This window comes from Peromyscus leucopus, chromosome 4 (assembly GCF_004664715.2).
Source record: "Peromyscus leucopus breed LL Stock chromosome 4, UCI_PerLeu_2.1, whole genome shotgun sequence".
Lineage (NCBI taxonomy): Eukaryota > Metazoa > Chordata > Mammalia > Rodentia > Cricetidae > Peromyscus > Peromyscus leucopus.
Genome location: NC_051066.1, coordinates 13,480,322 through 13,548,862, shown reverse-complemented (window position 1 = coordinate 13,548,862; position 68,541 = coordinate 13,480,322). Strand labels below are relative to the sequence as shown.

At 55.0% G+C, this 68,541-nt stretch overlaps 2 protein-coding genes across 9 annotated transcripts; one reads left to right on the top strand and one right to left on the bottom strand.

The window, feature by feature from the left end:
- The first annotated feature begins 43,326 nt into the window (after nucleotides 1–43,326).
- Nucleotides 43,327–55,353, top strand: Egfl7 (EGF like domain multiple 7). 7 transcript variants are annotated; one of them, XM_037204670.1, is made up of 10 exons: nucleotides 43,332–43,555; nucleotides 48,179–48,269; nucleotides 51,612–51,733; nucleotides 51,927–52,043; nucleotides 52,904–53,019; nucleotides 53,201–53,296; nucleotides 53,449–53,613; nucleotides 54,263–54,327; nucleotides 54,790–54,952; nucleotides 55,069–55,353. In XM_037204670.1, the coding sequence occupies exons 3-10, from the start codon at nucleotides 51,654–51,656 to the stop codon at nucleotides 55,089–55,091; spliced, it is 825 nt and encodes a 274-aa protein (XP_037060565.1). In that variant the 5' UTR covers nucleotides 43,332–43,555; nucleotides 48,179–48,269; nucleotides 51,612–51,653; the 3' UTR covers nucleotides 55,092–55,353. The 7 variants fall into 7 exon arrangements, with proteins under 7 accessions (XP_037060564.1, XP_037060565.1, XP_028724678.1 ...); XM_028868845.2 differs by lacking the exon at nucleotides 43,332–43,555 and adding an exon at nucleotides 46,440–46,625; XM_037204669.1 differs by having other exon boundaries at nucleotides 43,327–43,555; nucleotides 54,790–55,353.
- Nucleotides 55,354–55,616: 263 nt separating this feature from the next.
- On the bottom strand, nucleotides 55,617–67,395 carry Agpat2 (1-acylglycerol-3-phosphate O-acyltransferase 2). Of its 2 annotated transcripts, XM_037204671.1 has the most exons (7): nucleotides 67,005–67,290; nucleotides 59,967–60,100; nucleotides 59,218–59,393; nucleotides 59,014–59,109; nucleotides 57,621–57,693; nucleotides 56,280–56,490; nucleotides 55,617–56,098 (listed from the first exon to the last, which is right to left on the bottom strand). In XM_037204671.1, the coding sequence occupies exons 1-6, from the start codon at nucleotides 67,184–67,186 to the stop codon at nucleotides 56,315–56,317; spliced, it is 837 nt and encodes a 278-aa protein (XP_037060566.1). In that variant the 5' UTR covers nucleotides 67,187–67,290; the 3' UTR covers nucleotides 55,617–56,098; nucleotides 56,280–56,314. The 2 variants fall into 2 exon arrangements, with proteins under 2 accessions (XP_037060566.1, XP_028724681.1); XM_028868848.2 differs by having other exon boundaries at nucleotides 55,617–56,490; nucleotides 67,005–67,395.
- Between the last annotated feature and the right edge of the window lie 1,146 nt (nucleotides 67,396–68,541).

Genomic DNA, 68,541 nt, shown 5'->3' with positions numbered 1-68,541 from the left:
TGAGGTGTCTGCAGCCCTAAGAGGCTAGGGTCAGAGGGTGAGGATGGACAGCTTAGGTGTAGAGCCATGGCAGGGAGGCATCCAGATGTGGAGGGTGCAGGGCAGGTCTGTGGCAGGGCAGGAAGGTGGGTGCAGGCAGAAGGAGGGCCAGAAGGCTGTCTCAGATGCTTGATGAGTCCTGCAGATGGTCCTTTTGCTCTCTTAACTTGTTGAGCCCTGACCCCACCCCCTCCAGGACCAGGGTTTTCTGAATGACTGTATCTTAGAGCCGGTAGCTGGCACATGAATGGGCTGTGTTCCCGTAGCAGTCCCAGACTCACCAAGGAGCTCTCTGCCCAAATCATTGGTGAGGGAAGCAGAGAGAGCAGCTGCCCATAAGGCCGGTCCTTCCCCTGTCAGGAAGCCTCTCCGGCTTCCCTCTGTTCACGGGATCCAGGCTCCCCTGCCTGAAAACTGGTCCCCAAATCTGACGCTCATCCCTAACTCTGCTCATTAAGAGGCCTAAACCCACCACCACCAACACCACCATTGAACGTGAAAACACACCCAGAAGCTCTACATAACACATCTAGAGTAGCTTCCCGCTCCACTTTGTGGGAGCCAAGGAAACCTCTTTCTCTGAGAAGCCTAGTGGCGCTAGCCTGCCCTGGGAGCTGTGCTGGCCCGTCCGAGATGCTTGGCTAGGCCCTATCAGTGACGGGGCCTTTCTGAGGCATTCCTTCAAGGCAAAGCAGCCAGGGGCAGACTGAAAAGCTCTGCCAGGCACTGAGGGGGGGATGGAAGGAGGGAGAAATGGAAGAATTGAAGGAGGGATGGAAAGATGAAGTGATAGAGAGATTGAAGGGATAGAGAAAAGGAAGTAGGCATGGAAGGAAGGAAGACAAAGTGAAGGCCTTCCAGCTCCGAGGACACTGCCCCATCAACCCAGAGTTGGACTTCACCACAGCAGCCCAGTGGGGAGCTGATATTTTAGGCAGGGACAGGGTGACTGTAGCTCAGCCTGGACTATGCTCCCCACAACAAGGAGCCTCACCTAGCCTGACCGTGTATTCTGTTCCAAACTCCAGGGTCAAAGGAGACCTTGGCCGGAGAGTGTGCATTAGACCGTCCAATCTCACATTCCCTAAAAACAGAAAATGAAATGCTAGGAGAAAGGGACAGACTCGGCAGCCAGGAAGGCTGCCGGGAGCTGGCCCTTCGGTTTAGTTTTCCTGGTACATCGTGGGCTAGAGATGGGTGTTTATGGGAACAGGCGGAGCCACCCACCCTCCTGGGGAGTCGAGCCAGGTGGCCACAGAGCTGGAGCTCCTGCTCAAGCCAGGGAGCGAGACCAGCTCTGTCCTGGGCATCAGGACTGGTTTTACTCCCTGTGAGAGAGTGAAACCTGCTGTAATTGCAGCCTGTACCATCTCACCTCCCAGGCTACCCCACTTCAAAGGCAGCTGGCCTCAGGCAGCCAGGGAAAGTTTCTGGGTGTCAGTGAGCCCTCCCCTCCCCCTCCGCCCCCATTAGGAGCGTCTGCCTCAGGCAGAGGTGCAGGCCAGAGAGTCTGGAGTCTGATCCCCACTTCTGCCCCTTGCTCACAGTGTGGGTGGGAAGGGGGCCCGGGAGCTTGCAGGTTGCCCTGATTGGGCAAGCGGCAGGTGCCTTGGCTTCTACTACAATATGCTGAGCAGCCATGATTCTGGAATCAGCTCCTTTCCTGGGGCAGACCCCACTTGTTCTCAGTTCTTTGAGTTCAAATCCATCTTGATGGATTGTCTTGGCTACCCTGCATGCCAACCTTTATCCAGGCCCTGTACACAGCAGGCACCTGGCCACAAACATAATCAGACAGACAGCTCCAAGGCCACAGCCAGATGAAGAGGCGTGAGCTCAGGGGACGCTGACCTGGGGATAGATGTGAGGAGAGAGTGGGCAGAACACGTCCCTGGTTCCCAGGACATGGCTCGGAGGGTGGGGCCAGGGACTAATTAGAAAGGGGAACCTCTGTGGGGAGGGCTCTGACGGAGTGGGATGAGGTGGATGAGCAATTCCCCATAGCCCAAGCTCTTGGATGATTCCCAAGAGGCTAGAGGGACTGGATACAAAAAGGAGCCTGGGCCAAAGGCCACTGGAACTTAGATGCCAGAAGGAGTTGACTGTGTAGGGAGAGCACCAGCCTGGGAGGCCTGCCATGTACCATTAACAGAGGTGTAGTGTCCAAAATGAGGTGGCTACAGTCCTATTCTCTATCCATAGCCAAATCCTACTGTACCCCAGGCAGATCCAACCCACTGGTCTAGAAAGCCTTCCTGGCTCGTACTCTGCAGTGTTTGAGCTGCAGCCCCCAATTTCTCTCTACCAGCTCTGTCTTTCTCATAGTCCATCTGCTGAGCTTGCCACCAGGCTAGCAGGTGGCCTCCAGACTTGACTCAGCTGGTGCCCTCTGCCTCTCTGACCCAACCTGAGACTATCCTGGGTTAGCATTTGCTGGTTGAACAAGTCTCTGGCCTCTTACCTCTTTCAGGGATCCCTGTGGCCTTTGATGCAGCTCCTGCTCACATGCTGCAGCAGAGCTCAAATAAAACCAAGCATCTAATGCTGGGTTCAAAGGGGTCTTTGTTCCAGCCCGTGCCCTGCTGGTGCGTGGGCCTGACAAGGCTCCCGAGTCACCTGTGCATCTACCAGCCAGATGGCCTGCTACACCTCCCCATCACACCAGACAGACTCTGTCCGTCCTGGGCCAACCACAGGATTCCAAGATGCTTCTGTTATCTCGTGTGTGTGTGTGTGTGTGTGTGTGTGTGTGTGTGTGTGTGTGTGTGAGAGAGAGAGAGAGAGAGAGAGAGAGAGAGAGAGAGAGAGAGAGAGAGAGACGGAGAGGGAGAGAGAGAGACAGACAGATGGAGAGGGAGAGGGGAGAGAGAGAGACAGACAGACAGACAGTGAGAGAGGGAGAGGGAGAGGGAGAAGGGGGAGACAGACAGACAGACAGAAAGGGAGAGGGAGAGGGAGAGGGAGGGAGGGAGGGAGAGGGAGAGGGAGAGGGAGGGAGGGAGGGAGGGAGAGAGAGAGAGAGAGAGAGAGAGAGAGAGAGAGAGACTATTTCTCTCAGCTTGGGCCTCCTGTGTTCCTGACCACTTCTGGGCCTCTGGATGTTTCTGTAGCTCTCTCTGATGTTGTTCTCCCTGTTTTTGCCCTTTTCCCTTCTGTCTCTGTCTCTGTCTCTGTCTCTGTCTCTCTCTCTCTGTGTGTGTGTGCGTGTGTGTCCCACTACACTCCACACTTCCTAGGAAAATAGACACCGCAGGTCTCTTTGGATGGAACAAATGGCAAATGGCCCGAGTCTGTCTCCTGGGTGGGGACAGCCTAGCCTACAGCTGGCCCACAGCCTCAGCAAATGGTGTATCTGGTATGAGCTCCTGGCCCCACAAGGTCCCTCCCTCCTAGAGGTGCCGTGAGCAAGGAACACAGTAGCCAGAGAAAAAAGAGACCAGTGATGCCATGCTCTGAGCTCGAGTCTCCCTAGTGTGGACACAGTCCACTTCTAGTCTGAGAACTCCAAGGCCCCTAGTCAGGGCTGAGCTGGATGGCAGCTTCGGCCAAGCGGAGGCCCCAGCAGCCAGCTTTGCACTGTCCCTCCCTACAGCTGCTCCTGAGAGTGGTCATGGAAACTGCTAGAGCTCCAGGCCCTAGCCAGCTGCTGGGACTCACATTCCTCTCTGGGTACCCCTCCCATGTGTCCACTGCATGCCCCAGGGATGCTTGGCTCCTTCCATGACCCCTATGGCTGACTCTCTGAAAGCCATTGCTTGCCAGGTACCTGGGTGGCCTCATTCCCACCTGCCAGGGCTCCTGAGCTTGAGGAGGGTTTGGCTAGGACTCGTTCCGTGGCTTGTGGGTGGCAGGCCAGGCTTCTGGGGAGATGATCTCCAGGGACAATCAGTAACTCTAACACTCTCTTCCTCAAAGCATCCCTGAGCATCTATTGTGAAGTGGGTCCTTGGGTCCACAGCGCCCTTCTCAGGCCCCAGCTACAGTCCTGTAACATGATAGGATTGAGATCCACACTACCAGGCCTTGGGGTTCTAGGTGCCTCTAGCTTGCCTTGGAAGTCACTGGTGGTGCTCAGGCTTTTAATCTTCACCCTTTCCCTGGCTCGTCTTTCCACCTAGCCCTTTGTGGCAGAAATTTCTTCCCAGGCCCTGCGTGTGATATGACAGACCTGACTCCAGATAGAGCAGCCTACAGGCATAATGGCATCATGGGTAGGAAAGGGCTGCACCAGCCCTAGCCCTTGTGGAAAGGAAAGAGCCTGGCATGCCTAGTCAGGGAAGGAGCAGTGGTTTCTAGAGAGTGAACATACAGAGTGCTCACACCCAAAAGGTCTGAGGACCTCTTACAAGGCACAGTGGCATAATTCAAGCAAGCCTTGAGAGACCAAATGACCGCAGTCTCAGGGACCAGGAGCTCTGGGGGACAGGAGAGCCAGGCTGCTGCAGTTACTGCTGTCCAGATTCCCAGCACCTGTCAGGTGCCATCTTGGAGGGAAACAGTGACCCAAACCTTAGTTTCCGAACAAATGGAGATAGCACACCCACTCGTGGGGGCGTTAGGGGAAAAAATGACAGGCATTCAGTGTGGGGTGGGGTGGTCCCTGGCAGCTGCATGCAATGGCCGGCCAGAGTGCCTGTGTGTGTGTGTGTGTGTGTGTGTGTGTATACAAGTGGAAGCCAGAAGTCAACCTTAGGTATCATTGCACACACTGCCTTGTTATTTTGAGATGGGGCTCTCATAGGAACTGGAAGATTAGGCTAGGTTGGACGTCCAGTGGACCCAGTGATCTGCCTGTCTCTGCTTCCTGAGTGCTGGAATTATAAATTTATGCCATTAAGCCTGGCGTCTCTCCTTCCTTCCTTCCTTTTGGTTTTTCAAGACAGGGTTTCTCTGTATAGCTTTGCGCCTTTCCTGGAACTCGATTTGTAGACCAGGCTGACCTCGAACTCACAGAGATCCGCCTGCCTCTGCTCCCCGAGTGCTGGGATTAAAGGTGTGCGCCACCACTGCCCATCGAGCCTGGCTTTTTTAAATGGAGGTTCTGAAGATGAAAGATGAGGACTCAGGTCCTCATGTTTTTTTGTGGCATTACCAACTGAGCCATCCCCCAGCCCTTTTTATGGGACGGTCAAGTCAGCTTACCTTCTAGGCTGAGCTCCAGGACCCTAAGCCTGATGCCTCCGTGTCCATCTCACTGGCAAGAGTGCTTATTGTGAGCCTGGCCTTGCCACAAAAGGCCACAGCAGGGCTTAGGCTGAGGTGGGGTGTTAAGGATAATAGACTGCTCACACTGCATATGCAGGCCAGCTGGGTGAGTAGCTGACCAGCAGGGTGCTGCACATTTGACCCTGCCCCAGGCTTTCTGGGCTGCGGCCAAGCACTCAGAAACAAAAAGTCTGTGGTGTGAGGGAGACCACTTGGACCAGAGCCACAGAGTTGGAGCTTAGGGAGCTCCAGTTGCTTGCAGAATTTTCCAGAATTTTTTTCTCCCCGAGAGAGGGTTTCTCTGTGTAACCCTGGCTGTCCTGGAACTCACTCTGTAGATCAGGCTGGCCTCGAAATCACAGAGATCCGCCTACCTCTGCCTCCCGAGTGCTGGGATTAAAGGTGTGTGCCACCACCTCCTAGCTTCCAGAATTCTTGATAACCCTTCTGGAACCTCACACTTGAGTTTTCAGTTTCAGATTCTTTAGCTCATAGGCCAAGTTAAGCCCTGGGCAGAGTGTGGGACTTGAGGGTAGGAGAGTCCTGTGCTCCTGGGAAAAGCCTAGAAAAGGCTAGCCAGTGGGAACCAGCTGCAGACATCTATCTCTGAGCCCAGCATCTCCACTGGAAGCAGGTACTAGATGATCCTGCCACTAGATGTGGCCACAGCCTGTGGTGTGGAGTAAATGTCCTGTGGGGACATCACATCCACAGAGAGGGTGGCATTGAGACCTGTAGCAAAAAATGGCGTAGCTGATGGCAGCCTCCCAAACAGCAAGGCTGAGCAACTACTCACACATCCTTACACCCAGGAAGATTTGTGCAGCCTTGTCCACACAGGCTCATGGCTAACACCATACTAGAATATTCCCAGCAGCATAAGTATCCACAACCTGCCTGTCCAGCATGGAGGGCAGATACTCCAGACATATGGATCAGTCACCATAAGGGAAGGTGGTCCGACAGCTGCTGGACTAGGAGGAACCTAGAAGGGACTCAGAGAGCCGTGGAGACCACACGTCAGGCCACCCACTCATGTCAGTGTCTCAGAGACAAGTCCCGGGGATGGGAAAGACCCACATTTCTAAATACCCATCAAGCAGTACCTACTTGAGATGCTGGTGAATGGATGGAGCTGGTGGGAGTGCCAGGGCCGTACGTGTCTCAGGTGAGTTATTTCACAATAAAAGTTGAAAAAAGCTAGGACACTTGCCCTGGGTCCACAGTTAGCCAGGCTTATGAAGGCTCAGGCTGCCTGCAGTTTGCTGGGCTCCTGCTCTGACCCTGCTGAGGCCACGCCCCTCCCACAGTCTTCCCAGAAGGAAGCCGAGGAGCAAATGTCATTTGGACTCCGGCCCAGGAAGCCTGGTGGGGACTGCCCCACATCCCACCCTAGCTTACAAGTGGTCTGTGTCCAGCATCCAGGAAGAGACCCTTTGAGTGGTAAGATCCAGAAGTGCCACCTCACAATGTCCTGGCCGTGGGAAGGCTTGCCCACTGTGAGGGCCCGTTGTTTATCCTGAGTATGGGGGACTTGAAGAGGGCCTCAGGCAGAAGGCTCACGCAGTCCTGTCTGTGGGTGACATTCAGGCCTCTGACCCCTGTCCAAGAGTGGAAGAATGCTAGGCCAGAGAGGTCTAGGACAGCTCGGCCATCGCCTGGTGGCCCCGAGAGCTGTCCTTTCTCTGGGCTCCTATCCTTCCCCACCCAGTACTGGCCTTAGTCACAGCCACACTTCTTCCTGTAGCTGATCCCATACTGAGCCCTGGGACATCAGGATATGGAAGTAGGGGTTTCCAGAAAGTAGGCTGTGAGTCATCAGTAGCCAAGGAAGTAGCTGCCTCCTGTCCAGCCCCACTGGCTGACCACTGAGTCCTATGGATCACAGAGTGGGGGGCCGTTCATGCAGCTGATTGTGAACTGACTATGTGCTGCCCCCCACAAGGCTGACTGTGCATCCTAGGACTGCCCAATGAGAATTGACCACATGCCTTATTAGAGACTGCATGCCCTCCAGGACTGACCACATGTTTCTAGAACCGGCCACATGCCTTCTGTACCCAGCTTCAAGAGGTGCCAGTCAACAGCCATGACCCAAAGGACTTCCACCTGTTTCCATTGTTCCTGTTGGGGTGTAGGACACTCAGGTGCCCCAAAGAGGAGTGTCTCAGGGTCAGCTGAGGAGTCTCCCTGAGAGGTTGCAGGACAGTGTGGGTACAGCTCCATGGGATGTGTGAGGCTGGACCTCCTATGGGGACTTCCTGGGTGCTCTCAGGCCCTGTGTGTCCCAGAAGCCAAAAGGAGGCTAGGAAAAGCAGTTTCTGTCTCCCCACAAACCCAGCAGGGCCCCAACAACTACAACTGGGCATGTGATTGTCAGAGACCTAGAGAAGGAGGAGGGTATTCGACAAGTTGAAGCAGGCCCCGTGAGTTCAGACCTGGGCATTAGGGGGACATTAACCCATCCATGCCCATCTTCCTAATGGGGTGAAGACAACGGGCCCAGGCCAGATCTATTGCTTTGCTTGGGCTGTGGTAACAGAGTCACACAGACTGGCAGCTTAAACCATGTGAGTTTATGGTTCAAGGTTCCTTAAAGCTACCTGCCTGAGGTACTACGGTCCCCAGAATGTCCAGGGTATGGCACTCCCATTCAGAGCTCTGGCGGCCACCTCAGAGCTGCCCACCTCAGAGCAGTCTGGTCCTGCCATGATGATTAGAACATAAGTCAAAGCACACAGTCAGTCCTAAGGTTACTCTTATTCACATGCTCCCATGTGTCCCACCTCTGCGCTCTCAGCAGGAGAATGTGGTCCGAAGGATGCCGGGGACTTGGCTGTCTCTGGCCACAGATAAACCTCCCCCACATCTTTCTGAAGACTTTGGGAGCCACACATTCCAAAACCTTCTCCCAGAGTCCCCACCCTCCCTATTTCGGGCCCAGAGCCCCCCCACCCCCCATCAATTTCCCCTCCCTGTAAGGCGATTCCCTCCCTCCTCAGGCCTCCCACAGTAGTTAGTGTCCAGCTGTCCACACAGCCTGCAGAGCCACCTGGGGACACTTTCTACTGATCTCACTCCTCCAACCTTGCCTTCCCAGGCCCTGGGCCATGGGATCAAGTGAGGGGGTGGGCAGATCTCTCTGCATGGCTTGGATGCTGTCTTGTCTGGGAAACCCATCAGCTTGCTGTGTCTGGGTTTTGCAACTCTTTGGGTTTTAAGAGGGGGACAGAGAGGGGACCATAGGAGCCCCTCGGGACTACCAAGTACATAAGAGAACCATGTGTCAGAGGAGGGAGGATCAGAGGGTTTGGCTTCCTTAGGCTCTGGGTGTGGGGGACCTAGCAGGACCCCAGGTCTGGGGCTGTCACCCAAGCTGTTCTTGAGACACAGATTAGTGGATGGGGCGGCAATAGCAGGCATTCTGTAGGGGATGGAGCTGACTTTGACTGGAGGCCTGGCACGGCCAATGATGTATCAGTGTTCAGGGAGGCATGAGTAGTAAGGGACACCAGAGGGGGTTCAGACCGCCCTTGAATGAGTCTCTTACTCTGTGGGCCTGAGTCTAATTTGCCGGTTGTCTGGCATCTACGTGGGGGTTTCTCAGTTTTTGGATTAATCAAGAGGAAGCTGCAGGAGAGATCTGTTCTTGGAGTCTTCCTAGGAGCTCCCTGCACTCAGAGGCTGAGCCACGGTGCCCAGAGGCCTCTTGACAGGTGCAAGGAGTCAGGCCACAGCTGTGTACAGAACCTGCGTTTCGGGGCAATTAACTCCCCACCAGCCGAAACCTGGAGGGAGATGAGCCAGCCTCTGCCCAGGCCTGCTCAGGCCCAGCCCAGCATCACCTGGGCAGCCCCACCCTCTCCCTGGAGCCCACAGGTGACTAGAAAAGGGGTGGCTTGCAGGGCTGGGTGGGGTAGCGGGGGTTCACGAGGAAGAGGGTTGAGGCTGATTGGGGATTCACTTTCTTGTGGAAAAGATGATCGAGAAACCAAGTGCTGAAATGGAAAATGGGAAAAAGTTGGCAGGCTTCCGCATGTGTACAGGGCAGTCGGATTCTGTGAGAACCGTCTAGAAGACCTGAGGGCCCGCCGGGCAACAAGGGATGTCCTGCCTTTCCTTCTTCCCTCTGCACTTGCCAGCTTCCCCACATCAACGGAACCTGCTGCTTGTAAGCCTTTGGGTAAGCCAGTTCTGCACGCTGCAGGCGGTACCTGTCTCCAAACCGGGCTTCAGTGACAGGCTGGCCCACACAGTGCCTCTGCAACCCACACATCCTCTGAAGTATATAGGTGGCCCTAAGGCCAACTCCCAGAAGAAAACACTCAGCAGAGTGGGGCCTCATGGGCAGGACTGTGGCTGCCCCCTGCTCAACAGGACCTGTCCCAGTGGGTGCCCACTGGTAATTGGCCCAAACATGGGCCAACTTTGCTTCATCTCCTGTTTCTTCATCTCCTGTTTCACCAAACAAAAGAAAGAAAGAAAGAAAGAAAGAAAGAAAGAAAGAAAGAAAGAAAGAAAGAAAGAAAGAAAGAAGGAAAGAACAAAATAGGCTAGTATTCTGTCACATGGCCAGCATGAGGAGACCCCACTCAAGTCCCTTATTGGGATCAGGCTCTGAGTTGGGTTCTAACCTCCATGGCAGGGCCAGGCTGCTTGCTACTGGGGCGGGCAACTGGACACAGGGACCGTAGCACCAGGCAAGGACAAGGGTCCTGGGGTTTTACAGATGGTCCTATCTCTACCCAGCTCCACCATCTTGAAGCAGACAGATCTGCCATGTGGTGAAAGATCTGCCATGGGTTGGGATCCCAGGACAGAAACAGCAGTCTAGGTAGAGAGCAGACATTCAGCTGAAAGATGCATCCATCAGGCAAGACAACCAAGAAGTACTTGGGGAGTGCCAAATGCATACAGAATGCAAGAAGTTAGGGATGCAGCAACAGACAGATACCTGTCACCCGAGGAGACAAAGACCTCCGCAGGGGAGGGTTGCTATCTAGAAGGTCTTCCTGGAGGCAGAGTACTTCCAGGGTTTTCAGAGGCTAAGTGCCCCTCTGTGTGATGGGAAGAAGAGCTGGTCCTATCTGCCTTGGTGATTTGTCCTGTGGACAGATGAACCCGTGGGCAAGGTGCCAGGCTCCTTCCTACTCTGTGCTTCTGTCTGTATTTGGGGACAGATCTGAGAGTCATTGTGCTTCAGCGTTCTCTGGGGAGCCAGGTGATCTGGGGGACTGATCCCATCTCACAAAGCCTGCGGCTTCAATGGCTTGTTAAGCACATGGGCTCCCAGGATGGGCCAGATCACAGCAGCTGGGCCCCTGCTTGCCCTGGCCAAGGCCTCTGCAGAGCAAAGAGGAAGCAGACACGGGTTCTGGTGCAAGAGGGATGTTTGTGTAGATGACCCACGAGCTTGTGCAATGGATGTGGGGCCCGGAAAGCTGGCTGCCTGTGGCCGCACGCGAGGGGCAGCTGCGGGTCATCACAAGTAACCCAATGGCCAGGGTGTCTCCCTCAAGCCATAGCCAGGGTTATACCCACCAGATGGGTTTCTAACCTGCAGCTTGAACTGGGCAGGGGGATCCTATCCCACAGGCCTGCCACGCCTCAACTCTGCACCCACCCTTAATGTGGCTCTTATGCCACCTACTCTAGAGCCTGGGGATGAAGACCACACTCCCCACCACACATGCTGACACTGTCTTCCCTGACAAACCCAGCCAAGCCCTTGGCGTTTCTCAGGACAAAGCTGGTGCCTTGGCTCGTGGGTTCGAGCCAGGCTCTGGTCTGAATGATGGCCTGTCCAAATCCTGCTCTGAGCTCCCTGTGGGAGTTGAAGCAGGTCCATCCTCCCTTGTTGGGTGAGCTCTGGAGCACCCTGGGCAGAGCAGGCAGGAAAGAGGCCAGGCAAAGCACTGAGCTAGGCTGTGAAGGAAGAGATGCAGTAGCCTAGGAAGCCTGGAGCAAGGGCTACACAGTAGTCACTGGATTTGGCATTTTCCCTGACTAGGAAGATAAGCTGGGGATCAGCTACCCCCACCTCAGGCCTACAGGAAGGTCTGGATTGTGTAGAGCATGGGGCAATAAACGTAAGACGTTTGGTGGGACCCCTGCCTATCTTCCACAGAGAGGTTCCAGATGGCAGGTAGGTACCCAAGTGTCCAGTTGCCCCCAAGAGTAACAGTGTCCTGAGGGATAACCCTGAGAATGCAGGGGAGGGAAGGGAAGGGTCAGCTGATTATTGCGGTGTCCTGATTAAGTACAGATGCAAAAAGCCAGGGCTCCACCCAGGCCACCACTATCAGGGCCTGTGTGCATGACCTCAGCAAGCCAGCCTGGCACGGGGAGGGGTGTGGGTTCCCCTGTCCTCCAGGCTTCATTATCTGGGGCTGCCTTGCCCTTCCAGAGATAATTGTTTATAGCTGGAGCAGATGCTGGGAACTTGTCACAGGGCCAAGGAGGGAGATTTCGCAGACATGGTCAGGGGCTGTGGCCCCTGGCTAGGGAATCCTAGAGGTCTGCAGGGGCTGATTTGGCCATAATGGTTTTTTGAGGGAAATCAAGGACTGGAAAAGGGAGGTGACCTGGCCTGGGGTTGCAGACACATTTGGGTGGACTACACTGGCTCTTGTCTCTTCATCATCATGTGGCCACACCCTTGCAGGCCCTACTAGGTGCTCTCTGGAAAGGGAGAATGGGATGGAGGGACAACCAGACAGTTCCCAGGAGCTTGCCTGCAATGTCCCAGGCCACACTCTTCCACCAGAACCCCGGCTCAATGACTGAAGATCGAGAAGGAGGCACCTGCTCCCCACAATCTTACCAGAGGGACACTGACCAAGGCTTCCTAGGAGCAGACATGGAGTTGCCTCCCCATGTGTGTGTGTGGGGTGTCTCAGAAGACCTGGGGCTCTCTGGGATCTCATAGAGCCCCTCTTCCCACACCAAAGCCTTTCAGTCACCGCCCCCACCCCACCCCGCCCCCCACCGGGACCCACCCAGTGCCTGAAGCCAGCCTTCTTGTTCCTCTTGCAACATCACATGAAGGCTGTGGCAGAAACCCTCGTCACTTTCAGGTCCCAACCTGCTGCCCGCCTCGGGCTCCCAGGCTCCTCTCCCACGGGGGAGGGGGTACCAGCCCAGAGACCCTGTGGAGACATGTCCCTGAGCTGCAGGTCCCTGAGAGAGTGGTGGTGGGCACTGCATGCCTCACCTGCCTGGGCAAAGTGCTCTATGTCCAGACCCCGAACAACCAGGGCCCTTGCAGTAACCACTGGGTCCTGGTTATTGCAATAACCTTGGTCTCTGAAAGGCTATCTGCCCAAAGCCCTCATCAAATGCCTAGGGATGGCACTTCTCAGCCTGGGAAAAGTGCATGAGCAGAGGGGGACATTGAGATAGGTTCCTCCTCCAGGTCCCCAGTTGCATCCTTGGCCCTTGGGTGGAAGAGTCCTATATTCCTCAGAGACCCTGGATGCCTGAGGGAGCTATGTGTTTTGCCCAGGCATGTCCGGAAATCGAGAAGTCTCTTTGGAGTATGGACCAAGCTAGAGGGAAAGGCAGTTCTGGGTGGACTCACAGGTAGGGGGCCTGGGGTCTATGTGCAACCAAGACCCAGCACCTCCCCCCTCCTTGCATGCTTCTCCTGGCTGCAGGCAGGTGGGTGGTGGCCTCATGTCCTGGGCTTCCTGTTCACAGCACAGGCTGCCGCAGGTGGGGCCAGTGACAGGGTTTTCCTTCCTCTGGGCAGATGAAGAGTCAGGGAATAAACAAGGAAGGTCATCTCTCTGCAGTGGCTCTGCTAGAGGTGCAGAGGGTCCCGGAGCTGGGCCTGGTGAAAGGGACCGACCTGCAAACAGAGGCTCCTGGAGTTGGCAGCCCCTCCCTGTGCCAAGGCAATTCTTCTTTGGCCACTCTGGATGTGCCTAGCAAAGCTTTCCTGGACCATTATATAGGGGCACACTGCTCACAGGACTTGGCACTACCGCAGCCAGACCCACCCCAAGGCCTCTTTCAAAGACACTACCCTTAAGCCAATGTAGTGTCCTACTACCCACCTCCAGGTCTTCTGCAGCTGCCTGGCCCTGCCTCATTCCTTGGTCTCTTTCCTGCCTCCATCAGTGTCTGGTCATGGCACTGTCCCTGTACGGCCTCTGTATTGCATCCACTGCCTTGGGAGCTTTGCTATGGCTAGAAGGAGGCTGAGTAAGTCCTCTCTGGGGGCTTCTGCCCTCAGTGTCCAGGACATGGACCTATGGAAGCTAGGTGGCCATGGTGGAGCGTTCAGAACAGTGATGAACAAAGAGTAGTGGGAAGCAGGCCCAGGGTGAGCCCTGGTCAGGGCCAGGCACAGTCTGGGGCCGCAAATGACAGCCCACACCCACCTGTCCATCCCTGCCTTGTAGGGACACACAGCCTGGACCTTCATGGCTGAAGATCCCTTCTTCATGCTCCTCCCTAGCTCCTCTTCTGCTCTTCAGGCTCCATCCCTTCTGCCACTCCAAGCGGAGCTTGACTTTGTGGCCAGGGCTTGACCACCTCTTCCAGGAGCCTCCCCAGGACTCTCTGCCCCTGACTTAACTCCCCTATGTCCTGGGACCTGGAAAGGCTCTTAAACTACTTCAGGGTACAGAGGTTGGGTGTCCTGGGCAGGCTGTTTCTTTGTCAATGCCATGGTCAGTGCTTGAAGACCACTACCTAGCTCTTCTAGGGGTAAGTACACTTACTGATGATGCCTCTCAGGGCTGCTGCCGGATCAAGCAGGGCACATGCCCGGGCAATGCTCGCTGCAACTAGATGCTAGAGGTGGATCTCCTGGCCCCTAGAGCTGGCTCCCTCCCCAGGGAGTCCTCTCACTGTCTCTCTGCTATCTAGTAGTTCGTGAGGAACCAGAGACCACCCAATGACCCTGGAGACCAGGTATCAGTGTGCCAAGCCCTGAGTGTCTCCAGTGTGGCACCTGTTTACCTCCATCCCTGAGGCAGACACAGTGGCCCCAGAAGGCTCTAGACTCAGCTCTCCATCCTCATACTAGGGGACAGTAGCCTCAAGGGTACCTATACTCCATAACTCTGATTTCCATAATCCTGGCCAGGCTCCTGTGACCCTCACTGACCATGTGGTCAAACTACTCAGTTGTGTCTACTTCCTGGCAGAAGCAATTGCTGAGCACCAGCTGTGTACTGTGTGTGAAGAGCTGATGTGTGCAGAGCTGATGGCATGGGTGAGGCTGCAGGTTGGTCAACTCAGGAGCATAGGAGGAGGGTCCCCCACCAGCCCCAGTGGAGACCTGGACCACCAGTCAGGGAGCAGCTGGGGGCTGGGCAGCATCCTTGTGGCCTCCTGAGGGGCACTTGCTGGTGCTCACACCTGGCCACCTGCCACTCTTCCCTCCTCTGCTCAGCATGTTCTCACGCTCGGAGCTGGCACCGAGACCAGGCCACGCTGAGACTTGTTGTCCTGGTCTTGGGAAGGAAGGCGAGGCTCTTCTCTGGGCCTGGGGGCAGGAGCTGCGGCAAGTCTGGACATGGCAGGAATAGAGGAGGTTGTAACACAGGCCAGGCCGCTCCCACATCCCAGCCCCCAGGCCAGGGAGGACCTAAGCTTCTGTCCTCCCTGAAGCTAGTCTGGAGGGCTGGCCCAGGGTCCTGGCCCTCCCTGGTCCTATTCCCGCCCCCGGAAGCTAGGGTGATAAAGTTGATTGAGACATGTCTATGGAGCTTGGCTCAGCTGCATACTCTATCCCTACCACAGACACAGCACCATCATCACAGGCCTCGGAGAGACTCTTTGGAGAGAAACATGATGACAGAAATGGCCACCTCGGGGCACAGATCTTTGTTTCCACAGCAGGTGGCTGTCGCTTCAGGACACAAAACCAGGAATCTTAAGGCCCTGACATTATCAGCCTGGGGAAAGGTGGTCTGTGGTTTCTGCCTCTCCGATCTGGTCTGGCGTTGGACTGAGTTCCTGGATATGTCTAGCCACACTGGTATATCTCCTTGGCCCCACAGAGCCAAGGCCTGATTGCAGCCTGGCCATGGGCCTGCACCCCCCATGCGCACCTGCCCTCTGAAAGCTAGCTACACTCCTTGGGTAACAGACCTGAGGTCAGTGAAAATCCCTAGAGTCCAGGCCAGCCCCTTGGACCCCTGAATCTTTCTAGCCTACCAGGCCCTGGGATGGGCCTGTAGTTTTAAGGACATACTCCTCTCTAGGAGCCCCTGGCTACTCGAAGTCCCTCCAGGGGCAAATGAAACCCCGGCGGCGGCGGCGGCGGCGGCACATCCCTGACTTGTCAGAGCTGTTTCAGTAGAGGGGCCTTAGACAGATTCTGCCCTGGCTATTAACTTTCTCCACTCTGTTGTCATTTGGGGAAACTGAGGCCCAAGAAAGCACAGGTCCACATTCAACTTCTGCTGGCAGTTCCCTTGGGGAAGTAACTTGGTCTTTTAGCTTTGGGGTGCAGACCTCCCACAACCTCCATCTTCTGGTCCTTTATTGGACAGGAGGATGATGGACCTGAGAGACAGGGGTCCTTCTGCAGGAGCCCACTGCTGGTGGCAGTGACAGCAGCTAGAAGGACAAGACAGGGGCCCCCTAGAAGGCAGCCCCTCGACACTTACCACCCGCTGGCACCCTCCCAAGCAAGCGTGGGAATGTGGCTGGCAGGAACAGGCCTCTCCCCCGGGAATCAGCACCTGGGTGCTGGCCAAGAACACTCTGATCTGAAGAGGAAGCACGGTTCAGTTGCCCAACCTGACCCAAGACCACTGGGAAGTGAGGAAGACTTGGGTAGATGCACACTGTCCAGGCTCAGGCCCAGACTGAGCTCCAATCCAAGCCCTGAGATGATTCCCAATTCCTGCTACAGTCAGAGCCTGAATCCCAATCACAGTCTGAGCCCTGATCCTACCCACAGATGGAGGCTTTATATAGATAGACACAGACTACCCTAGCCATGAATACCCTCCTGATCCCTGATCCCAGATACATATCGACTAAGATACATTGAGCCTTAATCCTGCATAACAGTTTTTGACCCCAGTCATAGACAGATCTCTTATGTCAGGTACAAGTTTGTCTCTGGTCTTAGTCACAGCCAGAGCCCCTCAACACCAACCCAAACTGAGCCCTGATCAAAGCCGTAGACCAGTCTCTGATCCTAGCTATAGACTGAGCCATGGTCCTAGCCATAGACTGAGTCTCGATATGGCACTGACTGAGCCCTGATCCCAGCCGCACACTGAGCCCTGACACAGCGCCAGTTAAACCTTGATCCCAGTTGTACACTGAGTTCTAACCCAAGCACAGAAAGAGAGATTGACCAGAGCCTCAACCTGAGCATGGCTCCTGACTTCAAACAGACTGATTCTGGCTCTGAACTGAGTTTCCTCTCCCTTTGCAGATCTCTAGCTGTGCCTGTCTCGGCCCTGCGTCACCTCGTTTCCTAGGCTGACACCACGGGGGCTTAGTTGCCTTGGCAGAGATGAACAGTGGAATACAGAAGATGAAAGCCTTGTCTCTACTGGGCTCTGAACCTTCCCTGGCTGTTGTGTCCATTTTCAGAGTAAATTAGGGCAGCTAGCATGGGCTCAGGACAGAGCCTGGGCTGTGGCCTGCAGGAAGGCTAAGGAGCTAGTTAGGGGGACAGAATAGGACACTGGGCTATCTGGTCTTCAGAGCACTTGCTGTATACTGGCCCTTCTGAGCTGGCCCCAAAAGAGTGAACAGGATCCACTGGGCTTTGCCTAGGCTAGTTCACCCTGTGCTCAAGTATGTACAGCTGTGGATGGTGTGCTGCGCTCTGACTGGGTCAGTCACATGCTAGAGACAGACCTTAATTTGACAGGTGCAGGCATGTGAGGCAGGGTGCCTGGGTGGTGTGCTCCTCAACTGGGGGTGGCCAGAAGAAATAAGACTCGGCCAGTGGACAGTCCCATCTCCCCACACCGGCACAAGTCCCGTGCTAGCAATCTTGTTCTTAGGGAGGAAGCTGCTCTTCGGAGCTGAGCTGTCCCTGTAATCTCGGCACTTATCTGCCTCCTATTTGCCCAGTGAGAGTGAAAACACACGGCCTGGAGGTCAAGGGGAGTGGGGAGGGGACAGCCGGTGTTTGCCCAGCTTCTCTCAGCCATGTTATAAATAGCCTGGAGCTTCTTGGCTGTGGGTGGCTGCAGTGTCCCCCACCGGCACCGCCTAGCCCTTGGGCACCAGATGCCAGGTGGCAAGCCTGAGATGTTGACATTCCCCAGCTCTGTGTTTGGCTTCCGATAGAGGCCCTCACAAAGCCATGGCTGGAAGAGCCCTTTCTCATAGGAAAGCCCCCTGCTCCCCTAGGCTACTCCCCCAGGCCATCCTGGACCACACCTGCACCGTGGGAAAGCCCCAAGGCTCTGTAGTCCACGCTGAGCGCCTCAGAGGGTCCAGGGCTGGGCATGGCCTCGGGTATGGGCTCTAGCCTTTGCTCTACAACTGGTTAGACTCGGGAGTGCCACTCAGGAGGCAGAGCCCTGCTCTGGGTCAGAGCCCTTCCATGGAGTTCCAGCCTCCACCTGGAAGAGGGAGTGAAACCTGCCATCCAGAAGTTGCCACTGCCTAGAGCATCTCTGTAACTAACAAGCCTCGCTTTTCCAACTATAAAATGAGATGCTTAAAGCTGGGAAAATGGAAACCAGGCGAAGTGATGCACACTTTTAATCCAGAGGCAGAGGCAGAGGCAGAGGCAGGTGGATTTCTGTAAATTCAAGGCCAGTCTGGTCCACATAGTGAGTTTCAGGACAGCCAGAGTTACATAGTGAGACCTGTCTTGAAAAAAGAAACAGACACCCTCCCCCCATAAAAAACCCAACAAACAAAAAAGCTAGCCAAGTGGTTCAGTGGATAATGGATTTGCTGAGCAAGCATGAGAACCCAAGGATGGATTGCCAGCACCAGGTAAAAAGCTGGGGATGGTGGAGCATATCTACAACCCCAGTACTGGGGCAGACAAAGAGAGGCAGATCCCAGGAGCTTGCTGGCCAGTTAGCCTAGCCAAAATGGTAAGTTCCAGATTTGGTGAGAGACCCTATCTCAAAACATGTGGTGAAGAGCATAAAGACACTCAATGTAGACCTCTGATCTTCACATGCACACACATGGGTGAGCACCACTGTACCTCTACGCATACATATGCATCATACACACACACACACAAACACACACACACACACACACACACACACACACACACACACACACACACACACACACTGGTGGAAGATAAATGCACTGTCAATCTGTCAGCACCCTTCAACTATGTGCCTTAGAACTTTCCCAAGATCCAAGGGAGGGCTGAGGGCAGCCAAGCAGAGCAGGGGGTGATTCTCAAGGCAGAACCACTGCCACCTCACAGGTGAGCAGGTGAAGGAGAGCCCTGGCAGGTGGTGTTGGCCTAGGCTCTAAGCAAGCAAGGCTTCACAAGCCTGAAGTTTGGCATCCAGTACTCCCCAAAGCCTCTGAAGAAACTCACTGGCATTTGGCATTTATTGGTTTCATCAACCCCATTAGCCCGTTTACAGGGCCTCTGGGTCACTTCAAAGCCCTCCTGGTCCCAGAAGCTTTGTGAGCCCTCCTTGTACCCCTGGGGATGGGCTGCATGATCCCCAAGTTCTGTAGAGCCCTGGAGCCACAAGCCAAGACAGCAAGGTGGGGAGACAGGTGGGTTTGCTATCCTTGAGGGCCTCAGTAGGGCAGTCAGACCTGCCCCTGCGTCCACCTGCCCCTACCCCCAGGTCTACCAGTCCAGCAGGGTGCCCATCCCAGGGAATGACATCAGCGTAGTCAGCCTGGGGTGAGAGAGCCCTGGGGCTGGTGGATGGGGGACACGATTCATTTTCCCATTCATCTCCACCATAGAAAGTCAAACTAGCAAGGTGGTGGCAGCACATGCCTTTGATCCCAGCACTCAGGAGGCAGAGGCAGCCGATCTCTGTGAGTTCCATGCCAGCCTGGTCTACAGGGTGAATTCCAGGACAGCTCAAGTTACACAGAGAAACCCTGTCTCAAAAAAAAAAAAAAAAAAAAAAAATGAAGAAGAAGAGGAGGGGGGGAGGAAAGGAGGAGGAGGAGGAGAAAAGAAGAAGGAGGAGGAGGAGGAGGAGAACTGTTTGATGGTCACATTGGCATACAGGAACTCTATTAATAGTATAAGTAAAGCATTTTTTTTTTTTTACCTCCAAAGGTTACTTTTTTGCCTCATTTTTAAAGAAATTAAGATAATTCATGTTTGTTGGGTCATGGGACCTGGGTCTGGCTGGGCATGTTGGGTGTCAGAGAACAGAGAGGTCTATCAAGATATAAGGGTGGAGTGGAAAACTGAGGATAAACTGAGAAGCAGAGGCCAGAGGGTGCCAGTGGCCCTCTGTGACCCTGGGCATTCAGCAGAGTCTATGAAGATATGGTCAGTGTCCAGTCTGAACCTCAGAGCAGGCCAGGTGACTGGACTAGGTGGCCTAGGGGACCACATAATCGAGGAAGAGGTGTGAGGGGGTCAGGAGGTAGAGAGGAACGAAGGCCACAGCCTGGAGTCTCCGGAAGGGGCTGCTGTGGTGCAGAAGGCTGTGTGTCCTATGGGGCTCACTGAACAGAAAAGGCCACTGGGCAGATCAGGAGGTCGATCTGCCCAACAGGCTTCGGTCTGTGCCACAAAGACAGCCTTGGAGAGCTCCCTCAAAATCCAAGGAAGGAGCCCGAGGGTGAGAGGGTGCTGCTCCCCTGGGGAGTCTTCCCCAGCATTCCAAGATGAGGTCCAGGTAGGGCTGAACCTCCGCCACAGAGCCCTGTACACACGCCATCCCTCCTCTCCCAGCCACCTGGATGGCCTGCCCAGTAACCACACAGGGTCAGCCCCATCGTCCCTCCGCTCCACTTGTGGATGACAGCCCCTCCCATCCCTGGGGAGACGGTGGCCACCAGTGACATCTGCTCTCTCCCTGTTCCCACAGTCCTTGCCCTCCACAGTCTCTGCCTCGGCACCTGATTGGGGCTTGCCATACTCCACTGGGTTCTGAAGGCCCTCGGGGACACTGAGGCATGCCACCCAGGCTGCAGTCCCAGAGCTGTGTGGACCTGCCTTCAGTCCTGTGAATGCCAGGCCAGCTCCCTAAGCCTGAAGCCTGCTGAAGTAGGAGCTGCACCCCACTTCTCAGAAGAGGAAACCTAGACACCCACAGATCTCTAGACAAGGCCTGTAGACTGCCCTCCCCAGTCTCTGGACCTGAGTGTGAGGTACAGAGCTCTACACTGCCTTCCCAGTGCTGTGGGCCTCCGCTGGACATCAGCTGGCTACATTCAGGTTCAGATGCGGCCTGCCTCTCGTGAGGGACCCTGGAGACGAAGGTCCTCACTGGGCACTGCACCCTGGTTTATCTGACAGCACAGGTACCAGTCGCTCTGGGCCAGCTGGGAGCCAGACTTGGCTGTTGCCAGGGCCGGGAATGGAATTCAACAGAGGCACTGAGGCGGGGCAGGGATGGGCCTGTGATGGGACCTTGGCAGCATCCCAGCCCACTCTTCTGGGTACACAAAGGCCTGCTGACCATATGCTGCCGCCCTGATTTGTTGGGGCGAGGGCTGGAAGCGGCTGACATACTCCACCCTACCCACCTTGGCACAGCGGAACACCTCACAGGCGTGGTGTCCTTGTGCCCCATTACTTCTCAGAGTCCCCCTCAACTGGGCTACAAGCATCCCAACTGCCCCAAGCCAAGGGAGTCACAGCTCAGCCCCCGGGCTTTGCTGGCAGAGCACAGGGGACCCCGAGAGGGGCTCAGGAGGAGATGTCAGTGAATGCAACCTGAGAGCAACGTCATCCAATACCCTGCCCAGCCCCAGGGGCAGGAAAGGAAGGATGGCTCCCTGCTGGCCTCAGGAGCTCCAACGCACATCCCCTGTCCCCATCCCTTGTCTGCCTTGCCAAAGGCCTCTCCATCCCACTGGAGGTCGATCTGCCCACTGGTGTGTCAAGCGCCCACCTGCGGCCCTGCGCTGACTTCCAGTCAGGACCCTCAAGCTTGAAATTCTGTCTGTGTCTCTGGGAGTGGGGAGCTTCCATCTGAGGGGAGGCCTGGAGGGGGCCTGAACTCGGGGCGAACCCTCCTCTGCCTCTTTCAGCAGTGCTCCCCGCCCCCACCATCTCGTCTCTCCTTCCTCCCCTCCCCCACAAATCTTCCGGCAGCTGGTCCTCCAGCAGCTGGCACCCCTTGGTAGTGAGGCAATGAGGATACTGGAAGGTTTTCAGAGGCCTGGCCAGTGATGATCACTGGATCTAGGGTGGGAGAGAAGATGGGGGACCAGGTACAGGGTCGGGATAAACCGTGGGTACCTGGAAGAGAATTGGGTCACACACTGTGTACACAGTCCGTGCCTGTGGCCGTTTCTAAAGCCACATTGCCCCTTCGTGGTCACCTGTGGTTCTGCACCATCTAGGTTCACTCCCAGTCCAGAAGTGAGGTGGGGTACCCCGGCACCAAGAGCTGGCAAGGGCTCTGGCCACCTGGGCCTTACAGGAACTGAGGGACAGAGGGGAGGAAGTTGGGGAGCCCTTTGCTCTGAACACTGTGGTTTGTACTCAGAGCCTGAGTTTCTGGTCCGGAAGCTCACACTTCCCTCACCCACCCCAGCAGTGGGAGAAGAGGACTCAGGACCCCTCCAGAGAAGCAGGTCAGGGCCGGCAGAGGTGGTAGGGCCCTGCTCCTCCCTAAGATCCAGGCCTGTGGGGAAGGTGTGGCAGGGCTGCCCCCTCCAAGGACTGTGGAGAGATTAAATACCAACAAAGCAGAAGGAAAATGAGTAGATAGAGTTGTAATTAAAACGGACCAACCGGAGTCAGGCAATGGTGGCACATGCCTTTAAACCCAGCACCTGGGAGGCAGAGGCGGGTGGATCTCCAAGTTCGAGATCAGCCTGGTCTCCAGAGAGAGAGTTCCAGAACAGTCAGATCTACACAGAGAAACACTGCCCCGGAAAAACAGAAACAAAAACAAACAAAATGACCACAAAATGACCAACAGGGAGCTGGAGAGAGAGCTCAGTGGTTAAGAGTACTGACTGCACCAGGCCGTGGTCACACAGGCCTTTAATCTCAGCACTTAGGAGGCAGAGCCAGGCGGATCTCAGTGAGTTTGAGGCCAGCCTGGTCTACAGAGCAAGATCCGGGACAGGAACCAAAACTACACAGAGAAACCCTGTCTCAAAAAAAAAAAAAAAAAAAAAAAAAAAAAAAAAAGTACTGATTGCTTTTCCAGAGGACGTGGGTTCAATTCCCAGCACCCACATGGCAGCTCACAACTGTTTGTAACTCCAGTTCCAGGGGATCTGGCACCCTCATGCAGGCAAATACCTTTTTTTTTTTTTCTAAAAGATTTATTTATTATGTTTATAGCATTCTGCCTGCATGTGTCCCTTCAGACCAGAAGAGGGCACCAGATCTCATTACAGGTGGTTGTGAGCCACCATGTGGTTGTTGGGAATTGAACTCAGGACCTCTGGAAGAGCAGTCAGTGCTCTTAACCACTGAGCCATCTCTCCAGCCCTAAATCTTTAAATAAATAAATATAAATAAATAAATAAATAAATAAATAAATAAATAAATAAATAAATAAATAAATAAATAGACAAATAAATAAAATGGACCAACCAGAAAGTCAGTGTAACCCACAATTAAATCTGGAAAGACTTGTAGAAAAAAGTCAGGATCCAAAGATGAATCATTGCCTCCCACTCAGCAGACACCGGGAAAGCAGCATTTCGGTCAGGAGCCCCTGTGTGGTCAGCACGCAGAGGAAAGGGCAGCAGGACTGCTGCTGGCTCACTAGGGTGCACGCATGGGACGGGGAGACAAGGGGGAGGGAGGAGAGTTAGGGTCTCAGAGTTATAAAAGTGGAAAAATTCCCCAGAGGACAACAATTGCTAACACTGACCCAAGAGGAAAAGGAATCAGAAAAATCCTGTGCCTACTGAAGTTCAATTTATAGTCAAAAGCCCTTGCACAGGGTTGGGGATGGGGCGCAGTTGGTAGAGGGCCTGCCTAGCATGCACAAAGCTCTGGCTTTGATTCCCAGTGCCACCTACGACAAAGCCAGAAACAAAAACAAACGGCAGAGGACAGGTGAGGTGGCTCAGGGGTTAGCGGCACCTGCCACCAAGGTCTACAACCTGAGTCTAAGACAGTTGAGAGGATCCTGGTGCATCCCTGAGACCCACAGGATGGAAAGCGAGAACTGACTCCCAGAAGTTGTCCTCTGATCGCCATATGACCATGAGTATGAGCCAGAGCTGTCACACAGAGAAACCCTATCCTGAGAAACAAAACAAAATAAACAAATAAAATAGAAATCACCACCACAAAGAAATTCTTGTCCCAAATGTAGCCACTGGTAGATGCACTGAACATTTGGAGGCTGAAGAAATGTTGATTCTATAAACTCTCAGAAAGTCAAAGTTCACAAGGACAGAATGACCCTGAGATCAGACCCAGAGGTAACGAATCCATGTGTTGACTGTCCTGGGTGGTCTATGCACTGCAAGCATGCTTCCTGGAACTGCTGAGAAATGAACCCTAGTGGGAGGTGGTCCCTTTAAATGGTGGGGCCTTCCTTGGTCCTTGGATGCATGTTTATTTGGTTCACACACTGAAATAAGCAGTGTAACCTTCCATAACAACAGCTTGAAGCAGGAAATCCCTACAGCTAGCCCAGCACTCAGCAGCACCCAGCACCCAGCACTCCTCAGCAGCACCCAGCACCCAGCACTCAGCAGCACCCAGCACTCAGCAGCACCCAGCACCCAGCACTCAGCAGCACCCAGCACTCCTCAGCAGCACCCAGCACTCAGCAGCACCCAGCACTCCTCAGCAGTACCCAGCACTCACCCATTATGCAGACTCAGCAAGAGGGACTTGGTAACTGGGGAGATCTGAGCATGCCTATGCCTAAGCCATATGGGGCAAAAACAACCCTCCAAGACTGACAAGGTAAGGAGGCTCTCTCTCAACACTGCTGCTCTGCTCAGAGCAGGGCCTGTCCAACACCTCTAGGCCACAGAAGGATGCAGACACGTGGGTCAGAGGAAGGAATAGCTTCTAAGCACAAAACTCCCTCCCTCCCTCCCCCCTCCCTCTCTCTCTCTCTCTCTCTCTCTCTCTCTCTCTCTCTCTCTCTCTCTCTTTCTCTTTCTTTCTTTCTATTGAGGAAGTGGGCAAGGGACGAGTGGGTAGATGTCCTCAACTGGAGAGGGGGGTGTCCCTTAGCCAGGTGGGAAGGGGGCTCATGGTCCTGAGGCAGCCATTATGGCAGGCCCCAGACAGGCCTCAATAGCCTAGCAGGGAAGTAAAGGACAAAGTGTCACTGTGACAGACTTTGGGCCAAGGCCCTTCCCACATACCCTGACTGAGCAATGGCTCTGGAAAGCAGGCTCTGTACTCGTCCTGGTCCTCATGCTGGCCAGCCTGGCCATTCCTGGACATAATCTGAGCACAGATGCAGAGAAGGGGAACACTGTAGGTCCCCCATCTCAGCTGTCCACTAAAAACACTGACCGCAGATGTATCGGGGCAGTGAGTACACAGAGTACAGTTATCTGACTTACCCCTCGGTGTCAAAAGCAGATCCATTTCACGATGGGGAGCCTGGGACACAAAGCAGGACCACCATCAGCTTGCTGGACGCCATGCTGAGGGCCTGTGTCCCAGGACTTGCTTCTAAGCTTGAGAGCCAGTTAGCTCCCAAACTCCTGAGTAGGCACTGGACTTATGGAGGCTTCTGGGGAGAACTCAGACTGAATCCTTCTGCCTCTGCTTCCCGAGTGCTGGGTTTACAAGTATGAGCAACCGTGTGTGTGTGTGTGTGTGTGTGTGTGTGTGTGTGTGTGTGTGTGTGTGTGTATAGTACTGGGGTTCAAATCCTAGGGCTTCACACATACTGGGCAAGCACTCCACTGAGTTACATCTCTAGCGCAGAGCTGAGTATTTCTTGGGAACACATCAGTTTTTTACTCTAAAGCAAATAAATGTAAATTCAATTTTTTTTTTTGGTTTGGGTTTTTTGTTGGTTTGTTCATTTTTTTAAGATGGGGTTTCTCTGTGTAGCCCTGGTTGTTCTGGAACTTGCTCTGTAGACCAGGCTGGCCTTGATCTCACAGAGATCTGCCTGCCTCTGCCTCCCGAGTGCTGGTATTAAAGGTGTGCACCACTATCGCCTGGTATAAATTCAGTTTTTTGAAACAATTATTTTTAATTTTGTCTGTATGAGTGTTTGCCTGCATGTGTGTGTGTGTGTGTGTGTGTGTGTGTGTGTGTGTGTATGTGTGTGTGTGTATGTGTGTGTGTATGTATGTATGTATGTATGTGTGTGTGTGTGTGTGTGTGTGTGTGTGTATGCCCACCATATGCATATAGCACCTATGGAGGCCAGTAGAGGGTGTCATATCCCACGGAACTGTTGTGAGCCTCCACAGGGGTGCTGGGACCTGAACCTGCAAGAGCAGGACATATTCTTGACTGCCCAGCCATCTCTCCAGTCATTAAACTCAGTTTTTAAAATGTGAGCGCATAGTCCATGGGAGCTGCCAGGGAGTCAGCTGGGCTTCATAGAGATGATCTGCAGCCCCAAGGTCCCAGTCCTGCCAGTCCTGTCCATACTGTTCTGTGGACAAGCTCCCTTGGGGGTCTCTCTCTGTTTCTAGGATTTCTAGCTACCCCCGAAGGTCAAATAGAGACCTAAGGTCAAGGGAAGGACAGATGGCCACGTACCCCAGAGTCCCCTCCAGCCTGCTCTGCCATTGGTTAGAGCATGCTCCCCACACCGTGGTGCTGAGACACACACTGCTCTCTAGTATGAGTTATCAGACCCACCTTGACCACAGAAACCTTGACCCCACACAGAGAACCAAAGGATGATGTTCCCAAGAGACTCAAGTGGCTTTTGGAATGTAGTTCATCTTGGCTTCAATTCTGTTGCATCAACTGAGATTTTCTTAGTGGTCCCAGACCACTCAGGACCCAGGCTTCTCTTGAAAACAAGGACCCTCAGCTGCAAGGGGTGAGCTCTCGGGAAGGTTGTGACCATGGAGGTGTCAGAGCCAGGATCTCGGGGAGAAGAAGGACACATGACCCTGTGCTGGCACTGAGGGCCCTGCCACGCCTGCTCATCCATCCATGGTGGAGTTTCTACATCACATCAGGCAAGCTGGGTCCCCACTCCTACCTCAGTGAGTCCCAATTCCAAGGCGTGAAGATTGCATGAAAACCTGCAAAAAATAACTTAATTACAGTTACAGAAGTCTGGGCTGTTTGTCGGAGAGCAGGGAGGAGCTACAGAGTTGTGGGGTAGGGTAGGATGTCCTATCCTACCATGTCCCATGATGTGAAGGAGGGGAGGGCTACCTCAGTCCCCTGGAGGATCCTAGGCAGGACAGCTGTTTTCCATACAGTTTGTTTTGTTGAAGTTTTATAATAAGTAGAAAAGCCATTTTCGTGTGTGTGTGTGTGTGTGTGTGTGTGTGTGTGTGTGTGTGTGTGTGTGTGTAACCAGTAAGCACAAACTTGTTTCCTCCCCTAAACTGGCTTTCTCACAGAGGCCTAGAGGGTAGGCCTGGCCCTACCTTCTCTGGTTTAGTGCCCACCTTTAAAGCCACCTCGGGACGTTGTTTGTGCCCAAACCAGTCCTGCCTGGTGTCTCATTTCCTTGGGTGAGGATGGTCAGACCAACACAGCAGCCAATGACACACAGTCTGCCACTCAGTGCCTCTGTGTCTTCAGAAAGCCATGGGGCCCAGGACCCAAGGGCTCTTGTCTTTGGAAACCCAGGTCTTGGAGCATGCTGCCCTACTGGTGATTTACAGACATTACAACATCTCATTATACTGACGGAGTCTCTCTATATAGCCCTGGCTGTCCTAGAACTTGCTTTGTAGACCAAGCTGGAGCTGAAAGACACCTGTCTACCTCTGCCTCCCAGATGCTGGGATCACAGGTGTGGGCCACCAGGTCTGGCTCTTTTCAGTTTTGTAAAGACAGTCCTGTGCTGGTTAGTTTTGGTCAATTTGACACAGGCTGTGGTCATCTGGGAAGAGGGAACCTCATCTGAAAAACGCCTCCATCAGAATGGCCTGTGGGCAAGTCAGTGGGGGATTTTTCTTGATTTGTGGTTGATGTAGCAGGGTTCAGACCACTGTGGGAAGTGCTGCCCCTGGGCAGGTGGTCCTGGATTATATAAAAAAATCAGGCTGAGCAAGTCATGTGGAACAAGCCAGAAAACAGCAGCATTCCTTCACAGTCTCTGGTTCAGTTCCTGCCTCCGGCTTCCTGCTCTGGCTCCCTTTCATGATGGACTGTAACCTGGCAACTGTAAGCTAGAATAAACCCTTTTCTCCCCACGTCATTTTTATCATGGTGTTTATCACAGCAACAGAAAACAAATTATGACACTGTGGTGGTTTTAATGAGAATGGCCTCCATAGGCCCATATGTTTGAACGCTTGGTCCCCAGTCGGTGGAACTGTTTGGGAAGGATTAGGAAGTGTAGTCTTGTTGGAGGAGGTGTGTCACTGGGGGTTGGGTGGGCTTGAGATTTAAAAAGACCTCTTTGTCTCTGCCTCCAACTTTTGAATCAAGATGTAAGCTCTCAGCTGTTCCTGCCCCTATGGCCTGCTCCACCATCATGGACTCTGAAACTGTAAGCCCCAAATTAAATGCTTCCTTTTATGAGTTGTCTTGGTCCTGGTGTCTATCACAGCAATAGAAGAGTAAGATACAGAATCTCACTGTGTGAATCAGTATGTTCTAGAACTCAAGATTCTTTGGCCTCAGCTTCCTGGGGGAAAAGGCCTATTACTTACTGTACTTGATTGAAAATCTTTTTGAAATTACAAATAGTTACTAGAATGAAGTTACCCTGCAAGGCCAAGGGCAAACGACCTGTTCGGAAAACTGAAATTTCTGTATTTCATCAATAAAGCATTAGAGATTTAAAACATTTACAGGGGCTAGGGAAATGGCTCAGCAGATAAGGGTATTTCTTCTGCAGGCATGATGAGGACCTGAGTTCATGAAAAGTGGACATGTCTACAGATGCTTATAGCATTGGGGACCCGAGATAGGTGGATTCAACCACCTTACTGAGCAGGCAACCTAGCAGAAATGAGTGACTGGCTAGTGAAAGACTCTGTCTCAAAGCAACAATGAGAAAGAAATTTGATGTCCAGCTCTGGCCTCTACATACGAATGCATGGGTGTGCACATCTGCACACTAACATGCACGCACCCCCATACTACTATATACACAAACAAATTAAAACAAAAATGTTAATGACATATTTATAATAACTGAAGGGCTCTAGCAGGCCCGAGCGTAGCAAACGCAGGCCCTAGCATGGCAGACATGCTGCTGACAGGTTTGGCCTTTTACCCTTCTTCCCATTCCCTCTGCCTTGCTAAACTGTCAGATTACATTCCCAAAGCTAGCCACCACGGTTCATTCTCTTATTTGGCCACTTCCTCCTCCTGAGGTTGACTACCAAGGTCCAGCTAGAAAAGTATTGACGTCCAGCAATCAAAAGTCCTCTTTGGCTACTCTAATTAACATGCCCAATGAAAACTCCCTTTTCCCTTTATTAACTGCTGTTTGCCTATGGGCCACATCTGTCTCCCCTCTATCCAGATGCAGTCCTTTGTCCATCTGGGGCAAATACTCCTGCCCCCTTATCCTTGTTCCCTTCCTCTTCCCCCTCATCGTCTGTCTCCTGTCTTTGTCTCTTATTCCCTGCCCTCTGTCCCTCTGGGGGTAAATAAATCTCCTTTGTGCTGAGAACTTGGTCTTGGGGTGTCTTGGGCCGAGACCAGTCCTTTCAATGACATCTGAGCTAAAACCCGGAAATGGCTGGATGCCTGTCAGCTGGCTGCCGATTGGTATCTTGGGTGTCACTACCATAATTAGCTGCATAGGAAAGGAGACAGTGGGTGGCAGGACCACCCTGTCTGTATGCTTGTTCCTGCGGGGGAATGGGTGACTCTGGACCCAGCACTCAGGTGGGAGAGGTGACAGTGAGGGAGTGACGTCAGATAGCAGGGTCCAGGCTGTTCCCACTACCACAGAAGTTAGAGCCCGGCCAGCGAGGGGGCAGGGATCCGAGCGCTCATGCCCCTGAGTCACGGGGTCAAACTCAGGTTCAGCTTCAGGCAGATGTCAATGGCAACACCTAAACACTTAAACCTGTGGCGCCCGCACAGGCCACACCCACACCTTCACACGGAGGTGCACAGTAACGGCCTTTCCCAGGGGCAGGGGTGGGGTGGTAGCTCACCACAGAGCGGCCTAACACAGCCTCTGCCCAGTGATCAAGGCTGAGAACAGCGGTGACATTCGGCACTGGCATGGGATGAGGGTGGCCTCTGCAGGCCACCACCAGAGTCACAGCAGTGGTAGGCTAACCAGAGGGAGCCGCCATACCTGCCCAGCTGGCCTCTGAGCTATCAAGGCCACCAAGGGACTAAGTGTCTAAGATGCTGTCACGGCCAAGAGGAGCCCGGGGGGCATGAAACATGAGGTGTTCTGAGATGGGGTGTCAAGTAAAACCAGGGAAGCCTGGGTAAGCACAGGGGTGGAGGCAGTGTTTCTCGGGAACCACCCACTTTGTTTTCTGAGAGGGGGGTCTGCCAATGAGACATGGGCTTAACGGATTTGGCCGGACTGGCCAGGGAGCCCCGGGTATCCTGTCTCTGCCTCTCCAGAGGATTGCAAATACACAGTACCGTGTGTGATTTTTGTGGGTGGTGCAAATCTGAGGGCCTTACACTTGTACGGCAAACACTTTACCAACAGAATCTGAGGTTTTTGTTTTTTTTTATTTAAAAGGATTTATGCATATCATTTAAAAACTTCCCCAAGAAGCAACACAAAGGGTCATTCCTTGCTCCGTCTCAGGAAGTAAGCAGTGAGCTGTTATTGTTGCTGTCTTGTGAAGCCTTGAAAGGGAGTCCTCACACAAATCGCACCGTGGTCAGCAGAACTGCCAGTTGCAGAAGGATGAACATCTGCAATTCCATTTGTCATGAGTATTCATGTGTCTATTAATGCTCCCTAGCTCCCGTGTACTCAGATGTGTGACACTTACCATTGCAGACACGTCAGTGGGATATTTCCAGATGACATTGGAATGACACCGAGTTAAGTTGGTCACCTACCTTGATATCAGGGGGGCTTGTCTAGTCAGCTGAAGGCCAGAGCAGAGCAGAGAGGGAACAGCTTGGAGGTGTGGTTCAGTAAGAGGGCTTGCTTACTGTGTTGGAGGCCAAGTGGCATCCTTAGCACTGGGGGTGTGGTGCAGTAAATGCAGAGGGACCAGCTGTGCTGGTAACCATACAGCTGGGACACCACCTGCAGTGATTAGTGCCCCCAAACAGAACTTGGGGTGTCAAGCTGCTGGAGGGCAGAACAGCAGTGTGTGCAGGGGGAGCTGGAGAGAGGTGTGAGCTTTAAGATCTCATTCTCTGGTTGGAAGTTGACCCGGAATTCCCAAGACTGGTGTCATGAGTTGAGTCAGTGCCACACACTGGCCACCCAGACTCCCCTTTTCCAGCCTGGGTCCAGCTGGTTTTCATCCTGAATCCCTGCTTAGAACCAGGGCCACCGTCTCCTCTGGACCAGTCGTTCCCAGCCCATGCTGCTCCAGATGGCTTGCTCAGTCTACTTGTTTTTTTTTTTTTTTTTTTTGAGACAGGGTTTCTCTGTGTAGCTTAGTGACTTTCCTGGATCTCGCTCTATAGACCAGGCTGGCCTCGAACTCACAGAGACCCACCTGCCTCTGCCTCTGGAATGCTGGGATTAAAGGTGTACACCACTACCGCCCAGCTACAGCCCAGTCTTATGGAGGCATTTTCTCAATTGAGGATCCCTCCTCTCAGATGACTGTAGCTTGTGTCAAGTTGACATAAAACTGTCCAGTGCATTCCCACTTTTCTGTGCTTGCACATCTCCCCAATGCTGGAATCCAGACCAGGCCTGCTGGTCCCATAGAGGAAGCAGAACCTTAGGAGAGACCTCTTGTTTCTTAGTAGAGACCTTAGTAGAACCTTAGTAGAGACCTGCTGTGGGTAGGGCCTGGCAGGTATACAGGGAAGGGGCGTCTCCAGGTTAGCTCCCTGGGGAGGCGCCCACCTTTCCATATAGAAGCTGTCAACCAATCAGGATGTTGTGATGTCATAACCGAGTCAGACCTTCCTTCTTTGCTTCTTGAGGGACTTTTGGATGAACCACGCGAAGCTGCTTCCAGCTATCAGCTGACAGTGTGGTCTGCTCTGGAGTCCACCCAAGGGGGTGGGGAGTGCCAGGAAGTTCTGGGTTATTCCTGATTCAGGATCTTGGCCTGTATGTGGAAGCACTGCCACCCTGTGGTGAGTTGGTGAACTACATGAGGGGTCTGTCTAGCTGCCTTTCCTGCTGAGGCACAAGGATCCCAGGCCTGGGTCTTAGAAGAGACCCCAGTGGTCATGAGACCAGGACTCTCTCTGCACAACTAATTCCCTGGAGAGGACAGGTGTTGGTGACTTGGGGGTGATGGTCCCCTGGGCGGGTTGGCTTAGGCTTTGTGTCTTGGGTGGGGACTCAGAGATATTTGGGGTCTGAGCTTAGCAAAGGGATGAGATCCAAGTATCATGGGAGCCTGGAGCCTCCAGCAGGGAGGCCTTGTAGAGTGTAGTGTTGGTCCTGGGCCACAGTGGTCAGCAGCCAAAAGGTCAGGCCTCTGCAGCACAGCCCATGCTTCCTGGGGGACCCGGAGGGTGAAGTCAGCAGGGGAAGTCAGAGGCCACGGGGACTTCCTCTGGTTCTGGGATTCATGAAGGCAGGGCCATCACCAGGCCAAGCCAGACCACGGCCAGCATTCGGACGTGTTCCAGACGTGAGGACAGGCCTCTCCTTGGGCCACGTCCCATCCCTCCAGTCCACAGGCCATGTACCACAGGGTAAGAGCAAGCACTACTCAGCAGCAACTACCCGTCTGCTGAATGGGAAACCGAGGCACAGTGGGGTCTGACGGTTTTGATAGACCTGGTCAGCCACCCTAGGTGGTAGGCGGTAGTCTGGCCTTGCTCTGTGTGTTACAACGGTAACGAGGAGGAGGTCACATTCCACAGCAGAGCCTTGACTCTCTCCCCAGGATATGAATGAGTGAGCCTACAGCCATGCCTGCTAGAGTACGCTGTAGTCACCACACTTAGGAGGTGGAGGCAAAAGTATTGCAAGTTCCAGGCCGGCCTTAGCAACCCCGTGAGACTGTATCTTAAAAGAAAGAAAAAGAAATAGAAATGGTGAGATGGCTCAGGATAAAGGTCCTTGTCGCCCAGCCCGAAGACCTGGGCTCCATCGCCAAAGTGGAAGCAAACAAGTGGTCTCCTGGCACACAGACTCACACACATGCATGTGTACAGACATGTGCAATAAACCAACTATTCATTAATCAAAATGAAAAAAGAAAAGGTATCGGCCTATAAAGGGGGCCAGGGGATAGCAAACACCTCCCAAGCCTGGTTCAGTGTGCCGGGTCCATCACCACTCCCCACCAGATAAGCCTAGAGGAGGACAGTAGAGATGGAGTTGTGATTTATGCCTCAGGCTGCTGATCCCATTTCATACATGCCACGGCCACCACCAGCAACAGAGAGACCATCCCAGTAGGACCTGAGTAAACAGCAAGGTTCTCAACCTACTGCCTCACTTCCTCAGATTCGCCCAGGAGGGAGGGAACGCCATGCCCCCTTGCGGCAGCCTAGCTTGTCCAGTGCCGCTCCATGTCCACTAGAGGGCAGCCGGGGCCTGGGCTCCCTGACATCACCTTCAGTTGTACAAGGAGTGGGCACTTGTTAGTCAGTTTTCTTTTATGTGCATTAGTGTTTTTCCTTGCATGTATGTCTGTGTGAGGGTGTCAGGTCCCCTGGAACTAGAGTTACAGGTGTGAGCTGCCATGTGGGTGTTGGGAATTGAACTCAGGTCCTCTGGGAGAGCAGTCAGTGCTCTTAACCACTGAGCCATCTCCCCCCCCCTTTTTTTTTTGTTTTTTGAGACAGGGTTTCTCTGTGTAGTTTTGGTGCCTATCCTGGAACTCACTCTGTAGACCAGACTGGCCTTGAACTCACAGAGATCCGCCTACCTCTGCCTCCCGAGTGCTGGGATTAAAGGCGTGTGCCACCACTGCCCGGCAATACCCCTGGGGACGGCAGAGCTTTGGCTGTAGGGGTAGGGGTTCGAGCAAGCAAATGTGGGTTGAACTCCCTTCCTAGTTTAGTACGTTCTTCAGTGGTCACCGTTTCTCTGGCCCTCAGCTTTCTCATCTGACAAATGTGGAGAGTGTCGGCCGCCACAGGGCAGCCACAGGCTGAAGTGATGTCCCTGCGTAGCTGGGATCTTTCCAGACTGGCTGCCAGCTGCCCCTCTCCTTTCCCTGCTGGGAGTAGGTGTTGGTCCCCTCACAGGCCTCCCCTTTCTCCTGCCCCTTGTAGCCCGGGGGACAGACAGGAAGGCGGGCAGAGTAGAGCAGTATTTCCTCTTGGGCCAGGGGGCGCGAGTGCAGGCCCTGATAAGGCACACATGGCTCTCTGCACGTCCGCCTTTTGTCCCAGCCCCGCCAGCCTTTCCTGCTCATGCCTGCCAGGGAGGGAGGACTGTGGCCTGCCTGTGTCTCCCTCCCCTCTGCCTCTCTCAGCCCCCGTTCCTTTTGTCCCTGAGGTGCTAGCCCAGGAGAATTTGAGGCCCCAGGCACAGTAACGCCTGTGACCAGCACATACCACAGGCGCAGGGGCTTCAGGCCTGGGTGAGGGACAAGGACAGTGTCCACACTGCAGATGATGCCCAGGCCCACAAAGAGCATAAAGCCCACTCCAGGGTTCTGTGTCCTCCTCTTGCAGTGGGGTGAGGGGTGGGAGATGGGCAGCCCCCTACTCTTGCTTGCTATGGCAGCAATCCTCTCCTCTCCTCTCCTCTCCTCTCCTCTCCTCTCCTCTCCTCTCCTCTCCTCTCTTCTCTTGGCACTCCTGCAGTCTGACCCCACCCCAGGCTCCCTCAGTGGCTTTCTAGCCTGGGGACCCAGAGAGGCATGAGCCTGGAGAGTTACGAGTTTCCCAGGCTGCTCTTTCTGTCTGTCTTCCCTGACACTCCACCCCAGCCCAATGATAGACTAAGAGACTGACATCCTTGCCCCCATGGTCCACAGTGGCCACATAGGACCCAGTGACCAAGCAGTGACATCCAAGAGACCACACTGTGACACCAGTGATTGCATCGTGATCATTTAGTGACCATCTAGCTATCATAGTGATCATCCGATGACAATCTAGTTGACAATGGGATACTCAGCGGATGGAGTGACCTCAGAGTGGCTGCACGTGACCACATTGGCTACAGTGGCCATCAGTGTAGACATCAGTGATACAGTGACCACAAGGAACACATACTGAGCCCACAGTCTCCATGCAGTGACCAGTAACTACAGTGATCATGCATGCGGAGGTCACTGTGTTCAATGGGAGGTCACTAGGCAGTCATTACATGGTCACTGTAGTCATCGTGTGGTCACCGCGTGGTCACTATGGCTGTTAGTGTTAACTATAGTCACTGGGCAGTCATTGTGTTGCTGGAACATGATCACTTGTGTGGTGGTCATTGCATGGTCATTGCGTGGTGGTGGTCATTAAGTAGTCACTGTGTAGTCATTGCCTGGCTACTGGATAGTCATTGTGCGGCTCCTGTGGTCACTTGGTAGTTATTGTGGTCACTTGGCAGTTACTGTGCAGCCATTGTATAGTCAATATGGTCGCTTGGTGGTCAATTGTGGTCTCACCTGGTCTTTGGGGTCACCAATGTAGGTCACTCCATGATCACTGCCTGGTCCTTATGTATTCACTACATGCTCATTGTGCTGTGTGGTCATTCATTACATAGTCACTGTGGTGGCAACATGGTTAGTCAGTATGTGGTCACCATGGTCACTGTGTGGTCACTGCATAGACATTGAGATCGCCATGTGATCACCACACAGTCCTGGTGGTCACTGTGCGGTCACTGTATAATTGCTGCATGGTCATCCTGTGGTCACTACTTGACTGGGTGGTTGGTGAGTGACCACTGTGGCAACTGCAGTCACTGTGGGAGGTTCTACTTCTTTCGGGCTCTGTGTGAGCAAGGTCATGGAACTGCCTCCCCGCCCGGTTCATTCTGGTGGTGTGAATGACAGGATCTCTCTCTTCTGGGCGGCACTCCAACGCAAGTGCGTGTCCTCACCATCGTCATGGATGGACAGTCGGGCCGACAGCTGCCCTGGCTGCTGTCACGGTTCTACAGTGAGCACGGGAGGGTGGATGTCCCTTCCAACACTGACCTCATGTTCTTTCCCACACCCTGTAAGGGGGCTGCTGACCTTACAGCGCTCCGGGTTTGATGTCTAGAGGAGCCCCACACTCCTTCCAGACTTTTCCCCATCTTTAAGTGTCTTTCAGTAGGATAAATGCACTCACAATTCGGTCATCATAGCCACTCGTTCCCAGACCTTTTCTTGCCTCAAGCTGAAGCATTCCTCATTAGCAGCCATCCCCAGTGTCCAGCTCCTGGCACTGCTGAGAAGCTTTGTATGTTTCTCACACTGGACACTTCAGGTACACGGAACCATCTAGTGTGTGTCCTACACCACCGGCTTCCTCCCCTGTTCCTCCACACTAGAGCATATACCAGAACTCTGCTCCTTTATTTTATTTACTTGTTTTTGGTTTTTTGATGCCAAGTCCTCACTATGTAGCTCTGGCTGGCCCAGAACTGGCTATGTAGAACAGGCTGGACTCAATTTCACAGAGGTCCGCCTGCCTCTGCCTTCCAAATGCTGGAATTAAAGGCATGCGCTGCTACACCGGGGCTGTTCCTTTATTTTTATTTGCTTGCATTCTGGGGATGGAAGCCAGGGACTCGTGTGTGTTCTACAAGCCCCACACTGAGCCACCCGGCTAGAATAACAAACAATACTTTGTTCTGATTCTGTTACATGCTGCTTATCTTCCGTCGTCTGTGGCGTCCCCCTCCTGGCTCTTGGAAATGCTAGTCCAGATCATGTAGATGTGGGAGTCCACTTCCACTCTTTTTGGAGGCTGACTGGGATTGGAGTTGCTGAGTTCTTTTAACTTCCTCATCCTCTCACCCCCTCCCAGGTGCTGGAATTCCAGTGTGTTGCTCTGCAGTACTAGAGCTGGAAGCCAGGGCTTCACGCTCACTAGGCAAGCACTCTACCAACTGAGTCACACCCCTAACCACAAGGCTCTTCTTTTTCAGACGTGTTTTTGGAAAACAGTGGCCCCGCCTCGAGCCACAAATTCCCATTCAGAAGTAAAAGGGAGCAAACCATGGACACACTTGTGGTATGCACCATTTCAAAGGAGCCTTTGCTAGACAGCTCTGGGGACATGAAGGTCCAGGGAGTAGGGGAGACGTTTCAGGGGTTTCCTAAGGATTGGGTGGGGCGTGAGGGTGCTTCTGTGGAACAGAAAAATGCTCCACAATAGGTCCATGGTGGTGGGTTCCCCAAACCCAACTGCCCAATGCTAGAACCTGCTGCTTGTGTTCTTGGGGCAGGGAACCTCTCTGCCTGGTGCCCTGGAGTGGACATATAACATCACACCTGTCCAAACCCCAAGAATGCTCAGCACCTAGGCAATCCTCACACACAAGGCAGGTTCCCCGTTGTGATGGCTGAGTTCCTGGGCTGAGGGGCAGACACACAGGGTTCTCTCCACTCGCTCAGTTCTGCTGTGAACCTAAAACAGACCAGAAGCATAAAGTCTCTTAAAAAAATCTCAGTGAAGCTGATCTGCAGTCTGGGCACCTATCACCCCATTGGAGACTGGGGGGGTGGGGGTGGCCTGGGATGGAGCTTGCTGGCCTTTCAGCCCTCAGGACCTCCTGTCTGTCACCAAGGTGTGTGTGACTGGTACAACAGCCCCACAAATGCCAGATCTGGGGGCATCTTTTTTTTTTTTTAATGCTTGTGAACATTAATCCAGCTGTGTCTTCTCAAGGGTCCAAACTACTTCACAGCCCAATCAACAAACAGAAACTGACTCTAATTTTCATTTAAAAAGAAGAAATAAACAAGTGGTCCCTATCCTGGAGTAGCTCTCTCCAGCCACCTTCTGGGCACAGGCTGGACGCTTCTCCCAGAAGGAAGCAGCTGTGTCTCCCACCACACCCTCTCCAGAAACAGGGCACGAATAGCTTGTGGCTCCAAAGGCCTTGCTGGCCTGGGACCTGGGATCTGCATCAGAGCTCAGTTTTTCTGGGACTTGTGAGGCTGGAGCGGTGGCCATTTTTCTTAAGACATGGTAACGTGGGCAGAGCTCTGGAGGTGAGGACTCTTCCCTCTTTCTAGAAGTTGTTTCTTTAAAATTAACCCCTGGCCATATGGTTAGGGGCTGCGTCCCTTCTACTCCACAACAGAGACCCTAGAGGAAGTCAGGACAAAGTCAGGAGTCCTCTCTGACCCAGTAGCCCGCTTCTGAATACTTTGCTCTCCCAGACCTCCGTAGGGTGGTTTCCACACATGGCCTGGACACACAGGAGGGAGGCCCTTTAAAAGCAGCTGGGAAGGCCGGGATAGCACAGTCAATCCACCGATCACTAGTTCCTCCCCACAGCTAATCAGTGCCCCAATCAGCTTTCCACCAGCCTCCACCACCCACCAGGCCCTATCATTCACCAACCTTCTCTCACTAGCCCCCACCTACTCTCCAACCCCAGCTCCCCAGCCTCTACTCACGTACCAGCATCTCTACCACTCACCAGCCCCCACTCGCCAGGCCCCTGCAGCTCCTGAACCACACGTGCCTGGCCCAGCAGCCTGAGCCAGGCATTTCCGGCCATTGTCCAGACCAGAGCTGGCTCAGGAAGCTGTGATCCTCAGAAAAGGGTGAGAGTGGAGGAGGGGCTTTGGGGACATCCTGACTGAGCCCAGAAGCGGCCATGGGGGATGGCCTAGGCCTTGAGGGGAGGGGGTCCTCCTTTAGCACAGTGACTGCCACGGGGGCTTAAGAAGGCTGGGCACTCCACTTTTGCCTGGCAGAGCCAGGGCCATCTTCATGTGGTCACTCTCAGGCAAGTGACTAGGGAAAGAACAAGACACTGGGGGAGCCCAGGGAATCGTGCTGGAGGCAGCGAAGAGACCTGGTCTCCAGGCTTCTGGCTTGAGATTCTAGCACTTGAGTCCTAGAATAAGGGGGCAGGAGCTTGGAGCGGGCAGAGCACAGCGTTAGCCACACACGGCTCAGGGACTTGTGTTCTAATCTGGTTTTGTGTACACTGCTGTCTGGCTGTAGACACAAAGCACTGGCCTTTTTTCAGCCGTGGCTCCCTCCTGGCATGATGCGGGTTGGGAGAGTACCAACGTCCACGTGATATAAAGACTGGGTGAATGGGGCTTGGCGTTCCCTAAGACTAAGAAACAGGACTAGAAAAGGCAGAGTTGTGACTGAGACTACATAAGGACCTGGGGTTCTCAGGGCCCTAGGGGAGCACCGAGCACAGGCCTGATTGGAGCTGGTGTTGTCCGCACACAAGGTCTAGCCCTCCCACCCGAGATAAGGAGAACATGATCAGCCGGGGCGCAGCTGCTCTGAAGTACAGAGACAGAACAAGAAGACATTCCTAAAGGCAAAAATTCCAGGAATCATCCTTGGGGTAGGTCCTAGCCAGGTCTACTTACCCACAGCAGGCCCCTGCTAGGATCTGTTCCCTTGGGGTCTGCAGAAGGACATCCCATGTATTTGACCCTTGGAGGTATGATGGAGGCTGGCTCTGGGGCCCAGCAGAGCCTGTTCCTAGTCTACTTAGCCAGGGCTCTGGCCTCGGCTCCTGGGCCATTATGCTTACTTACCCAGCCCTGATATCCTACCAGGACTTTGGGTGCTGGGGTTCCTTGATCCGTTGGCCACCTCTCCTATAGGTGGACTTGATGCTGGAGCTCCAGTCTCTGCCCAGTTCACTTTGCCTGCCCCAGGCCAGGGTCTCAGGCCAGCTTCTCCTCTCTAAGCCTCAGTGCCCCCCCCCCCCGCTACAGCAAGGTGAGGGAGCTGACCCATGCTGCGTCATGCCTCAAGAGCATTACAGGGTTGTTGAGGGGGGCATGGTTGAGATCTGTGCCTGGTCCAGAGGAGGCCACAGTATCAGCAGCAGTGATGGCTGTGGCAGCTGTGACAGCGGTGTTGGTGGCAGCAGCAGCAGCAGCAGCAGCCGCAGCTCCCATACATCCCTGTACGGGCAGACGCAGTGATGGAATGGTGCATTGTCCCCACCAGGCGCCTCATCCTCACCAGCTCCTCCAGATCCCCTGGAGTTGGCCAGAGGCTGTGGATAGTAGATGGGGTAGTGCTATGGAAAACATCTGGGGCTTAGCCCTTGAAGAGAATCAGATACTGACTGGCAATGGACCGTGTGTGCCCCACCCCCCAGCCCAGATGCACTGGCACAAAGGGTTATTTGTGGTCTGAAAAGCCATAGCACCAGGTTCAAAACAGCTAAAGGAGGGCATGGCCCACAGATAAATGGACACTCTCTGTGTGCTCTGGCCACATAACGGAACATGGTTCCACCAGAAAGAAGCTGTGATTCACGCTACAACATGGAGGAAACGCAAAACAAAACGGGAAAGAAGGCAGACACAATAAGCGCTGTCCCAAGGGGGCCGGTCCCTAGAGACAGACAATACATCAGAGGGTCACCTGGGGGCTGGCGATGGCCTGGCAGGACAACTGGAGCTCTCCTGAGGTAGTGACAGTACTGTGATACTGTGAATTGACTGTGATAATGGTCACACAAGCTATGATTCTCGCCAGCCCACTGAATCTTACACGTTAAAGGGTGGACTATGTTTGTGAACACACTCTTGATAAAGCTGTTATGCTACAGAGGAAACCATCTGCTGAGCCCCAGCCTGGCCCCTCATGGGCTCTTTTCCCCGGCTGGCCAGAGCTATGGACCAGTGTTACAAGGAGCCCAGAGTTAGTGGTGCCCACCCTCAAGAGCCCTGAGTCAACATGGCAGGATGGCAGCCAGAGTCAACATCCTTGAGGAATTAGGAAAGTGGGACTGGGAGGTGACACATGGTGCTTGTGGCCGCTCTGCTACAGTGACAGAACCAGAGCTGGCCTGGGAGCAGCATCTCCAGGAAACCCTGATCGATTTCGGCAGGCAAAGTGCTAGCGCAGAGGTGGAGCGAGAGGGTAGTTAATGTCTCAGAACCCAGAATCCTCAGCTTCTTCTCCCACCCTAGCCTCAGTTTACCCCTGACCCCCAAAGCACTGAGACCAGTCTCTGCACATCTGCCCCCATTGTGGAGCCTTTGAGCTTTTCCTCAGGAAAAGAACTCAAGCTAAATTTATGCCAGGGCCCCTCAGGCTCACAGAAGGAGAGGTCAGGCTTCCTGCAGACCCAGGCCCTGACGTAGTTCCCCTTCCCCTCAGCAGGGCTCCCATTGTTCTCAGGGGCCTGATTCCCCATCACCCGACACACACACTTCCTGTTTCCTGGCCCGAAGGAAACAGAGATTTCTGGCGGGCCGCAGATGCCTCCCCACCCCCCAAGCTTTTAAAGGATATTAAAAATAACAAGAGCAGACAGCTTGAAGCTGAGCAGCATGAGTGCTTGAAGCAAGAGGAATCTTAGGGCCGCCACCCAGCCTCTGAATTTGGGACCATGGGTCTATAGTAGTGGACCTGAAGGTCCTCATCCTCGACAATACTCCTGATTCTCCCCACGCTCTGACCTGGCAGATGGGGAAACCTTCATGGAAGCCCACAATAGCCCCACAAGATGGACACTGACTCATCCCTTCCCAGAGATCTCTTCCTCCTCTGACCACTGTGGCCAACTGGCCGTCACCAGGGAGAGAGGCGTCCCCCCTATTCCACCCTGGCAGAGTCTGGGGAAGCCTCAGCCCTGGCAGTCTAGACCCTACAGTGACAGGCTTTGTGACCTTGAACAGACAGTCCCTTGGGTCTTTGGTGTGGGACAGGGAGACAGCTCCTCCCCTCCAGACATGGCCAGCAGCACAGGGCCTGCCTGGCAGGCCGGACTGTTCCTCTAGCGTCTCTTTCTCCCTGCTTCTGAGTGCCCATGCTGTCTCTCTCTACCGGGGAGAGCAGAAGAGGACAGGAGGGCGGTAAAGGGGGGCTGGGATGCTGACCTAACACCCACTTCCATTGATGTGACCTAGGACCCGAGTTCTTGGGGACTTCCCTTTCCACCCTGGAGATAGAGTATTTTTTCCCTGTTGTTAAGGGCTGGGTTGCCCATCCATGAAGCTCAGCAAATTGGGGTAGGAGGAGCCTAGATGCCAGAAGAAGCTAACATACCCAGAGACATCCCCTACCTCTTCACAGCCCAGTCCATGACACCCCTCTCCTTCCCTGGTGTCCTTACAATGCTTCTGCCACAGGGTTCCGGACTCTGGCCTGCTCCTCCTGAGTCTCCAGCACTGGCCAGAGAATCTCCTTGGGAAATGAATTTTTCCTTAGGGTGGAATTCTGGGGTGATTGAAGCTGTAACATACACTGCCACTGTAGACTCGTCAGAACAGCTAAAATGACAGCAGTAGATGCTGCCTTCTGATGGTGTGGAGGGGACCCGGCGCTCCTAACACTGTATGGAGACCCGTCCCACAGTCACTGGCTTCCTGCCTTTCCTGGAATCAGTAACTGCTCAAGGACAGGCTAGGTGCAGAGAATGCACAGGTGCTCTGGTCTGGGAGAAGCCTGGGCTCTGAAAGAGGCCCCGTGGAATGTAGCAGTGCATGTGGGTAAACGTTGGGCTATGTCCCCATGGGCTGCAACATGACCTGAGGTGGGGAGATGCAGCAGCCACAAGTGACCACAGCACCTGTGTGTCTCATGACATAAATGGGGCTGTAGTGGTCAGGACAGTGGGCAGCCTCAGCTGTGGCAGTAGGGCACTGTCTCCAGCCTGGGTCACTGGCAACAACAGGGCTGTGTTTGTATAAACGCTCATGCCCGCACTAACTGTGAAACCACTACCTTATAATGTCAAGGGGCCACCAGCCAGCTGGGGCTGTTACTCTTTCTGGACCTGCCCTGCACTGCTTCTGCTCCCCCAAGGTCCCCTGTCCCTGTCCTGCTCCTTGGAGGGTGCGGAAGGGCCGGCGCAAGGAACCCATGGGACTTTGTCCTGAATGTGGAGAGAAGCTTTAGAGGCAGACATGCTCTGATTTCATCTCTGTGAAGCTGTATGAGACATGAGCATGATGGGGGCTGGGATGAACCTACCGAGGCCCAGGAAGGCCTTGGTGGCTTGCAGACTGGGGATAGTGGCAGGGGGAGGGTGACAATTCCTGGTACATTTTAGAGGCAAAGCTTATGGGGAAATACCAGAGGCTGAATGAGGAGAGGTCGTGGACACCGCCCAGCCATGGGACACTTTGAGGGCCAAATAGGCAGGCCATGGACAGCTCTCAGCCTTTGGCCTACACATGGAGTGGAGAGCATAACAAAGGTCACCTGGTGGTCTCCAGGAAGAGAGCAGTGAGGAGACAGGACCAAGTGTCCCCCAGCAACCTCCACTGCTTATGCTTGGGTTCTAGGTTGCAGGGTCCTCATTCTCATCTCCTGGGTAATTTGTGAGCTTCTGCAGCCTCAGCTGACCGGGGGAATTCTCTAGAAAGAGCGTCTCCTGGGGAGCTGGATGCACTCGACGTCTATAACCCACGATGCCTGGTGGAGGGATAGGGCAGGCAGGGAGGGACGTGGAAGCTCAGGTCATGGCACAGGACTCCTGTTTGTGTAAGCTTCCTTCCCTCTGTTGAACACAGTGCTGAGCTACCCACCGGTCCATGCAGCATCCTACCCAGTCATGTCCTTTTCAGTCCTCAGTGAGGACTGGTCATTCGGGCAGGCGCATCCTTGGATGGGAAGTTGGGCCCAGGCTTAGCTGACAGAGCCATCCTGTCCCTAGGCCAGCCACCGAAGCTGGGAGATAAACAGGAAGCCCCATCTTTCTGCTCTGCAGTGTGTTGGTCTTTCCTTCCTGAAGTGCTGCTGGCTCATACATCTGGGCCTTGCTGCCCCTCGGCCTTGTACTGTCCAAGATGCCCACGCAGGCCTCTGCCGGGACCTAGGTCCTCCCTCTCCTGGGGCTGCAGAGGCCAGACATTCAGCGGTGAGGGGTCCAAGGAGAGTCCTGGGAGACCAGGGGGGCTCTCTTCAGCCTCTGTCCCTGCACCCTACCTGGCCTGTGGGAAGGTAAGGCAACCATGTTCCTTTAACCATCAACCTCAGGGCATCGGCAGATAGGCTAAGAAGGTAGTTGCGATACATGGGGAAACTGAGGCACGGTGTGGGGAGTAGTTTCCTGACTGCAGCAGTTTCTGCCTTCAGTGACACTTTAATCAGGGCGGGACTCCTGGCCCAGAGCTTCAGGTCCAGATATGGGCCATGCCCATCTGGTCTCCAGTCAGTAGGAGTTGTGGGAGATGGGGGGGGGTGCGCTGTATGTGGGGTGCCCTAGTGGCAATGGGTGATGGCAGACCTGAGTAGGAGGTGCCCCTGGGTCCTTCCAACGTGCAATGACTATAAATAAGTTCCACCAGTGAGAAGAGGGCCTGAAACGGTAGGTACTTCAGGGGTGGGGTGGGGAGTCCCTGAGCACCTCCAGGGGCCCATCAGCCAGCTCCTCCTCCTCCCCTGATGGTCCCTCCTTCTTCTGTCCCCGACACGCCCAGTGTCAAGGTGAGACTCCGGTCTGCCTTTGTATCTGTCTCTGTTGAGGGATGTCTGTGAGTCAGGTCCCATGATGAGATTCGGGTGACAGTGTGGGGCAGGCCAGCATGCTGAGGCTCTGAACCAAGGATCTCTTTTCTTGGGTATGTCTCAGTCTTGGCCAGGTTGGGGCCGAGGAGACAGAGTCATCAGGAGAGGAACGCAGACACACGGGCAGCTGATTGGCATGGCTACCCACACTGGTTTGCAGTCTTTCACAGGTCTCCATAGGCAGACCCTCGGGGCTCTGGTTTGGAGTCCTCGTTCCGCACCTGGAAGTTCGGCAGTTTTCCTAGGCACCGAGCACCGGTGGGAGGGTGGACCACAGCTCTGCATCCCTCAGCCATCGTTGGCACAGCCACGTCTGAGGACTGTTTTCCCAGGCTGACTTGAGCTCCCTGAGGGAAGAAGGGTGCCGCTCCTGAGCTAACCTGTTTCAGCTCTGCTCCACCTCACTGCTCACCCAGCCAAGTCCCTTCCCTCTTTGAGCCTCAGTTTCCCTTTCAGTCCATGAAAGGATCTGAATCTAGCCAGTCCAGTGTTTGCTGATCCTTCTGTGAATGAGGGGAAGGCAGATGGCTCAGTAGTCGAGCTGGGACAGAGAGGCAGGCCCAGGTGACATGAGCGGGGTATCTCTAGGACCTGGCTCCCACTGCTGGTGGGATACCCTGGCCCTTGTGGACAGTGTGAGCCCTTGGGTGGAAACAAAGGCCAAGTGGAGCAAGGCAACAAAGGGCTGAGGGTGTGGCCAGTGTGTGTGCCTGAAGTTAGGGATGGGGCCTCCACCTATCAGGTCTGCGTTTAGGGCAAGAATACCGTCTAAAAGCTATCTCTAGACACTCAGGCCAACAACATTTGGATGCCATGAGCCCCTTCATCCATCATGACTCTGTTGACCAACACCTCTCCCATGCCTTGGGACAAATGGGGAAACTGAGCTCTGGGAAAAAAAAAAAAAAAGTGTACTATCCTAATTGGCTGGAGCCCCGTTCCCTGCCCACAGGCTGAGGCCTGCAGCAGTCTCCTCCCCTGGCCATGTTAGAGGGAGGGTGCTGATGATGTGAAGCTGAAAACAATAGGGTGGGGGCAGCACCTCACTCAGCACTCCACCAGAAGCTCCCAGGCTGCCCCACCTCCATCCTAGCCCAAGTTGTCCAGCTCGGTGGGGTGGGAGAGAGGTAGGGCACCGAAAGGAGATGCCCCAGGCATCATCGGGCAGGCTGAGCCAAGGAAGGCTGGTACCATAAGGACAGCCATGGGTGGAGAAATTCTACTCTGGGTGCCCTCAGTTACTGAGGTCTGTGCATGTTCTTGGTAGCTACCCAGTCCTTGGTACTGCTGCCCTCCCATCCTCGTCCATAGGACGTCTGGCCCGAGTCTCCCACTGTTGAGTGTCACACTGGGAACCGGGACCCTAGGCAATTACAAAGCCCCACTTTTGCCACTGAAAGACCTCTCCCTGAGCCGGGCAGTGGTGGCGCACACCTTTAATCCCAGCACTCGGGAGGCAGAGCCAGCCTGGTCTACAGAGCGAGATCCAGGACAGGCACCAAAACTACACAGAGAAACCCTGTCTCAAACAACAACAACAACAACAACAAAAAGACCTTTCCCTCTCACAGCCTGCTGGGGCTAAGGGAAGGGAGGAAAGGCTAAGAGCATCCTTTGCTCCCTCAGGCCATAGGCATAGTCATCCCAGAGTGCCTGTGCCAACTGGTCCTGGAGGCTTTCAGCTCTACCTGCACACCTCTGCAGTCGGGGGCAGGGGGGGGGGGCTCACTGTCAGCCTGGGCAGCTCTCCGGGAAGAGTCTGAGCTGACTTTGAGCTGGCATTTGCCCTAGTCCTGGGCCTTGAGACCCTCAGAACAAGCTATTCTCAGACCATCTGTCCTGTCCTGCCCACCCCTGGTTCCCATCCAACTGCGTACCACCAGCACCAGTCCCTGGTCACAGTGGGGCAGGCTTCCCCTTTCAGGTCCCTATATGGTGTCACACACATTTAGGAGGATGCTAGGTCCTGTGTCCCAAAGAGGTAGAAGACCCCTTCTGTCATTCTCATGGATGTAGTCTTGTGGAATGGGAAGGACCTGGTCACACCTTCTGTTTCATACTGTCACCAACCAGGTTGTCCCTGAACACAGGCTGGGTCTCTGGCTGCTTCAGGGCTAGACCCTGGAGTCCCAGGGGAACAACAACCCCCTCCCCCACAGTGTGGTCAGCCCCCCTCCCTTAATGCCCCCCTTAGCCCCTTGGCCTCCTGTTTGTTCACTGACGGATCCCTGTTATCAGCAGAGAACACACACAGGAAGTCCGGAGGGAAGGGCCCATCCCAATCCCGATTTACACGGGATGGAGCATAAAAAGCCACCCTTCCTTACCCGGGAGGAGCCTCTGTGCACCAGCAGGCTGCTGTGCAGGCCCTGAGGAAGGCTGAAGCTGACAGGACAGGCGGGCAGACCTGAAGAGGGGTCGTGGGCAGCAGAAGCTCCCTTGAAGGGCAGGGTGGCTCATGGAGGCAGCAGAGATGGCCACGGCCAGGCCTGGGCGGCATCAGGTATGCAGGATGGCCCTGCAGGGTAGAGAGCGGGTGGAGGGGGCCCCCGAGTGCCCCAGGACCCATGAGAGGGCTGCAGCACCCGTCAGCCAGGTCTGGGTCTGCTCAACTGTGAGGTATGCTGTCCTCACTGTGAGCCATTCCTATCTGTGAGCGGAGGAGACCTTAGGGTCTGCTGGCCTGGCACTTGTTGGGGGTGGCTCAGGCATGACTCCACACCTCACCCCTAGATGTCTAGCAGCATGGAACCAACCCCTGAAAGGAGAAGCTGAGAGCAGCATGGTGCCCAACCCACCTACCTCCTGGCCCCACTCTTTCTCTTTGGAGGATCCCCTGGGTAGGCGTCAGAGCTCAGCCCAGCAGGACCCTCTGGTCAAGGCTTATGTCCTCTGCTCTTCTGAGACAGGGCTGGGGGCTCCTAAGCTTGTCATTAGTAGTAAATGAGCATTCCTGGAGAATGGGGGTGCTGGCCAGGAAATCAGCCCCTAGAGTGGGAACCCTAAAGCCACGTTTGTAACCTGGCTGAGCCATGCGCACCCACCGAGGGGCACAGAACATGGGGCTAAGGCTGAACCCCATCTCTTTTGGGCTTCAGGCTTAGGGACAGCTTCATGAGGTGCAGTTGGGGTCACCTGAGTCATCGGTCCATCTTGGCTCCTGGTGAAGCCTCTTGTGCTGCCTCTCTCTAGTCCCTGCACCCTGTTCCCAGGCCCCCAAACCACAGTGGGGCCTCTTGGAGCCTCGCTCCAATGGCATCTCTGGGAAGCATACCTTTTTTCAGACTAGAAGATGGTTAGGTCTCGGCCCAGGTGAAGGCAGAGATCAGTGAAAGCTACCTGAGTGGAAAGAGAAGCAAGGATCACAGCTCCAGGAACCAAAAGGGGGTGAGGGTAAAGGCTGTGCAGGATGCTCTCCCCCTCAGAGCATCAGGTGCAGCTCTTTACTGCTGAGACTGAAGGACAAGTGCCTTGCATGAGCTGAGGGGGCCAGGAGACCCAGGAACCCCATTTACGACAATAGGTACAGATTCATTTGCCAGGAGGATTTCTAGTTCAGGGTGGTAGCCACTGAACAGAAGCGAGGGCTTGTTCAGGAGCCCCTCCCCTCCAGTGGCTCCTATCACCAACCAAGGTGGGTCAGGCCTGAGCTCTGAGCTGCTGGGCCTTTCTTGTTAGTGTATAGGCTCTGCACACGGCACTCGGCTTCATGAGGGGAGGGAGACATCAGTTCTACTCAGCAGAGTTTCCACCTGTCTTTAGGGAGCTCAGGGATGGAGGCAGAAGTCACATTTGACAGATGGTGGGGAGCCGGGCAGGTCAAGCCTATCCCTAGCTAGGGCATGCTGTGGTTTCTGTGGTCAATGGCTGTTTCTGCCAGCAGATCTAGGCCAGATCAACCTGGGACATGATGAGTAAACGGAGGGGGTCTGTAGGTCGAGAGCAGGTTGAAATACCATAGCTGTATGGAAGGAAGCCTGGACTCCAAGCTTCTTCCCAGGCCCTGGATAGGAGAGTAAGCAAAGCCCCAGTTCACGCTCCATCTCTGACCCACAGCCTCCAGCAGCAGCAAGACGCAGGCTGTTCCATCTGCTCATAAGGACATCTGCCACCAGTACCCAGGGGATGACTAAAGGCCGGACCACAGGTGAGCCCCCAGCAAGCCTTCTGGACAGCAGTCAGGAGTCCTGCCTTGCAGGAGCATGCACAGGAACATGTGTTAGCCAAGACATGGCTGCGGTTGGAGAAATTGACAAGGCTCATGCACCTTAAGAGCCAGGACAATCCCAGAACAAATTCAGAAATGGAGCCTGGGAGAGAGGAAAGATGACTAACCCAGAAGTCTGGGGTGGGGGTTGGGTGGTGGTGTCTGTCAGCTCATAGGAGGAGCACCAGGGGTGGCCCTGACTGTCTCAAACAAGGCAGCGACAACCAACCAAAGTGGCCAAGGGCTGTCAGGAGAGGTCCCTGGCAGGTCTCCCTATGTAAAGGCCGGTGGCTGCCAAGGAGGCTGGTGGTCACACCTAGTTCTCATCTGGGCTTTGCCCAGTGGTCTCTGTCTAGTATTGGGGCTGGGTGTGTCATGATGCCCACCCTTTACATGTCTGCAGGGCCAGTCTGACTTCACCTCTGGCCTGGCATCTAGTTGCCTGGTCAGCTGTTGTCTTTTAATACCACCCAGGAGCAAGCATCAGTCAGGAGGCTCGAGAGTTAGCCGAATCCTTGTGGGAGCCACATTCACAACCTCTTGACTCCTAGAACTTGTTTAGTCCTGTGTCCCCAGCAGTCACACGATCCTGCTGCAGAGCTGGGGACAGTCAGGATGCAAGAAGCGGCAGCACTCAGAGGTCGCATCTAGACCACCAGTGTATGGTTTACTCGCTACAAAGCTCTTGGGAGTCTCCGCTGCTGAGGCTCAGTTTCCCCATCTGCAAAATGGGATCGGACAGAGCGGGAGAGCCCATGAGGAGGGGGTAGGGCTCCAGCTCAGGCTTCAGGTGGGGCGGGGACGAGGGCGGGGCGGGGCGGGACTCGGGGGGGCCCCCCACGGCGCGGCGGCGGCGGTGGCGCGTGCGCGCCCCGGACCGCGCGGTGAGTGCGGAGGGAGCCGGGGGCCGGGGCGCTGGGGGCAGGGGTATGGAGGCAGCCCGGGAGGGTCTGGGGTGAGCGGGACTGTCGGGTGCCAAGCTTAGAGTTGGCCACCCAGGCGACACTGAGCGATCGCAGGGACCCGAGAGGTGAGCGCGCGGGGGCTGTGGCTGGGCCCCGTACGGACCCCAAGCCCCAGCCTGGGTCCTGAAGCCGCCGGGGAAAAATGAGCCAGCGGCCTTGAGCAATGGCGACCCCTGCTGGCTGCCGAGGCACCTCTCCCCTTACTCATCCTGGCCATACGACCTCCACCATGGTCGCAGCAGCCCACCCTCCCCCTCCCCAGCACAGCTCAGCCAGATAGTCCTGGGGAGGGGGGGGGTTCACACTCTCCCCCTACCGCCATGGAGCCTGGAAAGGGGCAGGAGCCAGGCCGTGGAGAGGAATCCCCCACCAGACCAGACCAGTCCGTCTGGTCACCATGCCTGTCTGGTCTCTCCACACCAATCCGTGGGCGCTGATGTCCAGACACTTGTCCCGCAGCAAAGGGACCCAGGGCCCTCTCCCTACAGTGTCCAGGCTCCTCCTCTGCCGAACCGGTCTCCCCCATTGGGGGCTGGTGAGCGGTAGGTGGAGAGGGGAGATGGCTGCTAGGGCCCATGGTGATAACTTGAGGGTTCATGATTACTTGTCAACTTGAAGGCCACACCACAGCCTGTGCCTGATGCGTGGCTGGGGGCACCTAGTGGCTGAACAACAAAGGAAATGAGCTGCCGGCCCAGTGTTGTGCTGGCCTCAGGCAAAACATGACTTTTCAAAAATTGCTTCTCCTGTTTGAAAACACAGCCCCCTTTCTAGACAGCCTATTCCGAAGAAGGTGCTGTGGACTAAGATTTGTGGGGGCAATGACCTCAGGAGAGGAACCCTCCAGGCCCCAGGGGCTAGGCACACAGGGATTGCCAACTTCTGACACCCCCTTGCCTGCGTCATATGCTGGTTTATATCTCTTTCTAGGTACCATTCCTCAGGGCCACCTGATTTTTGCTTGGCATGGTAATGCCATCCTGAGGGTGCCCTCCCTTCGGGGTTAATTTTCCTGAGTCAGCTCAGATAGACCGCAGGACACACTCCTGCCTGGATATTCCCCTATGGTCTTCTTGCCCCCACATTAAGTCTCAATGACTCATCTCAAAGCTCTCTGCCCTCCTTCAACGGATAGGGGGTACAGGCAGGAGGCTCCCTATCACCTTCCTGCCTATGATGTGGTGCAGGACTGAGTTGACTGAGTATCCCTGAGGAGTCAGGGGCTTACTCTCCCCTTGAGTAGGGGCTGGGCCAGCAGCCAGAGCTCAGTGACCATTTAATGCCATCACTGTTTACTGCTGGATGCACTGATGGAGACAGAGGGACCTCAGATATCCTAGTGGTGTCTGAGAAAATTGAGTCTCGTAGAAGCGGATTGCCCCAGGCTCCTTTACACCTGTCTCCTGGCCTGTTCCTTTCAGGTAGGGGGTCTGTAGGGCTGTGCAGAGTCTGGGGAGTAGGGAGCTGCCCCTTTAGGAAGCACCAAGAAGAACCCTGGGTGGAGCCCTGCCAGCCTCCCACTCTTGACTCTGTGCAGGACAGTGGGACAGCTGTCACTCCCCTTTGCATGGGTCTGACTCAGCCCCTTTGGCATTGCCACAGACCATTAAACCTGGGTTGGGGTTTCTCACATTCCTCATCCTTCCTGCTCCCTCACACACAGCCAGAAGAAGGCTGGAGATGGGCTCCAAAGTCCACCATGCCCCAGGCGTGAATACAATAGGACCTCTGCCCTGGCAGCTGGGAGGTATTTATACGCATACTCAAGTCCAAGAGAGGTATCCCCTGCAAGCTGTTGACCCCCCCCCTGCTGGTCGGAACATGCACACCTGCAGGTAGCCGACATCTGTACATTATGAAATCCGCAGTGCCTTGCAGGCTTGCTGAGCATTTGACCAGCCCAAGTCCAGAGTTCCCTGCTGTGTTGGTCTCAGCTCCATCCACAGCATTCTGTTTCAGATGGGGGAAGATACAGGAAAGCCCTCAATCCAGCCTGGGGCCGGGGAGGACTGGCTTGACTGCCCAGGCACCACCCAGAGCCTCGGCTGCCCTCTGGGTTTTGCCCCTGACCCTAGCAGCATTCAGGTTCCTCCTGCCTCAGGAGTCCCGATCACAGAGGCCTAGCTCTCTGTGTTTGGTGAGGGGCCAGTTTCACTGGCAGAGATGAGCCAGAGGCTGGAGAGAGCTGGCACTACTCTTGGATGCTATCTTCTGGGGTAGTGGTGGCCTCAGCACCCAACAAGTGGGTACAGACTCCACTGGAAGCCTGGGCTGGGGTTTCCATAGGGGATCGACGGGACCCAACCTTTTCCCTTAGGCTACCAAAAGAAGAAGGCTACCCCACTTAGAGACGCAGACCATGTGGGGCTCCCTGGAGCTGCTTGTGGCATGGTGCCTAGTGTTGGCGGCCGGTGGTACTGAGCATGTCTACAGGCCCAGGTGAGCAAGGGCTTGGGTCTTGGGCTGCTGGGGTCATGTTCAGAGCCCCTTAACCCTGCCCAAGGTGGGCCCTAAGACTTGGAGATAATTCCCTGTGGGCTCCGGCTGAAGATCCTGCTCCCAGCAACGTTGGGAAGCCCCCTGGGCTGGGAGAGTCCCGCCTCTGGACCCCCTGCTGACCCCATCCCTATAGCCGCAGAGTGTGTGCCGTGGGGGTTTCCGGAGGCTCTGTCTTGGAGTCCTATGTGCAGCGTGTGTACCAGCCTTTCCTCACCACTTGCGATGGACACCGAGCCTGCAGCACTTACCGGTGAGTGCCCACTGCCCACCCCACCATTGCCAAGCAGAAGCAATCCTTGGAGCCCAAGAGCCTGCCTCACCCTGAGCTGAGGAGCTGAAGCCAAAGCAGTGAGGCATTCTTGACATCAGGGATCAAGGTGGCCTCTCGGCTTTGGAGGCCGGTACTCAAGGATGCTGAGTAATCATGCCCAGCATTGTCCCCTGAGAGGATGTCACCTCAAAGGGCACCCCCCATTGTATAGGGGCTTCTCATCACATTGGTACCCCTCTTCTTTCAGAGAGTTTACTCCTTCCTTCCCACCATTGCTAGCTAGAAGTCCTCATCCATAGGGACAGTGCCCATGTGGACAATCCAATGTCCCGTCAGGCTAACAGGACAGTCTGAGCAGCACAGGACACAGCCAAGAAGGCCGGTCCTTGTTCTGATGTGGGGAGCTCAGCCTCTTCCCTGCCTAGAAACACCTGAGAAAAGCCTAGGTGCTCAAGATGCCAGATTCCAGAGACTCCTGAACCTTCAAAGTTACGGGAGTGCTGCAGGTGGAGAGCAGCTTTAGCCCAGGGAAGGAAAGCAAGCCAGACTTCAGCCAGCTCTGAAGTAACCACTGCAGGAGGGGCTAGCCCTGCACTACTCCCTGGGCCTGTGTCTGTCATAAGAAGCTGGGTGGATTGAGTGGCACACACAAGCTTGTGTGCTGATCCTGTCTGTGCCAAGCGAGCTGGGCCTTGGGAAGGGAACCTTTGAGACCCTGGAAGTGATGCTGGCTAGGTATCCACAAGCAGATGAGGTGGGCAGGGTATATCCTACCTAAGGAAGGCCTGGCCTGGGTCACCCCATGTTGGACCCCTCTGAACTACCCTTATTCACCTCAGAACCATCTACCGGACTGCCTATCGCCGCAGCCCCGGGCCGACTCCCACCAGGCCTCGCTATGCCTGCTGCCCTGGTTGGAAGAGGACCAGCGGGCTCCCCGGCGCTTGTGGAGCAGGTGAGGGCAGTGTGCACTGTGTCTGATGTGAGACTCCCCACTTTCCAACTGCCCAGCAGAGGCCCAGCTGCCTTCTATCCCCCAAGCAGTGCATCCTCACTGCAGGGCAACCCTTCCTGGCTGTCACAGGGCTCTGGGGACCCTCCTGAGTTGGTGACAGACAGGCCTCTCCTACCCACAGCAATATGCCAGCCTCCGTGTGGGAATGGAGGGAGATGCATCCGCCCGGGCCACTGCCGCTGCCCTGTGGGATGGCAGGGAGATACTTGCCACATAGGTAAGCACCACTCTTCTTGAAGGAGAGGTCTTTTTGGTGCCCTGTATATTGATTGAAGTTGGTTTTCAGTGATAGGTGGGTCTTCACAGGGGTCTGCGGCCAGGGCCTTGCCTCTGTAGACACCACTAGCTTGACACCTTCGCTTCCTACAGATGTGGATGAATGCAGTACCGGAGAGGCCGTTTGTCCCCAGCGCTGTGTCAATACTGTGGGCAGTTACTGGTGCCAGTGCTGGGAGGGGCAGAGCCCATCTGCAGATGGGAGGTACTGTCTGCCCAAGGAGGGGCCCCCCCTGGTGGCCCCAAACCCCTCAACAGGTAATCTTACCTGTCCGCCCTGCTGTGACCGACTTGGGTGGTTGTTGGGTTGTGAGCTCTGCTCTGTAGTTGAGCTGAGCAGAGGGGACACAGAGGGCAGCTAGCCCTGGGTGGAGGTCAGCACTATGCTGAGAGGGCTGAGCCCAGACATCCTGGGCTGGAGGGAGGTTCTTTGTCTGGGAAGAAGGGTTTTTTTCTGAACCTGAAGAGGTTTCTGGAAGGTGGTGTGGGGAGGTAAGGTATACCTGGAGCCTCATCTCAGCCAGTTGAGTGAAAAAGAGCCTCACCCGAAGTCTGGCAGCCTGGAGACACCGTGTCTTTGCCGGTGACAGCACATTATTACTTTTGGTACGCGCTGTGACACTTCAAACTCGTACCGTGAGTAATAATGCGCTGTCAGCAGCCCAGCGCCAGGAGTGCACCGGACCTGGGTAAGGACCACCGTCGGCGTGCAAGACCCAAGACCTCGGCACCCAGGGGCGGTCAGGGGCCACTCTGAGCTGTGCGCTTTGATAGGGCCTGGGACCAACAGCAACTTCCAGAGGCTGTGCATCTCCAGGCTCCGCTCCCACAACTGTGGGACATAGGTCTTCCTAAGGCATGGTGGGGGCAGGAAACACCCCTGACTGGCACTTGGATCTGCCCCCAGGCGTGGACAGCATGGTGAGGGAGCAGGTGCACAGGCTGCAGTCCCGGGTTGATGTGCTGGAGCAGGTGAGGCTTGGTTGGGAGTGGGTCTGGCTGGTGTCCACAGGCCCCACAGTCTCCAGAGACTGTGGTCCCAAACCGTGGGGTGGTTGGGGGTTTTATGGGGAAGGGTTATAGGGATTCTGGCTTTCTTACTCTGCCAGGCAGTACTGTGTGGGAGTCCCCAGGCTGGGAGGAACAGTTCAGAGCCCACTTAGGCTATTATACAAGGACTCTGATAAGTCTCATCAGACCACAGGCCCCATGACTCTCCTAGCTTGTCTCTGGGGTCCCGAGACCTTTTAGCTAGGTTGTGGGCATGTCATACACCTTTGTCTACTAGGCTTGGGGCTCCTTCTGTTTGCAAGCAGGGTCCCCCGCTGCTACGGCTCAGTAGGGAACTTATCGAATCCCTACTGGTCCTTCCTTCCACTCCCACGGAATGGAGGTAAAGAGGGGTCCCTTGGCTTTTTACAACCTCCTTTACAGAAACTGCAGTTGGTGCTGGCCCCACTGCACAGCCTGGCCTCTCGGGCTACAGAGCCTGGGCTCCAGGACCCTGGCAGCCTGCTGGCCTACTCCTTCCAGCAGCTGGACCGCATCGATTCGTTAAGTGAGCAGGTCTCCTTCTTGGAGGAGCAGCTGGGGTCCTGTGAGTGCCACACCTCCCCACCCACAGAGATCCCAGGGAACCCGTGGGGTGGACGGAACTATCACTGGGGACAGGCAGATCTGCAAGCTTGAACCCTCTTTCCTCTCCTCCTCTAGGCTCTTGCAAAAAAGATCTGTGATAGTATCTCGCCACCCAGGTTGGGCTGAGATGCCACCCTTACATCCCCTTCCAGCCAGAGTTCAGGTGCTGTCTGGTGGTGCCTGTGAGCAGAAGGCCCTGCTTGTCTGTCCCTCTTTCTTAGGAGGTTCCTAGGACTTGGGCCTGGGGAGTGAGTCTTGTGACTCTGCCAATGGGGCTTTCCAGAAAAGGTACGAGAGCACCCTGTCCAGAGGCGGGGTAGGGGTTGTCTCTAGCTTTGTCATAATAAAGCCTGGACTTGAGTTGCTGTCAGTGGGTGAATTGGGACTGGGCGTGCACAGTGCTCCTGCCCCACAGGCTTCAGGTAAAGTGAGGCGCCTCTCTGCAAAAAGGAGCTGCAGCAGGCAGTCCTGAGGCCCCAGTTTTCCCTTGGTGAGTCGCTGGTTCCACACACAGCCAGAGGCGAAAAGGCAGGTCTTCAGCCTCTCCTCTCACACCACCAGGCCCACGGTCTGCCCACCCTTCAGTTCCGTGGACCCCACACATTCACTGAGAAAAGCACTGATCACAGATGCTCACCCCCTGCAAGCAATTTGGGGGGAGTAGGGAACATACACACTGCAGCCCCAAAGAAGGAACACGTGGGTGGCTATATAACACCCGTACCACCCCGTATCCCTGGATGGAGGCCTGGGCTCGCGCTCCTCCTCTGAAAGAGATCCCTGGTCTCTAGGCACTTCTCAGAGTTCATTTATAAAAAAAAAAAAAAAAGAAAAAAAAAAAAAAGAACCAAGTACAGCAGTGATTTGTGACTGAGACCGTCGGACAGTGGGGTTGGCAGGCTCCGCCCTCTGGTGCTGTGACCCAGGTTTCCTTGAGACTGGGAGACCAAGTTCCTCCTCTTTCTGATGGCCTGATACAGGCCATGGCCTGATTCCTGGATGTTGATCCTGCACCATGGGGTGGGCCTTGAGTGCCTGCTGCCCAGTCCTAGGTGCCTCATGGTCTTATGGGTCAGCCCACCTGCTGGATGGCCACACCTGGATTCTGGAAGCACAGGCATGAGGTGGGAAGTTACATGGGGTCCTGGGTCTAAGGCCTGTGTCAGAAAGGTCTTCCTGTTTCCAGGCCCCAGTGAGAGCCCGGTCAGCAGGGAAACGGGATAAGGTGATGTTAGGTAGGTGGGAGGGTATGGCCTTCTGTCCATCTTCCAGCCTCTGCTTCCCACCTGCCTTCCACCAGCTCCCCTGCCTCTGGCCTGGGCTACTGGGCTGCCATGACCCCAGGCTCCTTGATGGCAAAGTTCTCCTGGGACATCCTGGAAATTTGTAGAAAGGTGCTCCTCATGGACTGGTAGCAGGTGTCCACAAGCTTGGTGACATCAGCATCTGTAAGGCCACTGGTAGGGACAGCATCCAGCACTTGTACCCTGATTGTTCCTGGGGAGGAAGCGGTGGATGTCAGGGGCTTAGAGGCCCCACTGATGCGGCCACCCACCTCCTCCTCACCTGGCCTCCTGCTGCCCAGCCTCTCTTCAGAGCCTGGCCAGCAACCCCAGCTCCTGGGCCGGGCACACATGTTTGTAAGTGAGGCAACATGGAGACCTGCGACCCAGTAAGTGTTAGCAACTCTACCCTTCCCTGCAGCCACTGCCCACGACTCAGGACATCTCTGCCCCTGAAATGGCACTCGGTGACCCCTGAGCCTCCCTTATCACACTTGCCCCTTCAGTTCTCCATGGTGCTGGGCATTAGGGGCTCAGATGCGGGAGACAGCCTGCCTCGTTCCACTGCCTTAAACCTCTGACTCCCAAGGTCATGTGAAGGGTCAGGGTACCTGCCTGGAAGCTGGTGACATAATGGAGGAGGAGGCAGAGGCTCCCCTTGTGAGCGCCCCGTGTAGGGGAGCCTAGATAGCCTAGAATTCCCACTCCTCACCAGCAGAGGTCACCATAGGTCCCTACCTGTGTTACACAGCCTGGACCAACAGTGATCTCAGGAACAGGACCATGTTTAGAACCTGTTTTTCTCCCCCCGCTCTCCCCCCTTTTAAAAAATGATTTATTTATTTATTTATTTATTTATTTATTTATTTATTTATTTATTTATTTATTTATTATGCACACAACATTCTGCCTCCATGTATGCCTGCACGCCAGGAGAGGGCACCAGATCTCATTATAGATGGCTGAAAGCCACCGTGTGATTGGTGGGAATTGAACTCAGGACCTCTGGAAGAGCAGCCAGTGCTCTTAATCTCTGAGCCATCTCTCCAGCCCCTAGAACCTGTTTTTTCAATTTGAAAAAATTGTAAAACCCACTTAGAAAGAGCAATGAGATGATGCAACGCTGGGCCTGTATTCATTCACTCATTCATTCATTCATTCATTCACCACCCAGATGTGGAAACTCCACTACTAAGGGCCCAGGACTCGTCTGCTAAATTAGTCATCCCCTGCTAACCTAAGGAGCTGCAGGGCAGCCTGGGGCACATGAACCCCTATCTCAAAATAAATAAAAGAGAGAGCATGTCAGGCTTGTGAGCTCCTGCGTGGCTCCGATGGGCTCACCTGAGGTGAAGAGTTTCTTCTTGACATTGTAGAAGGAAGAAAAAGATGAGTACACCACGGGGATGATGGGCACCTGTGGACAGGGACACGTGCTGAGGGCCAACACTGCGAGGGTGCCTTGGCTCCTGCTAGGTGTCCTTATGGCTGACCGACCCCTCCATCCAGGTGGCCTGGCGTTTCAGACTCATCCTGCCCTCCACACCACCTCCTACAGGAAGCTCTCTGGGCTAGTACTTTTTGTCATGTGTCCTCCCTGACCCCCACACTGGGTCACAAAACATCCTAGAAGTGGGGGGTGGGTGGGACTCCATTTAGCACTGGGGAGGTGGAAGATGTTGATCCCTCCCTTCCCCCTCACATCCTGCCTCTCTTTCCCAGGAAACTAGGGGAGGGGGTTGGAGCCTGTTGGCTTTCCTGCAAGGTCCCAGGGTCAACTCCAGTGATGACAGGTGGCACTGGGGATAATAATTAACCCTGGGCGCCAGAGCCTGGGCAGGAAGGTAGGTAGGCTGCACCCTAGACCGGCCCTGGGGGAGGGGCAGGAGACTGATATACCATAGCCCCTAGTCTCTCTCTTTTCCCAGGATCTGCCAATACCTCAAGGCAAGGAGGGCTGTGACTTCAGTCTCAGGCCCAAGGACCACCTGGGACTTGGTCACTAGACAGATCAGAGGTCACAGTGCCGTCTCCTGCTCCAGCCTGGGCTTCCCAACCCCTTGGAACTGATGGGCGCTTTGGGGAAGGAGTACACGCTGTCTTGTATGGGACTGGGCCCAGGGCCCAGAAGGCTGCCCGCCACAGGGGCAGAGGAGGCTGAGGCTTGCCAGGCAGCCAACAGTAAAGCAGGATAAAAATTCCTTCCCCTGTCCCCCCAGTGTGGCTTCCCCACACCAGGGACCCCCTGATCCATGGCTCAGGGACACTCTTGATACACACTGTCTTCTCCCACCACAGGCTGAGGGACAAGGGAAGTCCAAGGCCCAGGACAGAGCTCACTTGTGCTGCTCAGGACTGGCTTTGCCACTAGCCTGTGCCTGCTCCTCAGACTCACCATGATCAAGCCAGGGTCCGAGGCATCAGGTGAATTTCTAGGCACAATCTGCCTTATGATGTTAACAAACTGCCACCTCACTGGCCTCCCACCCCTACTGTTCATGAAACCCCAGAGGAAGGGGACTACCCACCCGGCCAGCTAGGATACGGGGAGGCTGGTGTTCAAGCTCAGAGCTGTCAATGGTCACCAACCTGCTAAGCTGGTGGGGAGGCCCTTTCCCAACAGGGTGGAGAAGGTCCCTGAAGGCCAGCAGTTCTCAGTCTGGCTGGGATATCATCTTCAACCTTGAACCACCCTGACCCATATCCCAGCCCCCTACCCCAGGAGAGCATGGCCTACCTGGGCCTGGATGGCCAAGTAGAAGGCACCCTTTTTAAAGGGCAACAGGTCCCCATTGTCGTTGCGTGTACCCTCTGGGTAGATCCATACTTTAAGCTGCCGGCAGAAAGGAGAAGGCTGCTTAGGCTGCCCCCACCCTGCTTAGCCACCCCAGAGAGCTGTACTGCCCTCCCCTGGAGCCCCTTTTGCTGTGCCTATACTCACATTGTCCTTGACCATGAGGTCACCCAGGTCAGCCATCAGGGTCATGGCAGTTCTGGCCCGCTGGCGGTTGATGAAATAGACACCCCCGAGGTACATGATGAGGCCCACGGGGCCCGTGAACAGCAGCTCACGCTTGGCGATCTGGACACAGCGCTTAGGGAGAATCTCCATGAGGCCTACGTGGATGGGAGTGTGAAAGAGAGAGGAAGAGAGAGAGAAACAGTGAGAGACGGAGGCAGAAGAGAGACAGAGATGTGGACACAGAGAGAGGACAAGGAACAGGAGAGAGAGAGAAACATAACGAGAGACAGAAGCAGGCAGGGGAGTCAGAGGAAGCAGAGACAAGAGAGACAGGAAGACCCGGGACGGATAGAGACAGGAGAGAGAAAAGAAGCCAGAGGTGGAGAAAAACAGAGGAAATGAGACACAGGAGAGAGAGGAGGGGAGAGGCAGAGACAGAGGGGAGAATGGAAAAAAGACAGACAGACAAAGGGGGCGAGTTACCGGGAAGAAGGGAGAACAGCTTCAGAGCCCAGCTTGGCACTCCCGGGGAGAAGGGGACAGTGCCCCACCTGTCAAGGCCCCCCGCCTCTGATGCACAGGGCACAGCCTGCTGCTCTAGTGCCCAGCTTGAGGGAAGCCTGTGGCTAGAGACACACATAGGTCTTGTCCCACACCAGCCCCAGCTAGAGGCTTCAGCCTCTAGGATGAGAAACCCTCTCTGTGGCCAAGCCTTGGTGGCAGCCTACCCATCATGTCCAGGATGCTCTGATGATTAGAAATGATGACGCAGGGACCGTCCACCTCCAGTTTCTTCTGGCCTCTGACCTCAAAGCGAAGGCCATACACGTACTTGAAGGACCGCACGAACCAGCTGATGATGCTGAGGGCAGAGATACCAGGAGCCTGAATGAGCTCCTTATAGCCGAGGGAAGGTTCATCCAGGGGCAAGCTGGGGCGAGGGTACAGCAGGCAGCACAGGGCAGAAGACCTGAGCAGACAGAGTCCTGGGGGCCACTTAGCCCTGCCACCTACCCCCGAGGATAGAGGCTGTCACAAGCACTGACCCTATCTCCTGCTTTGCCTACTGGAACGGGACATTTGCTTGTGACAGAGGGAAGTGGAGGTACCACCACACGGACCCCAACACACACCATTACATGTACATTAGTATAGGCCGTCACTGGGTCTCCAGCAGTCCTGAGGGGAAAGGGCCCTTACAGTCTGCTGAGTGCCTGCTGGGTCCCCAACAATCCCGAGGGAAGGGGTCCTTCACAGGCCGTAGAGCTATTTCTAGACAGCGCAGCAGATTCAAAGCTGGTTCTTCACTCTTACTTTTTAAAAAAGTATGGTAAAATACACATGCCATGAAAATTTCCATTTTAACCACCTTTATGCACACAGCTTAGTACGTCACGGCCATCAGTGCTGGGCTGCTATTGCTACCGTCTCTCCACAGAACTTTCTCTTTCCATGATACCATGTCCCCATAACCCCTGACTCCACCTGTCCCTGCCCTGGAAGCTCCCACTGCTCTGTATCCCCAGAGCTTCTGTCTCCGCGGACCCCATACAAGCCTCCTGCAAGGCTTGTCCTCATCAAGAACCCAGCCGTGGGGAGAGCAGCTCTCACCAATGGGGAAACTGAGTCTTGGGGAGGCAAAAATGCTAGTCCAGATGATGACGCCAGCCATTGCTCCCCTCAGCCTGGAAATCTGGAACCCCTCCTCAGCCCTGCCAGCTCGGGCCATCTTGTCTTCAGGCCAGAGCGCCCCATCTACTGCAGGGGCAGGTAGGCTGGTTTCAGATCCTTCTGAGAGAGTGGTCAACACTTGAGTCTTCACCCATTCCCTCATCTCTAAGTCACAGCTGCTGGAATCCCCAGGAGGCTCCAGAGGGACAGGGAGGTGACTTAGAGAGGAGAATGTGTCAACCCAGGGAAGGAACTGTCCAGTCTCACTAGCCACCAAAGGCACGCACACTAAGGCAGACTAACAGGGCTGGAACACAGGCACCTGCTCGCTCTCTGGGCCAGAGCCAGCTGTATCTGGAGGGCAGGTTGGTGGCTAGCCTGGTTCCCAGGAATTCTCCCTAAGGCAGTGACCCAGAGGTGTGCACATAGTTAAGATTCGAATCAGGGAATCTGGAAACACCGGCACCAGCACCACAAGGCAGAGGAAATGCAACAGCGTCAAGACTGACTTATTGGGAAGAACACAAGATTTACTGGAGAGGGTGTGTATGATGGGGGTGGAACCCAAAGCCTCCGGCAGCCACACCCCAAACTCAAGATGAAAGCTGAGCATCCCTAAGGCTGCCTCTGAAATGCTCCAAAGTTCCAAACTTTCTAGACAGGGGTCACACGTGGAAAGTCCCTCATCTGAACTCATGCGAGGGACCACAGTCAAAGGCGGGCACACTACAGATGTTCTAGGAAGTTACCTCTGGGTATGTACAACGCACATTTCACACGCATGCACACAAGGTTCAAGTCCAAGATACCTCATGAGAAACTTATAAATCCTCCCAAATCTCAAATCATCCAAAATATAAACAACTTTATTTTTTACTCTTTTAAAGAAAAAAAAATTTTTAAGATAGGGTCTCACATAGCCTAGGCTTAAGCCTAGTAGCCTAAGTAGTCAAGAATGGCCTTGAACTCTTGCCCCTCTAATGCTGGGCTTACAGGAATGTAGACCACACCTGGCTTTTTGCAATGGTGGCTTCGTGTATGCTAGGCAAGTGCTCGGCCAGCTGAGCTATGTTCCCTATGCAGTAGCTTAGATAAGGAACAGCCCGTTAACTGGTAGTTGTCACTACAAACTCATATTCCCATGTGCTGCTGCAAAGGGAAGAGTCTCCAGCCACATCCAGACTGTGCCCTCGGGTAGTGGCACACACATGTGCCCTCTTTCTGTCTCTCTCTCCAGTACTGGGTGGGATGGGGCAGGGTTTCATGCAATACTAAGTAAGCATTCTACCACTGAGTTACATCCCTCAATACCCCTCCCCATTTTGGGTGACAAAATAGAAATCTCATTATGGGCTGGGAGCATGGCTCAGTGGTAGAAACCTGCATGAGGCCCTGGGTTCCGCCCATGCATCAATTAATCAATAAATGAGTTTCTCCCTGATCACGGGGCCAGCTAAGCTCTACAGAGGTGGTGTAGCTGGTAGACACCAGAAGTCTAGGTTGGAATTCTCATTCTAACGGGAGAGACACCATCAGGTACCATGCCTAGGACTTCAGGCCCATCAAACGGCTCTGCTCAGATATAGCTATTGGGGAGACCTTTACACTCACTCTACAAAGGCCGCACAAACTCAGGTCAGCAAGGTTAGTGACCTGTCCCCAGGAATGAAGAAGCCACGTGGACCAAGTCCACCTCGTAACACTGCTCCCAGCCAGGTGAGGTGTATGGTCAGAGGGCACCCCAGGGCAGGGCCATGGCTCCTACACTGCCAACTGGATTTGTTGGGTTCCAGCAGTCCGTCCTGAGGCTCCTTCTGTCCTATCTGCCTACTTTGTTGGCTTGGCAGCTTGGCCCCACCCAGCCACAAGTGGCTCCCCTGAAGGGCTGTGTCATACCCAGTATGACCACCTGAGCTGCCAACCCAGTCTAGTCCAGAACCACCCCGATCCCTTCCCCAAAGGAGCTACAGTCCCAAAGCCCTGGACCTAGGGTGAGATGCCATGTCGGCCCCTGCTGCCTCTCGGGTGCCTGGGGACAGAGTGAGTGCCCAGCCTGTTGCTCTGGAAGCTTGGCAGGCAGCTGTCAGGCAGTGTCCCCTTGGACGGCTCCTGAGCTCCTGCTCTGGATCAGACAGTCTATAATTCACAGCCTGGCTCACTGCATTCCATCTGTGACCTGACCTCCCTGAACTTCTGGTTACCACCTGTGCAAGGGGAAGGATGCAAGGAGCCACCTTCGGTGGGGCTGACTGATGCAGATACTCCACACTGGGGACCTTTATCATCAGTAGTCTGGTGATTGGGACACAGGCAGAAATAGAACAAGAGAGGAGCCCTCTGACCTGCTTGGGCCCCTCCCACACTTGCCCCAGGCAGCTGGGAAGCAGTTCAAGGTCAGGGCCTATATACCACAGGCCTGGCTGTTCTCCTGGAAGGCCACTGGCTGACCCTTGCCCTCACTCTTCTGGTCTTGACTATGATGGGTGGGGACTTGCTAGATGGTGAGATGGGAGCTTCATGGGCCAACCAGAGCTACGTTACTGGGGAAGGGCACGTGGGGAACCACTCGTGGGTCTGGCTTGGGAGATGGGCGGGCCTCGTGAGGACACTTGGCAGGGAAGTTTTCTGACAAGTGTCACAGGAGTGAAGCACAAGATGAGGGCAGGAGCTTGGGGCTAGGAGAGGACTTCTAGCCTGGGCAAACACCCAGGAGAATGAAGGCAGGAGGTGCTGGGCATCAAGAGGAGAGAGCACAGAGGAAGTAGGAGCGGGGACTGATCCACTGGCCAAAGGCAGCCAGAGCTTGGGCTTTACTGTCCTCACAAGGTACAGATGCTACCATTGCATCAGGGGAGGAAGGGGCCCTTCCTGTTGGCAATGTTCTATAGCATCCTATGCTTCTGCTGACCTTCAAATGGCCGGGACTTGCCAAGATGATGCTGACTCTTATGGCTTATGCCGGTGCTAGGCAGTAGAGGAGGGGCCAGCCTTGCTGCAGGCAAGTCAGGGCTCAAAGCTAAAAGAGTTCAGCCTAAAAACCAAGACCAGCCGGGCGGCGGTGGCACACACCTTTAATCCCAGCACTCGGGAGGCAGAGCCAGGTGGATCTCTGAGTTCAAGGCCAGCCTGGTCTACAGAGCGAGTTCCAGGACAGCCACCAAAGCTACACAGAGAAAACCTGTCTCAAAAAACAAAAAAGCAAACAAACCACCACCACCACCACCACCACCACCACCACCACCACCACCACCAACAACACCACCACCAATAAAACAACCACAAACAACAAAAAGAAAAGAAAAACAAGACCAGTTTCTGCAGGTCCTACGTATCCGTCATTCCCCATCCCCACACTCACCCCAAACAGGACACAATGCAGACACAGGCTGCATCACTACAGCTCTGGGTGGCCATCCAGGGCTGGGAAGAGAGGTCTGCCCTTATTTTACTGGGGCCATGGTGTGTGTGTGTGTGTTGTGTGTGTGTGTGTCTAAATTGTTCCTGTTAAGGTGACCCAACTTTGCAGCTGAGCAATATTCTATACAGCCTCTCAGGGCTTTACTATCTTCTCATCAAATGGTATAATCAACGCCTCTGACTCTTGTCACCCCACTCTGGTCTACACACAGGAAAGGGCTCCATGTGCTCTTCCTTGGTCTCAGCCCCTAGCCAGACATGACTTCTGTGTTCCTAATGCTGTTCCTTGCATCTCAGAACTCCAGACCAAATGACAAAGGTTTCCTCTAAGAGCCAGGTACAGAGTGGGGCTGCCTCTCCAGGAACTCAGGATCTGGCTTACAGCCCTATAATGCCCTCAGATTGTGGCCACAGCCCTTAATGTAGTCATTTTCAACCTGTGGGTTGTGATCCCTTGTGTGTGTGTTGTCAAAGGTCCCTTTCACAGGGGTTGCATATCAGATATTTAATTTCGATTCATAACAGTACCAAAATTACAGTAGCAACGAAATAATTTTACACGTGGGGTCACCACAACATGAGGAACTGAATATTAAAGGGTCGCAGCCTTGGGAAGGTTGAGAACCACTGCCCTAGTGTGACTGTGTGCAGCCATGGGCAGCAGCATCACAGCTGGGCTGGCACCGAGGGGTGACAACAGAATTCATTACAGAATTGCCTTCTGGGGTGCGATTCCCAGAACTCCCTGTCCTGGCTGGGGGAGCTTGGGCCCTCACTTCCCTTCCTCTTAATGCGCTCACCCCCGAGCTATTCTCCAATTGCTTCTCCGAACCTCAGTCTCGTCTGTTGCCCAGGCAGAGTAGTACCTGCAACCCAAACTTGGCTGGCCGAGGCCACGGAGGCCTGAGATGGGGATGGGTCCATCTATCCACTAAGCAAGCCTCCACCTCCTGGACCTCCAGTCCCTTTCTCTGGCACTCACCCCTCTCTGTGGTCACACCTGGAGGATGTCATGCCCCCAGTGTTCCAAGGGGCCTGCTGTTTCTACCTCAACTCGTTGAGGAGGGTTTAAGACAGGGACCCTGAGACAGGGTAGGGATGTGAGGAGTAGGCCACCCACCCTGTCCTCTAGCCCTCCCTTCCTGCCAGCAGGGGAAGAACATCTGCTGTTACCCAGCCTATGTCCCTGGACCACAGGGCACTAACTGGGAGAGGATGCTGGAAGGCCCACAGGACCCCAGAGTAATCTGGCAGAGGGTTAGGGGCTGGGGTGGTACAAGAGGCTCCATCCTGGTTTGATCAGTCTGCCACATCCAGTCACCACCTCAGAAAGGCTGCCTGGATTTGGCTCCTGGGCAACAGTGGTAGACCACCAGGGCAGGCCACACAAGAGCACAAGGAGGACCAACTGCAGATCTCTCCAGTCAGGGGCTGGTGAAAAAAATGCACAGATCAGCCCCACAGCTGATGTTACAGGCTCAGAACTGCTGTCCTTAAGACCAGACCTGGCTTCCTCTGGTCTGGTTCAGCAAGGGCAGCACCTCCTCCGAGATAAACACATGCCTGGTGCTCCCCAAGCCCACCAGGCCCCTGCTGCTCTCAGGTGCCCTGGGGAGACCCTCTGCTTAGACAGTCCTGTAGTTCCCCACACCCCCTTAATCTCAGGCCAAGCAACAGGAAACGTGCATAGCCAGAGAACCCCTGTCTCTACGTGCAGGGGTCTCCTAGCCTGCTCCTGGAGTCTGCTCCCAGGGACATTGGATGGAGGTGATAAACCACAAGCCCCTGAAAAAATGAGGACTGGAACCCATGAAATATGGCTGGTCAGGACAGCGTCCTAACCCCAAAGACTAGCAAGGGCAGGTACAGCACAGAGTCAGAAAACAGTCCCTATAACCACCGCAGAGGAGGTGGGGCATCAGGGGCCACAAGGTCCTCCGAAACACCCAGCCAAGGCCAAGGCCAGGACATTGCAAAACCCACCAGCTCAACAGTCCAAACAGGGCAGAGAGAAATGTAGCAACAGTATCCTAGCAATGTGGACATGGAGATAGGGCTGGAGGCCTTTTACTCTTAGGCAGCCCCTACCGGCAGGTTAACTCAGCCTGATTCCCTCTGCCTATTCACTAAGGTACCCTGCTCTGGGAGATGGCCAGGGGAGGATCTTGGCCACAGACCAACTTCTTCCTTCTTTGCTAGCAAGCCTGGTCCAAAGGCAGCTTTCCTCCCCACCCCCCCGCCGCCGCCCCACCCCGCCAGAAGTTAGGACAAGGGGAACCTGTGGCTGCACCTGGGCACAGGTATCTTCTCACCTGCAGAGAGGTGGGAGAATAAACCGGAAGCCCGGCACCAGGTCTGGGTTTCCCTGCTAGTGAAGCGGGACTGGGCCTGTCCCACCTTCGCCCAGCTCCCTCCCTTTTCCAAAGCTAGCGGCGCCCGCCAACAGCCACCCGACGTTGCGCGCAGTGGGGCGCCGGAGGGCTGAGCCCCACTGCCGTGCCAGGCACCGGCGCATTGTGACGCGCGCTCTTGGGGACCCGGGACGGAAAGCCGCGTCGTCGGAGGCTCTGGACAGTGGAAGGACAGCGGGGCGGGCGGGGCAGGAAGGAAAGAACGCGAGGAGCGCAGAAGTTAGGGAAGCGGAAGCGCGCACCCATCCCGGCGTCCGGCCCCCTTGCCTCATATTATCCACGGTGCGGCCGCCGTGGCGCAGCAGGCAGACGATCGAGGCCACGGCGGAGAAGGACAGGCAGAGCACGCAGTAGAGGCTGATCTTGGCGTAGAACCTGGCAGTGCGGCTCAGCTGCACAAGCAGCAGCAGCAGTAGCAGCGCCGCCGTCAGCCACGGCCACAGCTCCATGGCGGCCGCACCCCAGCCCCGACGGCGCCGCCGTCCGCCACCCGCTGGCCGCCCGTGCCCCTTTTGAGGAGCTCAGAGGGTGGAGGGCCGGCCGGGCTCGCAGCCCGGAGCTAGGTGCGGCCGCCCCGCCCCGTCCCGCCCCGCCCCTCCGGGCCTGGCCCTGCCGGGGGCACCGCGCCCCGCTCCGCCCCGCCGCGTCCCAGGCGCGGACCCCGCCTCCTGCTGCCCTCCGGGTTTCGCCCTCTCCGCCCCGCCCCGCCACCATGCCACCCTGCCCCTTGCGGCAGGTCATTGAGGTTCCCTCACTCGTCCGGCGGCTCCCATCTCTGAGCAGCCGGGTGGCCTGGTCTCTGGCGCTGCCTCCCACGCCCCTGCACCGCGGCCCACAGCCACAAGTCCCCAGCCCAGTACCGCAGCTCCCCAAGGGCGTGCAGCCGGCTCTAAGACGTGCCCATTATGCCAAACTTGTCACCACACAAAGGACCATTGAATGGCTGAGTGACCAATGATGACCTGGCTAGACCACCTGGCTGGTGGCCTTGGCCCTTTAGGTCGCCTTGAGCTGGAAAACTGAAGCCCCACCCCATGATGCAACAAACTGGGGGAGGCAGAAGGATTAATGAGAGTTTTGGAGCAGGAGTAGGGGTGTTCCTGGGGCAGTGTGTCACGGGGGACCGTCTGGTGCCCAGGCAGCAGTATCAGGCTATTGTGTTCTCATGTGTGCAACTTGGCTCAGCAGAACCAGTAGCCTAGCAGAGCCCATTGTGGTTGGTGCTCCCTGGGACACTTGTCGCTCGCTCTCCTAAGAGATCTGCCTTGGGGTTGCAGGCCAGGCATATACACCCTTCCTGATCGTTCTCAGAGCAGATGACAGTTACAAAACGCATCTAGCTTCCTTTCTGGAGAGGTCAGCCTGCATCTGGGAGTGGGGGTCAGTGATGGCTGCAGATTGATGTGCCCACGGGCTGCCCTGTGTCCAGGCGTTCTGAGGGTATCGCTGGCCCCTGGTTTTCTCAGATAGCGAGATGATAGCTGTAACATCCACCCACAGAACTGTGCTCAGTTTTCAAAACGGAGCCAGCTTGAAGGTGGGTAAGGAGCCACCCTTAAGTGGCCCACTAGTGGTGTTCTCCATTTTCAAAACAGATTAACACAGTGCCCTTTTTTTTTTTTTTTTTTTTGGTTTTTCGAGACAGGGTTTCTCTGTGTAGCTTTGCGCCTTTCCTGGAACTCACTTGGTAGCCCAGGCTGGCCTCAAACTCACAGAGATCCGCCTGGCTCTGCCTCCCGAGTGCTGGGATTAAAGGCGTGCACCACCACCGCCCAGCCACAGTGCCCTTTTAATCGCACCTGTG

Excerpts from the sequence above, each read along its gene's own strand:
- Agpat2 (XM_028868848.2), bottom strand. The coding sequence starts at position 67,186 with ATGGAGCTGTGGCCGTGGCTGACGGCGGCGCTGCTACTGCTGCTGCTG. Across the intron at positions 60,101-67,004 it reads CGCACCGTGGATAATATGAG|CATCATCAGCTGGTTCGTGC; the intron begins GCAAGGGGGCCG and ends CTCTGCCCTCAG. Across the intron at positions 59,110-59,217 it reads ACCTCATGGTCAAGGACAAT|CTTAAAGTATGGATCTACCC; the intron begins GTGAGTATAGGC and ends TTCTGCCGGCAG.
- Egfl7 (XM_037204669.1), top strand. The coding sequence starts at position 51,654 with ATGTGGGGCTCCCTGGAGCTGCTTGTGGCATGGTGCCTAGTGTTGGCG. Across the intron at positions 53,020-53,200 it reads CCCCGGCGCTTGTGGAGCAG|CAATATGCCAGCCTCCGTGT; the intron begins GTGAGGGCAGTG and ends TCCTACCCACAG. Across the intron at positions 54,328-54,789 it reads GGGTTGATGTGCTGGAGCAG|AAACTGCAGTTGGTGCTGGC; the intron begins GTGAGGCTTGGT and ends CCTCCTTTACAG.